Source organism: Eupeodes corollae, chromosome 1, assembly GCF_945859685.1.
Source record: "Eupeodes corollae chromosome 1, idEupCoro1.1, whole genome shotgun sequence".
In the NCBI taxonomy this organism is placed as follows: domain Eukaryota; kingdom Metazoa; phylum Arthropoda; class Insecta; order Diptera; family Syrphidae; genus Eupeodes; species Eupeodes corollae.
In genome coordinates, this window is record NC_079147.1 from 45,390,559 (window position 1) to 45,451,506 (window position 60,948).

Here is a 60,948-nt window from a genome sequence, read left to right on the forward strand (position 1 = left end):
TTTCAACTCTGGTGTCCTTGTCTGAATTTGTAGCGGCGTGTAGATAAGCTTTACTTACTTACTTACTTAAGGTGGTGCTAAAGTCCTACTAGGGCCTCACCCAACAGACTTCTCCATCTAGCTCGTTCCCTAGCTAGATATCTCCAGTTTCGCGCTCCAAGTTGGGTGAGGTCACTTTCCACTTGGGCGCGCCATCTGATCCGCGGTCTTCCTCTACTGCGCTGTCCTGTGGGTGTGGATTCGAAGACTTTCCAGTCCGGAGCATTGGTTTCAATGCGCTCTACGTGACCCAGCCATCTTAGTCGTTGGACTTTTACCCTTCTGGCTAAGTCTACATAAGGGAGCGTATATTACACAAAGAACTTTTTCCTCAAACCGACCCAAGGTGCTTTCATCCGCTTTTGTCATAGTCCATGCTGTATAACACCGTATAACACGACGGGGATTATAAGGGTCAAATATAGCAACACTTTGGTCCATCGTGAGAGGAATTAACCACTCAATAGCTTACTTAGTCCAAAGAAACAGCGGTTAGAAAGAGTTATTCTGCGTTTGATCTCAGCGCTGGTGTTGTTTTCTGCTTTTACGGCGGAGACTAGGTAGACGAAGTCCTTGTCTACCTTTTGACGCTTTGACAAAGACGTCGTCGGTGTTGTACGTCCTTTGTTGACGACAGTATGTACTTTGTTTTGCCCTCATCAACCGTTAAACCCATTTTTTCCGCCTCTGCCTCAATACTCACAAAAGCCCCATTGACATCACGCTAAGTTCTAGTAATTGCACAGACTTTTGAAAGATAAGTGCCTCTAATGTTGACGTTTTAGCTCTGCACTTTCCTTTCAAGCACGATGTTAAAAAAATCACATGACAGCGTATCACCTTGTCTAAAAACTTTTTTGACATCGAAAGGATCTTTTAAGTTGTTTCCATCCTTAATGGAGCAGCGTGAATTCTCCATCGTCATTCTGCACAAACGGATAAGTTTGACAGGGATGCCAAACCTAGACATGGCTCTATACAGCTCGTCCCTGTAGATGCTGTTATATGCGGCCTTGAAATCGATAAAAAGATGGTGGGTGTCGATTTGGTGCTCTTGGGTTTTTTCCAGGATCTGCCGTAATGTGAATATTTGATCGACTTTCCTGGTCTAAGAACACACTAATAAGGACCTATCAGGTCATTGACGAAGGGCTTAAGACGTTCACATATTACGGCAGAGAAGATTTTATGGGCGATGTTAAGTAGGTTGATTCCTCTATAGTTGGTGCAGTTTGGAAGGCATCATATTTTCAGGATCGGGCAAACAATACTGAGGTTACATTCATCGGGCATGCTTTCTTCCAACAATATCTTACAGATAAGTTGGTGCATGCTCCTAACCAACTTTAAAAACTCGGCATCAAGCCATCCACCTCAGCAGCTTTATTAGACTTCAGTTTAAATATGGCAATCTTTACTTCGTCTAGGTCGGGAGGACGGGATTGTTGGCTTTCGTCGTTTATGTTGAATGGATCATCCTGCCTTAAAGCTGTCAATCGTGATGTTTCGTCCCAGACGTTATCGATCAATGTCTTTTTTTTTATGATAGTCCTGACCACTTAACCCTTCTTTTCCGCTGTAAAGCTTAGAAACGCACCACGCTCTGATCTTCTAATTAAGTCAATATCATTGGCGTATCCGTGCTGTTGGACGGACCTTTGGAAGATTGTGCATCTAGTATTGACGATTGAGTTCTGCATAGTTTTTTTGAGAAAGATGTGCATCGCCTTTTTAAAGCCTTTTTTAACAACAAAAGCATCGGTGAGATCTTTTCAGAGCTTTATAGAGCAGCACACATTCTCCATTGTCATTCTGCACAAAATTCCAAACTAAAAAATAGAATTGCTTTGTAAAGTTCTTCTCTATAGATACTGTCACACGCGGCCTTGAAATCGATGGATATATGGTGTGCATCGGTGTGCAGTTTACATGGTCTCCTTTCTTGAATGTTATACTTTCTTCCGACCATATTTTAGAAATAAGTTAGATACATACTCCTTACCAAGCCATCGTCCTCTTCTTTCAACGGAATTTTGTAGCAGTAAATTTTCCAAATATCGACATATTTGCTTGAATAGGAACTTCTCAGTGTGGTTAGCATAGCTATTGCAGTTCATATTCAAATTATCGAGGGTATTTTCTAGAACAATGACCATGATTACAAATTTTCTTTTTAAATCAACGTTTTACCGTTCTTGCACTTAAGTAGAGACTTGCCACTTAAAACAGAAAAAAAGAAACACTAAGTACAGATAATTTATTTCTTTTGTTGATCAAGCAAAAACCATTATACATTTCTTAGATAAGTTTAAGCAACTATACGAGTATTCCCAACTTTATCAAAACGAATTACTCTCTTCTTATACCGATACATATATCTACCTCTTGTTTCTGCACCTTAATTGTCTTGGATTGATTAAACTACTTTTCTGGTTAAACTTAATCTAGAGAGACTCCCTGCTTTCCTAATGACATATAGTTAAAAACTCCTTCTGCTGATTGCCAGCTGCCGAAAGAAAAATGTCATGCCAATCTCGGGCGATAATAATATTAATGGCTTTTTATCCTTTTGTTGAGGAACAACCTTCTCTCGAAATAAATGATAATATAAAAAAATAAGACTTCCCAAAGAGAGGTTGGTTGCGATGCGAGAGAGAGGGGGCGAAGGGTATATCGTATAGTATATAACCATTTCTAACTGTATGTGCGGTATAGTGAAGTGAGGTTGGTTCGTTAATTGTGTACAAAAAGTACTTAGGGATTTCATTTGTTTTCCTGGTTGCTGGTTGCACAGGAACAAAAACATAGCGCAAATTGTTTCGTTCGTTAGTCTGATGTTGTTAGGACGGGAGTTATACCTATGTACGTACGAGTTGAAGGTACTTGAAGGTAGCTAGCTATATTACTTATCTCTGTTCGGTGAAAGATTGTTGGAAAGTAATTTGTCCTGTCATTGTGGAGGACATCTTTTTTCATCTTGTGTCCTTGTTGTTGCTTGTCGTCCTATGTCCTGTCCCTATCCCTATCCTTATCCTATCCCTTTCTATCTGTTTTAATCAATTTCTCATCGTTTGTTGTTAATTGAATGTCGTTAAAGGAATTGTTGTTGCCTGTGTTTTAGAGGGGTTATTGAGGGGGTTAGTATAAGTGTTGGACACTAAGTGGTCTTCCTTTTGTTCGAAAGAAGTTGAAAGGAACCAATCTTTATAGGTAGCAGTTAACAATGTTAAGTGATTACACAACAAGAAGAGTATGTATTGTGTGTAGTTTAAAGGACACAACAATTGACAACACATTGGAATTTCATTGTTGTCCTTTTTAAAAGAATCACTCATTTAAGAGAGAAGTGGGTACTTTAAAAAATCGAACAAAACAGTGCGGCGGCAATGGAGGTGGTGCCGTCATACTCGTACTTGTTCGATGTTCTGGTTGGATGAGTCGATTTTCTTTAAAATGTAGGTATTCTTTAAATTTAGCTACTTCAGGTTTTTTGTCGAGACCCGGAAATATTGGTACTTTTCACTTTATTTAGTTAATCCTTGAAAGACAATTATTGTGAAGTGGGTTTGTTTTAGCTAAGTTTAGCCAATGGTGCCATCTTTCAAAAACCGACACAATAACAAGTCCGAAAAGAACAAAATGGTTCTTATATCATTAATGAGGTCAAAGCGAAGTATATGCTGTCATCAAAGAGCGTCGTTTTTCCATTACAAACTTAGATAGATTGGAACAATGATATGTATGTATATCATCAAGGTGGTCAAAGAATTTATCTACGTGGGCACTGCTGTTAACTCTCCAAATGACATCGGTGATGAAATTAAGTGTTGAATAACTCTTACTAATAACTGTTTCTTTGGACTAACTAAGCGAAACAAGACCCTATCGCCAAGCACCAAGTAGACGTTGTTCAAAACCCTCATCATCTCGGTCTGGTTGTATGCTACAGAATCATGGGACCTAACTCGTAATCCTGCGTGCAATATAGTTTTCGACAATAAGTTGGTCTTTTTACTCAAAATATTTTGCCATATATCACTTTGTCAAAGTGCAATTTGATCAATATTTGAAAATTACCGTTATTTGATTTTTGTAAAGAAAAAATGTTAAGCTTATTTATTAAGTTAGGGACTTATGTGATGCCATTTCTGGAATGTATTTCATTTTAGAATTTGAAGATTAATGATATTTCATGCAATAAAGCCAAAATTTGGGGGATTATTAATTTGCCATAAGGAGTTATTGTAATCGATTTGTAAAATTAAAAACAGTCTGGGATGCCACCCATTCTGATAACTTTTCATCCCGTTTGTCGATTTGTATTGCTTAAAAGTTTGTAGGTTTTCGTGTTGGGTTAAAAAAGTTTAAAGTTGGATTATTCTATAAAATTTTAGATTTACCAACAATATTTTTTCATATAAAGAAATATTTTAGTTTGAAAATCTAGTTTTGTCAAATAGATTTTTAGTCGAAAACAAATTTTTACCAATTTTAGTAGCATTTCTTAAATTTTTACAAATTGGATGAATGGAATTAATTTGAGAAATATCAAGAAATGAACATAATTGCGTACTTTTTTTTTGTACATTTTATTTTTTTATGAAAAAAAAACTCTTGGATTTTTATAAAAAAAAACTATTGAATATCGAAAACAATATTTTCTGTGAAATAAAAATTTTGGAAAAGATATTTGAGTCGAAAGTAAATTTTACCAAGTCTTAGTATAAGGTTTTTATTTTTTATAAAAAAAAAAAACTTTCAATTAGATTGTGTAGGTCAGAATTTAATAAGCTAATCATATTTTGCCGTTGCAGTTGCACATAAGAAGCAGAGGCTAGTGAGTCTATCGTCAGCGAAACAATGTATAGGATTAGAAGTAGCAGACAGGAGATCATTTATAAAAATTTGAAAAAGTGTTGGAGACAAAACGGAGCCATGGGGCACACCAGCAAAACAACTTGTATTGAACGGTTCTAAAAAAAATTCTAATCCAACGAAGAATTTATTCGTCGATACCAAAAGCAAGTATTTAAAATAAGAGAGCTTAATGCCAAACTCTATCAAATGCCTTTGAAATATCAAGTGCAATAATCTTACTTTCTCGAAAACAATGTAAAGATTTCTTCTATTGTTCGGTGAGATGAACCATGAGATTAAAAAAAAAAAAGAGGCTGGGATGCGACCCACACTGATAACTTCCCATCCATTCTGTCGATTTGTCTTGCTTAAAAGTTTGTCTATATGTACTAGTATCAATTTTACCAAATTTGCGTACTATTTTTTATAGATTTTATTTTTTATGAAAAACGGACTGTTGGATTTTTATATAAAAATCACTGAATATCGAAAACAATATTTTCTGTGAAATAAAATAAGTTTGAAGCCAATATTTTGAATTTTTGAAAAGCTATTTAGTATTGTTTTTTTTAGAGTTTTATTTTTTTGTTAGAAAACCGTCAATTTGATTTTCTTCAAAATTCTATCGAATCTTGAAAACAATATTTTCTATAAGATAAATTAGTTTGAAGCCAATATTTTATAGTTTTGAAAAGATATTTGAGTCGAAAATCAATTTTTACCAACTTTTGTTAAATTTTTTTTTAGGTATTTAATTTTTTTTACAAAAACTATCAATTCGATTTTTTTCAAAATTTTACAACAGTATTTTTTGAAAGATAAAAGTAGTTAAAAGCCAATATATACAATTTTTGAAAAGATATTTGAGTCGAAAATCAATTTTTACGAACTTTTATAAATTTTTTTTTTAAGGTTTTTATTTTTTGTAAAAAAACTGTCAATTCGATTTTTCTCAACATCTTTTAGAATGCTTAAAACAATTTTCCTATAAGATAAAATAAGTTCGAAGTCTAACTTTCAAGTTTTTAAAAAGATATTTGAATCCATATTCAATTTTTACCAACTTTTGTTAATTTTTGTTCGGTTTTTAATTTTTTATAAAAAAACTGTCAATTCGATTTTGTTCAAAATTTTACTGAATGTTGACAACAATATTTTTTGAAAGATAAAAGTAAATTTAAGCCAATATCTCAAAGTTTTGAAAAGATATTTGAGTCAAAAAACAATTTTTACCAACTTTTATTAATTTTTTTTTTAGGTTTTTATTTTTTGTAAGAAAAAAATGTCAATTCGATTTTCTTCAAAATTTTACTGAATGGTGAAAACAATATTTCTTATAAGAAAAAATAAGTTTGAAGCCTAAATTTTAAGCTTTTGAAAAGATATTTGAATCGATATTTAATTTTTACGAACTTTGAGTAATGTTTTTTTTTAGATTTTTATTTTTTATAAAAAAAACTATCAATTAGATTTTTCTCAAAATTTTATCAGATTTCAAAAACATTATTCTTCGTTGCTCAAAATTGTTTTGGAGATGAAATCATATGTAAGTCGTTAAATTTAGGAGGTGACAAATTTTTTTTTCAGGTTTTTTGATTTAGAAAAAAAACCGTTAGATAGATTTTTTTCAAAAAATATATTTCTTTGAGATCACGTTTTATTTTACTATATAAAATTAAATTCAAGTCTCTAGCGTTTTTGGTTCGTAAGATATTTAGGGTTAACCAAAATTTTCACCTTTTTTTTAAAATGCTATGGTAAAAAAACCACCCACGCAATTTTCTTGAGAGCCCTTTCTGCATCTTTCTGTCTTATTATCTGTATAACAAAATTTATTTGGAGTCGATATCTCTTCTGGTTCTTGAGCTATGGACGACGAAAAAAACTTCGCGAACGTACGGACGTACGGACGTACAGACGTACGGACGTACGGACGTACAAACGTACGTACACACGCACGCACAGACATCTTTCTAAAAATCTTTTATTTCGACTCTAGGGACCTTGAAACGTCGAGAAATGTCAAAATTTTCAATTTGACAAATCGGACCCATTACAATAACTTCCTATGGGAAGTTAAAAAAAAAAATAATAATTTTCGCGGGTACTGCCTCTTGCGAGGAATTGACAAATCCTTCAAGAGTAATTCTTGTCATGAAAAAGTGCTTTCTCAAACTAGCCGTTCGGATTCGGCCTAAAATTGTAGGTCCCTTCCATTTCTGACAACAGTACTCGCACACAGGAATGGTTGAGAGTTGTAAGTCACTAGGCTCTGGTTTACAACGGACTGTTGCGCCACCTCATTTGATTTTTTTGATAATTAATCATCGCTTCCATGGCTTTGAAAAGAAGCGACTTAAGTCCGATTAGTCGATAATTAGAGGGTAAGGAAGATTAGCCTTTTTTGGGAATAGGTTTGACAACGGCGGTTTTCCATTAACTTGGAACGGGACCTGACGAGTAGGACAGATGAAAAAGCTTACGCAGTGATTTTACCATCGTTGAAGAGCACCGCTTCAGAACAATAGCGGGGATACCATCCAGACCAGCGAATTTATGTATGTTAAGATCTTATAGGACTCTTGCCACAGTACTAGTGCGAAAAAAAGATTGGCCGCATAGAATCACTAATGCGTTCGATAACAGGTGGAGTAATACCACTTACTGGCAGCGAACTGATTAGCAAAGAGATAAGCTTTCTCTTAAGAGCTAACAAATAGAGTGTCATTGACAACGAGCGTATAGGAACCGACGAATAGGAAGAATTCCTCATGTTTTTTTTCAAATGACCAAACATTTTGACTGCCTTTGGGACAATGCAGAATTTTTTGCCGTAATTTTTGTTCATATAAAAATTTGGTCCGTCGAATATGAGCGTTGCCCACATCATTCCCAGGAGTCACTATCGAGGAAGCCACTAATTCTAAAATACTTATTGAGACCGTCCCAGTTGGCTTGCCAAACGGTTCTCTTAGGAACTTTTTCTTTAACTGGAGAGTTTTGACACGAGAAATTTGCTGAAATGGCAAATGGTCAATGTGCCCAGAGGAGATAGAATACTAATAGTGTACTTACCAGGGTCAGAGGTAAGAAACAAGTCAAAAGTGTTTTCTGCTTGACCTACCATCGTCCGATATTTAAGTGGGCTCGTTGACAAGCTGAGTTAGGTGGTTCAACCCAGCACACACTCCTTCTGGCATTGTCTGGCCCGAATCTTGAAGCCATGAAGAATTGTGTAAATTGAAATCGCCCGTAATAACGATTTCAGTGTGGTGATACAGGGAGATTGTTTGAATGGAGTCATACAGAGCATCAAATTCCTGAGAAGTCGGAACTCTGTCCAGGCTTGGGCTCCAATAAAGGCAACAATAGTGAATGATGTGAAATTAAAGAAGGAGTACAGTACAGTGACCGTATTGTGTTAAAAGTTGAAAGTTGATAGTTGACATAATTCCAAATATATATGGCGTGACCATGGTGGAAAAAGAATAATGGCACAAAGCTATACTTACGAATATAAAATTCCGTAGGATCGGAATCCTCACTTACTTGTTTTTCCCTCAGTGCCAAAACAGCTGGCCTGTTAGAGACAGTGTGGATAAACAGAGGCAGAAAATTCGATCTCAATATATAAGAATACAAAAAATCAAACGTACGAATTTCTATGTAAATCGCTATTTAAAAGTTTTTTTACAATAGAACCTAGCTACTAGTGTTATGCCTTTAGTAGTGACGTTAAATTGGTCCGGACCCTAACAATCAACACAGTGATTAACAACCCATATGCAATGTGAAATAAATTATATTTGTAGCCAATATTTTTACTAGTTCTTGAGATATGGCCGATTCAAAAAGGTTTCTCGAACTAACGGACATTCGAACGTTCGTATGCCTCCGCAAACAGATTTTAATTCAAGTGGTCTTGTTACTTCAAAATATGGCAACTTCCTAAGTAGAAAATTAAAAGGAGGCTGAGATGCGACCCACACTGATAACTTCCCATCCCGTCTGTCGATTTGTCTTGCTTAAAAGTTTGTCTATATGTACTCGTATCAATTTTTACCAAATTTGTGTACTATTTTTTGTAGATTTTATTTTTTATGAAAAAACGGACTGTTGGATTTCTATATAAAAATTACCGAATATCGAAAACAATATTTTCTGTGAAATAAAATAAGTTTCAAGCCAATATTTTTAAGTTTTGAAAAGCTATTTGAGTCAAAAGTAAATTTTTACGAAGTTTTAGTATTGTTTTTTTTTTTAGAGTTTTATTTTTTGTAAAAAAAAAACTGTCAATTCGATTTTTTAAAAATTTTACCAAATGTTGAAAACAATATTTCTTATGAGATAGAATTACTTTGAAGCCAATATTTAAAATTTTTAAAGAGATATTTGAGTCGAAAATCAATTTTTAACAACTTTTATAAATATTTTTTTAGGTTTTTATTTTTTGTAAAAAAACTGTCAATTCGATTTTTTTCAAACTTTAACTGAATGTTGACAACAAGATTTTTTGAAAGATAAAAGTAAATTAAAGCCAATATTTCAAAGTTTTGAAAAAATATTCGAGTCGAAAATCAATTTTTACCAACTTTTATAAATTTTTTTTAGGTTTTTATTTTTTGTAAGAAAAACTGTCAATTCGATTTTTCTCAACATTTTTCAAAATGTTAGAACTAAGATAAAATAAGTTTGAAGCCTAAATTTCACGGTTTTGAAAAGATATTTGAATCGATATTCAATTTTTACGAACTTTGAATAATGTTTTTTTTTGGTTTTTATTTTTTATAAAAAAAAACTTTCAATTAGATTTTTCTCAAAATTTTATCAGATGTCAAAAACATTATTCTTCGTTGCACAAAATAGTTTTAGAGATGAAATCATATTTCAGTCGTAAAATTTTGTAGGTGAAAATTTTTTTTTTAGTTTTATTGATTTAAAAAAAAAAACCGTTATACTGATTTTTTTCAAAAAATATACCTGTTTGGTATCACGTTACAATCTATTATATAAAATTTAATTCAAGTCTCTAGCGTTTTTGGTTCGTAAGATATTTAGGGTTAACCAAAATTTTCACCTTTTTTTCAAACTGCTATGGTAAAAAAACCAACCACGCAATTTTCTTGAGAGCCCATTCTGCATCTTTCTGTCTTATTATCTGTATAACAAAATTTATTTGAAGTCGATATCTCTTCTGGTTCTTGAGCTATGGACGACGAAAAAACGTCGCGAACGTACGGACGTACGGACGTACAAACTTACGTACACACGCACGCACAGTCATCTTTCTAAAAATCTTTTATTTCGACTCTAGGGACCTTGAAACGTCGAGAAATGTCAAAATTTTCAATTTGACAAATCGGACCCATTACAATAACTTCCTATGGGAAGTTAAAAATATAAAAATTATGTTCAAAACGAGTTCCTTTCAATTTGAGCGTATTTAGCTTTAATCGCAGCCCAGGTTTGGTATCAGTTTACCAATAATTATCTCTAAAATGTATTTTTCAAAACCATAGAATATTAAAATTTTTCAAGGGAAATGGAGATTAATTAATCATGTCTTAACTAAGAATTTTCGAAATTGAATAAAATTTGTCATTTAGAGCTACATATAATTTGTTTTAGCCTAGACACAACCAAAAATTGTTTTTAAATGTTCAAAGTGATATGTCAAAAAACTGGTCTAATAGAGAAACTATATGGTGGGATTTTAATTTAGGACTAACAAGTCCCTTAGAAATTCAAAAAATGAGTCAGTGATATTTTGAAACAAAAGAATTTCTTGTGAGCTTAATTACGAAGTGTCTATACATTTTAGCTAGGAAAATCTTAAAACTATTTGTGTGCTCTAAAGTAGTAAAAGAGCCGTCCTCCCCCCCTGTTCATAATCTATTCGAAGACCAATGTCGTGTATTTGAATTCCAATCTATTAACTTCATGCGTTCACCTGAACTGGTCCCCTACTTCTCCTGTCCTATCTGTATAACACACAAAACCTACACCTACCTTACCTCTAGCCTTTACGTATATGCCATATCACTTACAGGTGTTGCAGTTGGTTGGTTGGTTGAAATAGACTTTGACTAACGACTTCTAAATTAGTTTAATCGCATAGTCAAATGAAGTTCTGATGCAGTCTGGGTTTACTATACCCGTACTTGTAAGGTTCCTTGAGTCATGTTCTGTTCATATAGAGTTAGAGTATGTACCGTGCGTCGTCGTTGGTCTCTACTCTGGTGCAGTGCTCCATCAGTAGGTTTGAGTACTTATAGTTGTTGAGAATGGCACTGGATAGCTGTCATATAACACTGATATGGCCCGGGCTTAAGAAATGACCGGTAGAAATGTCCTGTCCATTTGTGACGTGTGACGTTTAGTTGGCATGTTCTCGTGCAATCTTATGAATATAATTAATTAATTTTTCATTATTGCTGATAAATACGAGTGCCCTATGGAATTACAAGGCAGAAATGTATCTCCAGGATCCAAGCAATAGGAATAGAAATGGAAATATATAGCAACCAAACCAACTGAGAAAATGAATAGCTTGGGGCGTTGTTATTTAATTGATTTAGTTAAACAGGAATAACATAGCAACACTGGACACAAGGACACAAGGACACTGGATGCGGAAGGAAGGGACATTCGTCCCATCGTATATTGCCACAACATGAATGAATAGATGGATGGATTGGATAGATGGATGAATAGATGGACGACACTGGTCATTGCTTAGCTTAGCGATACCAATCGTATTCGTATAATCAATTCAATTAATTTTCTCTCCGAACCAAATTGGGATTTCGAAGTAAAGTTGTCGTATTAATGCGAAGGGTATTTATGTAGATATACATATATATAATTTATTCGCGTATATATGTACATACTTCTAATCATATAAAAGTATATATATATTATTTGTTATGTTCGAAGCAAATCTGATTACGAGCTATGAGATTATGTACATAAATTAATATTTGACATGTTGATGATATTTAGGGTTAATTTGGGATTGTTTGACGCAATCTTGGGTTTGGGAAATATGTTTTAATTTTCAAATATTAAGGGACTGTCAAGATATGTTTATGTAGCTACAGTTAGTTATATATAGATAGATTGCGGTCCATTTGATTTGAATATCTTGTTTATTGAGCATTACGAATTTGTATACAAATTGTGTTTAAATGGCTAATATAAATATTTGTTATGTACTTTCATAGGTACCTCTATTGATTTTAATTCTTGTGAGTAAAGAATTTTTTCATAATTTATATCAGAGCCCCTCAATATCATCATCAATATCAATATTGTACGAAATGTTTTTTGGAAAACTTTGATATTTTTAAGAATTATGTGAGAAAAGTAAAGAAATTTTCACTTCTAAAAATAATTCTGCTCTAAAAACTCTTGAAAAACTTTCTTTAGCTCGATGTCAATCATGAGATCTTACATTATTTTCATGTATGTAAAGGGTGATTTTTTTGAGGTTAGGATTTTCATGCATTATAGTATTTGACAGATCACGCGGGATTTCAGACATGATGTCAAAGAGAAAGATGCTCAGTATGCTTTGACATTTCATCATGAATAGACTTACTAACGAGCAACGCTTGCAAATCATTGAATTTTATTACCAAAATCAGTGTTCGGTTCGAAATGTGTTTCGCGCTTTACGTCCGATTTATGGTCTACATAATCGACCAAGTGAGCAAACAATTAATGCGATTGTGACCAAGTTTCGCTCTCAGTTTACTTTATTGGACATTAAACCAACCACACGAATGCGTACAGAAGAGAATATTGCGTCTGTTTCTGAGAGTGTTGCTGAAGACCGTGAAATGTCGATTCGTCGCCGTTCGCAGCAATTGGGTTTGTGTTATTCGACCACATGGAAATTTTACGCAAAGATCTTGGTGTAAAACCGTATAAAATACAGCTCGTGCAAGAACTGAAGCCGAACGATCTGCCACAACGTCGAATTTTCAGTGAATGGGCCCTAGAAAAGTTGGCAGAAAATCCGCTTTTTTATCGACAAATTTTGTTCAGCGATGAGGCTCATTTCTGGTTGAATGGCTACGTAAATAAGCAAAATTGCCGCATTTGGAGTGAAGAGCAACCAGAAGCCGTTCAAGAACTGCCCATGCATCCCGAAAAATGCACTGTTTGGTGTGGTTTGTACGCTGGTGGAATCATTGGACCGTATTTTTTCAAAGATGCTGTTGGACGCAACGTTACGGTGAATGGCGATCGCTATCGTTCAATGCTAACAAACTTTTTGTTGCCAAAAATGGAAGAACTGAACTTGGTTGACATGTGGTGGCGCTACATGCCACACAGTTCGCTACATGCCACACAGCTCGCGATTCTATGGCCATTTTGAGGGAAAACTTCGGAGAACAATTCATCTCAAGGAATGGACCGGTAAGTTGGCCACCAAGATCATGCGATTTGACGCCTTTAGACTATTTTTTGTGGGGCTACGTCAAGTCTAAAGTCTACACAAATAAGCCAGCAACTATTCCAGCTTTGGAAGACAACATTTCCGAAGAAATTCGGGCTATTCCGGCCGAAATGCTCGAAAAAGTTACCCAAAATTGGACTTTCCGAATGGACCACCTAAGACGCAGCCGCGGTCAACATTTAAATGAAATTATCTTCAAAAAGTAAATGTCATGGACCAATCTAACGTTTCAAATAAAGAATCGATGAGATTTTGCAAATTTTATGCGTTTTTTTTTTAAAGCTCTCAAGCTCTTAAAAAATCACCGTTTATATACGAGTATGTCAGTGCAAAACATGTTGACAATATCAGGTCAGCAGTGTATAGTTTTATAATTATTGGTCATAAAATGTAAATTATAAACATGGCCTAGTGTCTTACAACTATCAACAATTCCTTTGTGTGAGTAATGTAAAAGATTGCAGGGAACTACAGTTCCCTTATGACGAACATAATTGTCACTTCTTCGCAAGAGGCAGTAGCCATGAAAAAAATTTTAGGTGACACAAGCTGAAATTGAACCCATGACCTCTGGCTTGACAGTTCTACACATTAACCATCACGGACTGTGTATTGTTCAGAAATATTCGGTCCAGTGTTTCTCCTTGGCCGAATACAACTAAGTAAAAGGGTTACTAAAAGCGTTGAGTTCTTCAGCTTCACGCCTAAAAGCGAACAATTTAAGACGGTCCTTCTGGTCGGCATAAGTTCCTGCACGGAACCGGAGGCGCCTCTTAGCTGAGCTCCGTGAAAAAGCCACTGATGATCTCGATTTTATCGGGGTCAAGCCATTCACTACGGTGAAGTCTAGGCGAGGGCGTTATATTTTGAGAATGTGAGGAAAATCGCATCCCTCGACTATCAAACCGTACACTGGGACATATTAAAAAGGCACGACGACATTTTACAATTGACGAAGCCAACTGCAATATGCACTTGCGGTGCGTCAGGTCCAGAAAATAAAACAAAAACTGGCCATTCAAAAAGCCGAAATAAATCGAACGGTTCGACACGAAAATTCGTGGATCCCAAATTTTCCTAAGTCGAAATGGTGTCAGGAAATAGGAACACGAGACAGGCTTCACCAACGGTTGCCCCAAAGTCCCCCGTGCCTAAGGCACCATAGGTGCATTCTAACATTTTAGCCTTGTTGTTGAGCATTCAAGGTCAACTAACAGGCCTGCAAAGTCAGGTAAAGGAGCAAGTCAAAAGGGTAGATCATTTTTACTCTTTGTTGCCTGGCCTGGCCCATAGGCCTTAATGGGTGGGCTGCCGGAGACGCGCCTAAAAGTCCTAGCAGTGAATGTGAATTCACTGATTAGGATTGAACGAAGAGCCAATATGTTCCAATTGTTGAAAGACTACAGTCCCGATGTGTTTATGGCTAGCGAAACTAAGCTAAACCACAAACACGAATTGACTCATAAAAATTACAATATCGTAAGTAGAGAAAAGCCCGACTCCACTCAAGGGGGCGGTGTTGCTCTCTTTATTTATTAATTATAAAGACATATACAACAATGAATTGCGAAAGCTCAAGACGCTAGAAGTTTGCATCTCCCTTAATCAAGGGAAGCGGATGTAGATGATTGCTGCTTATGAGGCTGAAGCTCCGTAGGTTACTTACTTTACTTCAGAACTTGATATTCTTTTTAGGGAATTTTAACTGAGCTTGGAAGAAAACTATTTCATCTTGGCCGGTGATTTGAACGCAAAACATGAAGATTGGTTAAATCAACTTAGTAATCCCAGAGGTAATCATCTTTTTAATTTGATGAATCTTTACAGCGTTGAATATGGCGTCGACCTGCTGGCTACTGATAAGCTATCGTATCCAAGAAGCGGCTCCTTTCTGGATCTTTTGCTGTACGACACCAGACTGACAGTTACAGACAAAGTGGGTAATCACCCGCGAAACTGCTTACAAACAGTCGAGTACGACAGTGATCACTGCGGACGGCTGCTGTAATGCAGATTCCGAACAAACGCGTGGAGTTGGAGGAATACGTTAAAACGCATTCTTACAATTACAGTAAGATGCGGTGGCCTCGTTTCACCAATGCCCTAGCGAAAGAACTTCGTTCGAGTGACATAGCCCCACCAAACAACAGAAATTGACCAACATTTACAACAGATGGACGAAACAATAAAACGAACGATGGCACGGACAATCCCAAAGTACAAAGAACGGGACCAAATGGACGCTTACAGAAACGCGACTATTGACGCACTACGTAGGCACAAGAGTGGCTTACTGACAAGACTCAAAAACTTGTACAGCAACTTACAGACCCACACGACTTGGAGGTTAGGAGACTGAAGTCGTCAATAAAAAATGTCAATCTGTTGATTAAGGAGAAATACAGGCTATCAATTAACAAGTACTGGGACCCTAAGATCTGGTCAGTTAGTATGTTCCTTAAAATCAAGAAGATTATCAGTAAAAAGAACGATAATGACCTTCCATGTCTTAAACTCCAAAGAACTGAAGAGAACAAGGACGTACTCAGGACAGCACAAATCCAGAAGAAGCTATCTTTGACGATGACTTTTATAAAATTGAAGATCCGAAGGTAAAAGTGGAGGCAGTGGGAGCTGCTTTCCAGCAAGTGTACAAGGTAAATGTTAGCATTCGCCCCAACCACGACCTGGAAAACAGAGCCCTACTTAATCACTTTTACCTCCGTAATGATATCACACATTGGCGATCTGAGAACCGCGGTTTCATGCGGTTCAATGACGATTCCTTGGCAAATGCCATAATCGCCGAGCAAACGGGACCAAGTCCCTTGTTAGTGACGAAGGTTGAGCTTCAGCTCATCTTCAATTCAATAAAAAACAAAAAGTCAGCAGGTGTCGATGGTATATCCAACTTTGTACTAAGACATGGGGACGATGGGGGCATTTGACATTTACACCACACTCTTCAACAATGCACTGAATAATGCATATTATCCAGTGCATTGGAAGACCGCTGTGGTTCATCCTCTCCCGAAAAAGGGAAAGGACAACTCCAACCCGTCAAATCTTCGGTCGATAAGTCTTCATCCGAGCATCAGCAAAGTTTTCGAAAATATCATTAACAGGGCTCTGACAAAGTGGGCTGTGGACAACAAAATAATTCCGGATAAACAGTTCGGGTTCAAGGCGGGTCATGACACAATTCATGCTGCGTCTAAACTCGTTTCTGATATCCAATGGAATAAATCAAAACAACAATGCACACGTGCTGTTCTGGTTGATTTAGAAAAGGCCTTTGACACCGTATGGTTAGAGCAGGCCGTTATGATATGCTTAACTGTAGAAAGTTTGTTGTTAAAAGTGGCAATGTAACTTCTACCACACTATTCTCAATTAAAAATGGTCTTCAACAGGAAGCGGTGAATTCGCCGATTCTCTTCAGCATTTACACCAGCGTTCTGATAGGTAGTCTTACAAAGGCAATTGCGTACGCCGACGATCTAATTGCGTACAGAACGGCCCGAAAGGTTGAGGTTATTAGAATTCTCTTGCATCGTGATTTCGACAAGATTCAGCGATATTGCGACGACTGGAAACTGAAAATAAATTTCCAGAAGTCGGAGACAATTTTGTTCCGTACTCCGCTGACTAGGGCCACGAGGGATACGTGCAAGAATTGGCGCAAGGTTATCAGGTCAGTATTTTTATTTCGACAGATATATATAAATGCTGCTCTGACCAGGGCCAGAGGAGCCTTTGCTCAGCCTCGGGTCAGCAGCCGGCTGGTTGTCCTGTGTGGTACAAAGTTGACCCGCTGTACTGGCTTATAAGAGTATATCGTATAAGTGAATTGCTATTCCAACGAGATTCTATACAACTGGGATCGAATCAACAGAATTAACAATTTCGTGATACAAATCGTTCGAGGTCACATTGCAAGAGCTATGTTTTTTCGAGGCGTTCTATCCGAACGACGAGTATTTTAAGAGTGCACGCTTGAGCGGCTTCAGTCTACCATAGGCATTCCTCTTTTTAGACAGATGCGGTCTGATACAGGATAGATTGACAGTTCCGTTAATCTACCACGTCAGACGACGAACCGTGGATAGGCGACTCCTATACAATCGGGACGTCATTGCACAAGGCGGAGCAGAGCTCCTTTGGTTCAGTAGCGCTGTGTCCGAACGGGACCGAACTGATTGGGTGAATCATGAGAACTAGTTTTGGTGGCTTCAATCGGAACTTGATAGTGGGTAGCCGGGATGGGGTTCCAAGCCTTGGCCGGCTTACATACTGTTTTAGTTTTCTATTTATTATCAGCAGTAAAATATTAGTAGATTTTGTATCAAACCTGTAAACAGGTCTGGCTTTGGTGCTAAACTTTAATTTTTTAACATAAGCTCCAAAACTTTTTATATATTTTTTTTTGAGCTTGGCTAATAGAAATTTATAATACATTAAATGATGTTTTTTAGAAATTCGATTTTAAATCCCTTTTCTTTATGTAAAAAATAAAAATAAAGAAAACATAAAACGGATACAGATTATCTTACAAAATTGTCTTGAAAATTGACCTTTTACAAAAATTTAGAATATTTTTTTTATTTTTTGTTAATAATTTAAACCTAATTTAAAGCCTAACTAATCAATCACAATTTTGAAGATCGCTTGGTTTCTGGGCATTTTTTAATTTAGCGTACAAAATTTAATTTGTTTAGCATCAAAAATTTTAACTTTTTAAATACTTAATCATTGCAGCCAAATTAATAAATTTTTAGCAGCCAAACTTCATACATGCCACATAGCGGCCACATGGTGTAACTTATTACCCCAAGATGAAAAACCCAATAGAACAACATGAGTGGATATTTTATGAATTTAAGCTGTTTTTATGATGTTTAGGAGTTCTTCAACATTTCTCATCGTTTTGGTTGGGTAATTTATAGTCGATTGAAATAAAAAGGATATTTATATTTAAACGAAAAATAAATAAAACTCTCAAACTCCGATTTTTTAGATTGACAAGATATGAAAACATTCCAAGTTCTTAATTAACAAAAGTTAATCTACTTTAAGAATGGTAAACAAAATTAATTTATCAAATTTAACACTGTCAAGTGACAATTTAATGTTTTTTTTTTTCATTCCAAGTATAAGAAAGTGGGAAGATATCACGCCCATTAAAACAAAAATGTTACTTCTTTTGCCTTAAATAGAAATTTTTAATTTCTAACGTGCCAGAAAGTTCTTCATAATTTTGATGATCGGTTTACTCAGTGAGTTGGTTTCTTTGTAAACACTTTTTGTTAAAGGATAGGTTAAGATTTGAAGTTTTTAAAACTTGAAAATTTTAAAAGTTTAAAATTTTCAGCTCCGAAAAGACCTTATTGTATTATTTATGTATTGAAGTTTAGTCAGGGAGTTGCCACTTTGCTAGACCACTATCATAATTAAATTTTGTCAGTTCATTTAGGGCTAATATAATTCAGCTTCATAATAAAGTGTTTTCCAATAGAGACGGGTTGATTTTGACAGCTCAAGGCGGACATATTTCTTCTTGACTAACTTCCCATAGGAATTTATTGTAATGGGTCCGTTTTGTCAAATTGAAAATTTTGATATTTCTCTACGTTTCAAGGTCCCTACGTACGTACGTTCGCAACGTTTTTTTCGTCGTCCATAGCTCAAGAACCAGTAAAGATATCGACTTCAAATAAATCTTTTTATTCAGATAATAATGCAGACAGATGCAAAAAGGGGCTGTAAAGAAAAATTGCGTGGGTAGTTTTTTTTTTAATATAGCAGTTTAAAAAAAATGGTGAACATTTTGGCTAACCATAAATATCTCACGAACCAATGAGACTATAAATTGTATATTATATATTTTAACGTGATACGAAACCAGTATATTTTTGGAAAAAATATAGTTAACGTTTTATTTATACATCAAAAAAAAAAGAGGCTTGGATGCGACCCACACTACTAACTTCCCATCCCGTGTGTCGAATTGTCTTGCTTAAAAGTGTATAAAGTCGGTTGAAAAAAGTTCTTAGTTGAATTATTTTCAAAAATTTTTAAATTACCAACAATTTTTTTATATAAAGAAATAGATTGGTTTGAAAATCTAGTTTTGTTAAATAGATTCTAGTCGAAAACAGATTTTTACCAATTTAAGTAGCATTTCTTAGATTTTTGCGAATTGGATGAATGAAATCAATTTGGGAGATATCACGAACCGAACATCAATGTTTACCAAATTTGCGTACTATTTCTTGTAGATTTCATTTCCTTGTGAGAAAACGGACAGTTGGATTTTTATAAAAAAAAAAACTAGTGAATATCGAAAACAATATTTTCTTTGAAATACAAAATTTTGAAGACAATATGTCTAATTTTTGAAAAGCTATTTGAGTCGAAAGTATATTCTTAAAAAGTTTTAGTATTGTTTTATTGTTAGGTTTTTATTTTTTGTTAAAAAAACTATCAATTCAATCTTTGTCAAAATCTTAATCTTACCAGATTTTAAAAACGTTATTTTTCGTTGCACAAAATTGTTTTGGAGATGAAATCATTTTTTATTCGTAACATTTTAATTTAATTGAAGTCGCTAGCGTTTTTGTTTCATGAGATATTAGGGTTAACCAAAATTTTCAACTTTTTATTAAACTGATACGGTAAAAAAAACACCCACGCAGTTTTCTTGGAAGCCGTTTTTGCATCTTTCTGCATTGTTATCTGTATAACAAAATTTATTAGAAGTCGATATCTCTTCTGTTTCTTGAGCTTTGGACGACGAAAAAAACGCGAACGTACGGACGTACGGACATACTTTCTAAAAATCTTTTATTTCGATTCTAGGGACCTCAAGAAATGTCAAAATTTGTAATTTGACAAATCGAAACCATTACAATAACTTCCTATGGGAAGTTAAAAATCACCCCGAAAATGTTACAAATAAGAAATTTTTATCTCCAAAAGAACTTTGTGCAACGAAAAATAACGTTTTTAACATCTGGTAAAATTTTGAGAATAATCGAATGAACTGTTTTTTTATAAATAATAAAAACCTAAAAAAAATTCTCAAAGATGGTAAAAATTGAATTTCGACTCAAATATCTTTTCAAAACTTTGAAATATTGGCTTCAAACTAATTTTATCTTATAAGAAATATTATTTTCAACATTTGGTAAAATTTTTAAAAAATTCAAATAGACAGTTTTTTTTACAAATAATAAAACTCTAAAAAACTTGGTAAAAATTTACTTTCGGTTCAAATAGCTTTACAAAAATTAAAAATATTGGCTTCAAACTTATTTCATTTCACAGAAAATATTGTTTTTAATAAAATCTACAAAAAATAGTACCTACGCAAATTTGGTAAAATTGATACTAGTACATATAGACAAACTTTTAAGCAAGACAAATCGACAGAAGGGATGGGAAGTTATCAGTGTGGGTCGCATCCCAGCCTCTTTTTTGTTTTCAATTTTAAAATGGATAATTATGTTTTATTATATTCATTTCCTATATTTTTTAATATCTTCCTCAATTTTTAAAAGAGATCAAAACCCCTGGAACCTACATACATTTTAAACAAACATCTGTAATTCCTATTGCAGTGAGACACCATAGTGTTCAATCAAATCCAACTTGAGCCCCATTCACATCAATTACATTCTCAAAGCATCACTTCAACTTTTATCCAACCGGAAAGATTTGAAAAGTTAACAAACGTTCACTAAACTAACTGACATTAGCATAAAAGCCAAAAATTAACTCGACTTGCGAAAGTTGCCTCATACATAAATGCATGCATAAGCATTGGCTCACACCTATCATCAACATGAGCCTGATATGTATAATCAAGACACTCCGTGATGCTACACTCAAATTCATCTAATGAAATTCATTCTTTTTCGATTATCAAAACCCCCTTATGTCCAGCACACGATACAACAACAGCACCTATCGTGAAGCCATAACCAACCAAACGATATCATTGACCAATTTAACACTTTCTTCTTTGCCCAAAGTGTCAAGTTTAGTAACGAGTATGAAAGATAAATCAAGATGCAAACAAGGCGGAAACAAATTATACAAAAAGATATCTTTAACCTGGGCATTTAAGTGCTAATAATACTTAGGCTAAAAAAGACGGATTAACAATTGTAAGTTTAACAGTGGCTTAGCTCAATAGAAACCACAGACCAAATGCACAATCCACAATTACAAAGAATACTGTCAACTCCCCCGATATCGGACCTTCCTACAAATCAGATTAATTTTCGATTACATTCGAATGCCTGTTAAAAAACAACTACAACAACATAATCAATAAAGTATGGTTTAAAATCAAAGCGAGATTGGAATTTGAATAAATTATTTATTTATTTTTTATTTTATTTTGATTTGAATTTGGACTTGGATTTGTTTTTGTACGATGATGGTTGTTGTAAAATATTGTCCAGAGTCACGTAAATCACATATAAAAAAATTGAAAATAAAACTTCATTTCATGAATGTTTTATATATTAGGTTGGAGGTATAATCGGTATACCAACTGAGCTTTCTTTGCGTTGCATAATACACAACTCACAACCGGAATTGGAATTGGAATCATTTTGGTTGATTTATTATTGCATATTGATATCATTTTAGTTTTGGCAATGTAATAAAATTAGAAAAAAAAAAACAGAAAATCAAAATGACACTCAAAGGCAAAATTGAATTGATCGGATTGACCTATGTGATATGGGATTATTATTGGTTTACAAATATTATTGTCAGAAAATAAAGGTTTAAATAAATTAACAAAAAAAAAGACAGCAAAATATTAACATTTTCACATGATTTATTGTCTATTTGTGGATGAGTTTAAAAAATGTACAACTTACATAGATAAATAATTTAAAACGCTTTAACTACACATAAAAAGTTTTATTTGATTGTTCTTGCTCAAAGATCTTTAATCGATTTTGTAATAAAAAAGAAAAACAATAAACAATATACGATTTGATATTGACTATTTTAGCCCAAATAACTGACTAAGAATTGATTGAAATTTTAAATTATAGCCCTCTTGTGTTTCAAGGGTTAAAAACTTCTTTAACTATACAAAACTGTGTGTCAATTTCAAATCCTTTTTTTTTAATTTCAATTTTTATAACGTGTCTTATAACTTTACGGACTTTAGAAAGTATTTGACAAAATAAGTCATGAAATTCTCTTACTATATGAAATATCACTGTACTTAATAATTACTTTGCTCAGAATAATTAAATTAAAGCTTATTTTTATTTTTCATTAGTAATAAAGAAGTTTTGTTCAAGTTAATACGTTTTGTTTCTTATTTTGATCAAGAAAAGCCCTATAATAAATCAGAAGTGGGATAAAGTTCCTCATTTAATTGGATAGTGGTTGCACTTCTTACGATAAATTAAAGAAATTTTACAAAAAAAAGAAAAATTGTTTATCCTAAAATTTGATCCTAAAATTTTTCCAAACATGGATGTAAATGCAATGGCTCGTGTTTTGAGTTTTTTGGAAAACGCTTCTGTGCAAATCCTTAAAGGGAAGCTTGTCCCGATGAATTTAAGCACACATGGTACCAAGACTTCACTTAAGGCCCGCTTAAATGAAGCCATTGATTCGCTTGAACCTAACTTACTTAAGGTGGCGCTACAGTCCGGGGCGGACCTGGGCCTCAACCAACAAGCGTCTCCAGCCAGCTGTCTCCAGTTTCGCACGCCAAGTTGGTTGAGGTCCTCTCCCCCCTGGGGGCGCCACCTGAGTCGCGGTCTTACTCTACTGCGCCGCGCCGTCCCTCGGGATTGGATTCATAGACCTTCCGGGCTGGAGCGTTGATGTCCATTCGCTCTACATGACCCAGCCATCTAAGCCGTTGGACTTTAATTCTGCTAACTAGGTCAGTGTCGCTGTACAGCCCGTACAGTTCGTCGTTATATCTTCTCATTCATTCTCCATCGATGCGTACGGGACCAAAAATCACCCGAAAAATTTTTCTCTCGAAGCATCCTAAGACGCTCTCATCTTTCTTTGACAGGGTCCAGGCCTCAGTACCATAAATGAGAACCGGGATGATGAGTGTCTTATACATGGTGATTTTAGATGCTCGAAAGAGGACTTTACTTCTCAATTGCCTTCTAATTCCAAAGAAGCAGCCATTCGCAAGAGTAATTCTTCGTTTGATTTCAGCGCTGGTGTCGTTGTCTGTGTTAATAGCGGTGCCTAGGTAGCCAAAGTCCTTAACTACCTCAAAGTTATAACTGTCCATGTTGACGTTTTGTTCACGACGTCGTTGTTCAGTGTCCTTTTTTGATGACAGCATATACTTGGTCTTTCCCTCATTTACCACTGAACCCATCTTCTTCGCTTCCGTCGCAATGCTCAAAAACGCTCCACTGACATCACGAGTAGTACCCGTAGCATGATGGTTAGTGCGTTGGACTGTCATGCAAGGGGTCTTGGGTTCAATCCCTGCCTGTGCCACCTTAATTTATAAAAAATAATTTTCGCGGGTACTGCCTCTTGCGAGGAATTGACAAATCCTTCAAGAGTAATTCTTGTCATGAAAAAGTGCTTTCTCAAACTAGCCGTTCGGATTCGGCCTTAAATTGTAGGTCCCTTCCATTCTTGACAACAGTACTCGCACACAGGAATGGTTGAGAGTTGTAAGTCACTAGGCCCTGGTTCACAACGGACTGTTGCGCCACCCCATTTTTTTTTTTTTTTTTTTTTTTTTTTGACATCACGCTTTAGATGGACCTTTTTAAGATTGTGCCTCTAGTGTTGACGGTTGAGTTTTGCACAATTCTTTCCAGAACGATGTTGAAGAAGTCGCATGACAGTGCATCGCCTTGACTAAAACCTTTTTTGACATCAAATGCATCGGTAAAGATTGTGCCTCTAGTGTTGACAGTTTAGTTTTGTACAATTCTTTCCAGAACGATGTTGGAGAAGTCGCATGACAGTGCATCGCCTTGTCTAAAACCTTTTTTGACATCAAATGCATCTTTGAGATCTTTTCCGATGCTGTCATACGCGGCTTTAAAATCGATAAAGAGATGGTGGGTATCGATTTGAAGCTCCTGGGTTTTTTCCAAGGTCTACCGTAGTGTGAATATTTGGTCGATAGTGGACTTTCCTGGTCTGAAGCCACACTGATAAGGACCCATAAGGTTGTTGACCAACGGCTTCAGGCGTTCACATAATACGGCAGAAAGGATCTTATATGCAATGTTAAGGAGACTGATGCTTTTGTAGTTGGCGCAATTTTGAGGGCCTCCTTTTTTATGTATCGGGAAAACTATGCTGAGATTCCACTCATCGGGCATGCTTTCTTCCGACCATATTTTGCAGATGAGTTAGTGCATGCTCCCTACCAACTCATCGCCTTCTGTAGAAGGGACTCTCAAACAAATTTTAACACAAAATAAAAACCTAAAAAAAAATACTAAAAGATCGTAAACATTGATTTTCGACTGAAATATCTTTTACAAACATTGAGATATTTATTTTATAGAAAAATACTATTTTCAATATTCAGTAACATTTTCAGATAAATCAAAATGACAGTTTTCGTACAAAAAATAAAACCAAAAAATCTCCCTCAAGTATCAATCAACGCTGGAACTAATGTTTGTAGATTTTGAGAAGGCGTTTGATCGGGTCAATCGTGAATGCATCTGGAGATCGTTTATTGCGCGAGTAATCACTGAGAAAATCGTCCCTGTTATTAAAGATTCGTACAACAAGGCAAGGTGTTTTGTGTTGCACAATGACAGCTTTCCGACTCCTTCGATGTGCGTCAAGGAGTGAGACAAGGAGATGTCTTGTCACCAATTCTGTTTTTGCTGGCGATTAACGATGTGATGGTATCACGGTATCCAATGGAGTCTGTTTGACAAGCTTAGCCACATAGATTATGCTGACGATATATGTCTCATGGCAAACAACACGGCAGGCTTAAATCTAATGTGTCATTCACTGTAATTAAATAGATAGGAGGCGCTTAAGGATTATCACAAATAAGACCAAAGTAATGACCACGGGTCAAAGCACACAAGTTTTTCTAAGGCAGGGGACCATAGAGGAGGTCGAGCAATTAATTATCTGCGAAGTTTTATAGCTCTCGATGGAGGAACGGACCTGGATGTTAACATTAGAATAAATAAACCACGTAGTGCATTTGGAATTCTTTCTCCTGTGTGGAACTCTAGCAAAATATCGCTACGCACCAAGTTGAAACTCTTTGAATCCAACGTCAAATCAATGCTGTTATATGCTTCTGAAACATGGAAATGCTCTGCCGACATCTCTAGCAGACTACAAGCTTTCGTAAACCGTTGTCTGCGCTCTATTCTGAAGCTCCAGTAACCATTTCTAACGATGAGCCGTGGATAGGACCGGACAGAAAAAAGTGGACGTAGATATCATGCAACGGAAATGGCGTGGGATAGGCCATACATTGGGGAAACCGGATGACAATATAACAAAACAATCCGTCCAATGGAATTCCCAGGATAATAGACGCGTTAGAAGACCAAAGACAATTTGGAGGTCATCAGTTTTGAAGGATGCTCGGTCTCAAGGCCACAGCGAATTAACAATTTTTTTACAAAAAATAAAAACCTACAAAAAAAATTAATATAAGTTGGTAAAAATTGATTTTGGACTTTTCAAAACATTTAGATATTGGCTTTACTACTTTCATCTTTTAAATAATTTTGTTGTTAAAATTCAGAAAAATTTTGAGAAAAGTCTAATTGACCGTGAAAATTTGTTTCGACTATAAATCTATTCAACAAAATAAGATTTTTAAACTAAACTATTTCTTTATATGAAAAATATTGTTGGTAATTTTAAAATGTTTATGAATTATTCAAAAGACAACTTTTAACCCAACACGAAAACCTGCAAACTTTTTTTATTTTATTTTTTTTAGTTGGCGCAACAGTCCATGAAGAACCAGGGCCTAGTGACTTACAACTCTCAACCATTCCTGTGTTCGAGTAATGTTGTCAGAAATGGAAGGGACTTACAATTTATGTGCCGAATCCAAACGGCTAATTTGAGAAAGCACTTTTTATGACAAGAATTACTCTTGAAGGATTTGTCAATTATTCGCAAAAGGCAATACCCGAGAAACCTTTTTTTTTTAATAGGGTGGCATAGGCAGGGATTGAACCCAAGTACCCTTGCATGAAAGTCCAACGCAATTTTTTTTTTTTAATTCATTTTTATTAATTCATTCTTAAACCTATCTTACAGCTAGACAAAAATTCATAAAACTATCCTAATTATCCATAACTTACAACTAACTTAATGGTCCCATACGGACACTCTAAGTTAAACTATAACACTTAAGATCTATTTTACTTCATTTAAATTTTATTTATTTTTGTATTTATTAGAAAATTTGAAAAAAAAACTAATATCAATATTGTTACTTCAAATAAGGTCCTTATCCTTTTTATTTTTACTTACAAACTACCTAAAATTAGGTCCTTAAATAAAACTTAAAACCAACTTAAACTACCTATTCTACCTATAAACTACTTAAAACTAGAAGAACCACAGCAGCAAATTTAACTATCTAACATTTTGTTTTTCATATTTTGTTGTCTTTTTTTTTTAATTATTTTTTTATTATATTATTTTTTTTGTTTATATTTCTTTTTATTCTTGCCACCATGCCTATTCTACTTAAAACTAAACCCTAATACTATTAAACAAGTATATGTAAGCCGGCCAAGGCTTCAAACCCCATCCCGACTACCCACTATCAATTGACGATTGAAGCCACCAGAACTGGTTCTCCTGCTTCACCCTATCAGTTCGGTCCCTTTCGGACACAGCCCTACTGAACCGAAGGAGCTCTGCTCCGCCTTGTCCCGATTGTACAGGAGTCGCCTATCCACGGTTCTTCGTCTGACGTGGTAGATTAACGGAACTGCCAATCTATCCTGTATCAGACCGCATCTATCTAAAAAGAGGAATGCCTCTGGTGGAATAAAGCCGCTCAAGCGTGCACTTTCAAAATACTCGTCCTTCGGATAGAACGCCCCGAAAATTAAATTGTTGGTCGAAGACATAGCTCTTCCAATGTGACCTCGAATGAGTTTTATCACGAAATTGTCAATTCTGTTGATTCGAGCCCCGTTGTATTGGACCTCGTTAGAATAGTAATGCACATGAGAAGAATTGGCTGTTCGATATAAGCCAGTACAGCGTCCTAAACACTGCCGCAAGAACACCCGAAACTTCTCCATCTGGAAAGGGGCAACGTTGAACCACACAGGGCACCATAAACGATCATCGGCCATGTAGCAAATTACCTTTACTCTGGGGTCAAGTTGACTGCTAAGAAACGGCCGTTTCGTCAGAGCGAAGGCTCCTCTGGCCCTGGTCAGAGCAGCATTTATATGTCTGTCGAATTATAAATACTGATCTAACCAGATACCGAGGTACTTCACTACACTTTTGCTCGCTAATGGCTGTACGTGAAGATCAACGATGACCATCTTACACGTATCCCTCGTAGCCCCAGCCAACGGAGTCCAGAACAGAATTGTCTCTGACTTCTGGACATTTATTTTCAGTTTCCAGTCGTCGAAATATCGCTGAATCTTGTCGAAATCACGCTGCAAGAGAATTCTAATAACCTCAACCTTTCGGGCCGTTCTGTACGCAATTAGATGGTCGGCGTACGCAATTGCCTTTGTAAGACTACCTACATATCAGACCGCTGGTGCAAATGCTTGGAGAATCGGCGAATTCACCGCTTCCTGTTGAAGACCATTTTTAATTGAGAACAGTGTGGTAGAAGTTACATTGCCACTTTTGACAACAAACTTTCTACCGTTAAGCATATCCTAAAGTATATACAACAATGGCTTGCTTATTCAAAGCCTGCTCAATTTTAGGTAAAGACCCTCTAACCATACGGTGTCAAAGGCCTTTTCCAAATCAACCAGAACAGCACCTGCGCGTGCATTGTTGTTTTGATTTATTTGAATATCAGAAACGAGTTTAGACGCATCATGAATTGTGTCATTACCGCCTTGAACCCGAACTGTTTATCCGGAATTATTTTGTTGTCCGCAGCCCACTTAGTCAGAGCCCTATTAATGATCATTTCGAAAACTTTGCTGATGCTCGGAAGAAGACTTATCGACCGAAGATTTGACGGGTTGGAGTTGTCCTTTCCCTTTTTCGGGAGAGGATGAACCACAGCGGTCTTCCAATGCACTGGATAATATGCATTATTCAGTGCATTGTTGAAGAGCGTGGTGTAAATGTCAATTGCTTCCGTCGGTAAATGTCTTAGTACAACGTTGGATATACCATCGACACCTGCTGACTTTTTGTTTTTTATTGAGTTGAGCTGAAGCTCAACCTTCGTCACTATCAAGGGACTTGCTCCCGTTTGCTTGGCGATTATGGCATTTGCCAAGGAATCGTCATTGAACCGCATGAAGCCGCAGTTCTCAGATCGCCATTGTGACAAATCATTTCGAAGGTAAAAGTGATTAAGTAGGGCTCTGTTTTCCAGGTCGTGGTTGGGGCGAATGCTAACATTCACCTTGTACACTTGCTGGAAAGGAGCACCCACCGCCTCCATTTTTTCCATCGGATCTTCAATTATATAAAAGTCATCGCCAAAGATGGCTTCTTCTGGATTTGTGCTGTCCTGAGTACGTCCTTGTTCTCTTCAGTTCTTTGGAGTTTAAGACATGGAAGGTCATTATCGTTCTTTTTACTGATAATCTTGTTGAGTTTAGGGAACATACTAACTGACCGGATCTTAGGGTCCCAGTACTTGTTAATTGATAACCTGTAGTTCTCCTTGATCAACAGATTGACACTTTTTATTGACGACTTCAGTGTCCTAACCTCCAAGACGTATGGGTCTGTTAATTGTCTGTACAAGTTTTTGAGTCTTGTCAGTAAGCCACTCTTGTGCCTTCGAAGTGCGTTAATATAGTCGCGTTTCTGTAAGCGTCAATTTGGTCCCGTTCTTTGTACTTTGGGATTGTCCGTTCCATCGTTCGTTTTATTGGGGCATTGGTGAAACGAGGCCAACGCATCTTACTGCATCTTAGTGCGTTGCAACGTATTCCTCCAACTCCACGCGTTCGTTTGGAATCTGCATTACGGCGGCCAGTCCGCAGTGACCACTGTCGTACTGGACTGTCTGTAAGCAGTTTCGAGGGTGATTACCCACTTTGTCTGTAATTGTAAGTCTGGTGTCGTACAGCAAAAGATCCAGAAAGGAGCCGCGTCTTGGGTACGATAGCTTTTCAGTAGCCAGCAGGTCGACGCCATATTCAACGCTGTAAAGATTCATCAAATTAAAAAGATGGTTACCTCTGGGATTATTATGTTGATTTCCCCAATCTTCATGTTTTGCGTTCAAATCACCGGCCAAGATAAAATAGTTTTCTTCCAAGCTCAGTTTAAGTTCCCTAAAAACAATCTCGAGTTCTGATGCAAAGTAAGTGACCTGCGGAGCTCCAGCCGCATAAGCCGCAATCATATACATCCGCTTCCCTTGAGTGAGAGAGATGCACACAACGCAAACCTCTAGCGTCTTGAGCTTTCGCAATTCATTGTTGTATATGACTTTATAATTAATGCCTTTTCGTATAAAGAGAGCGACAACTCCCCCTTGAGTGGAGTCGGGCCGGTCTTTTCTTACGATACTGTAATTTTTATGAGTCAATTTGTGTTTGTGGTTTAGCTTAGTTTCACTAGCCATAAACACATCGGGACTGTAGTCTGTACAGTCCAACGCACTTACCATCATGCTACGGGTACTGCCCTACAAACTGTTAAGCAAAGCAAATTGAGAGACGGGATGTGAAGTTATCAGTGTGGGTTGAATCTCAGCACCTATTTAAGAATTTTATCCTGCTAAAAACTTTTGGCAAATTTTAGCTTTTAAAGAATTGTTTTCCATTTGGTTGCTTTTTAAAGCCCTCCCCCTTCCAAATAATAATCAAGTTTTAAATAATTTTCGATTGATTAAAAATTAATTAAAATTGTTTTGTTGAACTCAAATATAATTTTTAAGGAAGCACAAATTCTATACATTTAACATTTTCAGCAAAATAATCAAAACATTATTTATTTTTAAAGATCTTCTTATGAGCTTAAAAATAAATGTTTTATTTTGAAAACCATAACAAGAATTTCAGATTTACAAAAATATATCGTATCATTTATTTTAAATATTGATAACAAACAATTCAATATTTGTAAAAATGAAAATTTAAAATTAAATTTAATTTCCTCAAATAAAATAAAATGTGTTAAATGTATTAATCCATTCATTCTGAATTCATCGAAAGTCATTATTCTATCAACCAGCTTAAACTTTTGTTTTTAATAGTAATAACAATGGGGCATTAAAAATTAATAAAATTTGATATGAATTACAATACATTATGTAAATTAAACAAAAAAAAAACATTTATCGACCCCTATTTTCTGAAGATTTCATACGAATTTAATATTATCAGAAAACGGGTGAATTTATTGTTCAGCTTATATGTGATTTTTTCCGTATTTCAATAGTTTAACAAAGTTAAACTTTAATATGTAATCAAAAACCGTATGCAAATAAAAATAACACAAAATAAAAAATGTATAAAGTTAAGTTACGGCTCAAAAGAAAAATTAATTCTCATCGGAATTGGTATCCCTAGGCTAAATGTTTAACATTCTTAAAAAAGACATACCACGCAACAAACTACTTATCAATGCATATACAGTGAATCAAAGAATATTCCGTGAAGAAACACACGTAAGTCAGTACTATGGCAGTTATAAAATAATATAATTTTGACAAAACTTTAGTGAAGCTGAATTTAGTTATTGTTGATGCTGTAATCACAACTCTTAATAAATAATAGTCTCGTCAAGTACAACTTTTATATTCATATTCATATCTTTATTTATTCAATTTCTTGACAATGTTTGTCTTGTCTTTTACGTTAAATATTGTAATTTTTTGTTTGATCTCAGCGCTGGTGTTGTTTTTATATCCGAAATAAACATAATACAACTATATAGCAAGTTTTGCATTCGTAAACAACCAACTCGAGATTTTGAACAAACATGACATTGACAGATAGAGAAGTCGAAAAAAGTAGGTCCCCCGATTAGTCTTGTCTGTGTGTCCTGGCCCCTACAGCTCAAATTCGATTGATCGATTGACTACAAATTTGGAAATTAGGGTGTTAAGCCGATTTGCGTTAGGAGGTTTTAAATTTGTTTTAAGACTAAGAACAACAGTATATATTTTGTTCAAAATCAAAAATTCGAAGCTTCTCAAAACCAAACAGATACATATTTTTTTAAACTTTCTCTTAAATTGTTTTAGTTTCAATATAAAAACTTGATTTTATACAATATTTCTCAAGAACTATTTAACGATTTCAATCGCACAAGCTCTTATACCGTCACAATAATATTTGATGATCAAAAATGTAATATTTAAGTTTCTATATCTTGAAAATAATAATCATTTATTTACGAAATTGAAATTTAAAACGCAATTTAATAAGTTCTTTATAACTGCACACCAAAAATATTTTTAAACCAAAATTAAAAAATTTTATGTATACGAAATTAATTTAAAAAAAAACCGCTCTAACGATTTTCAAATAAATGAATACTCTAATAAATTTTTTTTTGCTGTGCACTATTTTTTGAAAGACGATGTTAAAAAAATCACATGACAGTGAATCATCTTGTCAAAAACCTTTTTTGACATCAAAAGAATCGGTTAAGTTGTTTCCAACCTTTATGGAGAAACGCGAAGTCTCATTGGTCATCCTACACAAACGTATGAGTTTTGCAGGGTTGCCAAAATTAGACATTGATCTAAACAGCTCGGCCCTCTAGATGCTGTCATATGCAGACTTGAAATCAATGAAATTGATGGGTGTCGATTTGATGTTCTTGTGTTTTTCCGGGATCTGCCGAAATGTGAATATTTGATCGACTGTGGACTTTCCTGGTCCAAAACCACACTGATAAAGAACTTTCAATTTGTTGACGATGGGTTTTCGACGTTCACATATTACGACGGAGAACATTTTTTGAGTAACGTTAAGGTGACTGATTCCTCTTTAGTTTGCTTAGTTTGAAGAAACTCCTTTTTTCAGTATCAGGCAAACAATACTGATTTTCTCTTCATCGAAAATGCTTTCTTCAGACTATATTGTACAGGTTTATGCATCTAACCAAATTATCTCTAATTTGTTTGAAAAGCTCGGCATTCAAGCCATCTGCTAAAGCGGCTTTGTTAGATTTTAGCTTATTTATATAGCAATATTTACTTGTCTAGTCGGGAAGACGGGATTGTAGGCTTTCGTCCTATGAATTGAATGGGTCATCCTGCCTGAAAGCGGAATCGTATTCGTCACCGTTGTTATATAGTCAACAGAAGTGGTCCTCCCATATTCTCAACATTGACTTCAGTTCTGCTTTGATATTTCCCCTTTCGTCTTTGCAGACTTCGGTTCGAGGTTTATGGATTTGTGAATTTCGGTTAACCTGCTCATAAGACTTTCGAGTTTCATTTCCGCTTGTAAACCAAACAAAGTTTTGTTTTTAGGTGTGTTTTTTGGCATCGCTATCTCAAGCCATATTCGATTTCCCAAAAAACGTATCCCTAGTTGTCCATCCGCAGTTGTTTTATATTATTTTTAAGTTGGTAGATTTTATGTAGCTGTCAGATCATAAAACAAAACAAGTGTAGAAGTCCAGCAAGGCCTCCGTCACACCCTTTGTCAGGTTTATTTCTTGATGATACATAGTTTAAGAAAGAATTTTATTATGTACCTGATTTATAATTTTAAATAAATGCTAATTTACGGTTTTTCCTGATTTTCCATTTGCATTTGTTCAAAGATTTATTTGTTATTTTGGTTTTGCTTTCGGATAAGTTTTTGACATATTGGGTTATGTCAGTAGATTTGGTCAGTTGTCGTCCATGAAATTGAAGTTCTTATAGATGGCCCATTTATATGCAGGGTCGAAAGATCGGAATTGAAATTCGTATGTGAAATGTGGAAGTTTTATTTTGACAATAGGGGTACTCACAGAGCCGCGTAAACTGCCAACATTTGTATACATTTTTGTGTAAAAGGCCCAGATTTTTCCTGACACCACCTATTTAAGCTGTCAGATTTAACAACGAGCTAAAAGTGAAAATTTTCAAACTAATTTGTAACAGTTGTTCGACCCCAAATTTAAAAGTAATCATGCAGAAAGCTTATTTTTGTTGTCAAAAACTATTTTTGAAGTTTTTTTTTTAACTGCAAAGCTTTCGAGATGACAAAGAATAAAAATGTACTTATGTAAATTTCCCAAAAAGTGGCCGTTGTAGTTATACCTAAAATCTCGCTAATAGAAAACGACATTGCAGAAGAACACTATAAAGGAACTATGTGTGACTCATTCCTTAATTTGTGCGTTCCAATTATAATTCAAAAAAAGAGGCTGGGATGCGACCGCACTGATAACTTCCCATCCCGTCTGTCGATTTGTCGTGATTAAAAGTTTTTCTATATGTACTTGTATCAATTTTTACCAAATTTGCGTACTATTTTTTGTAGATTTTGTTTTTTATGAAAAAACGGACTGTTGGATTGTTATATAAAAATTACTGAATATCGAAAACAATATTTTCTGTGAAATAAAATAAGTTTGAAGTCAATATTTTTAATTTTTGAAACGCTATTTTAGTCGAAAGTAAATTTTTACCAAGTTTTAGTATTGTTTTTTTTTAGTGTTTTATTTTTTGTAAAAAAAAAACTGTCAATTCGATTTTTTTCAAAATTTTACCGAATGTTAACAACAATATTTTTTGAAAATAAAAGTAGTTTAAAGACAATATTTCAAATTTTTGAAAAGATATTTGAGTCGAAAGTAAATTTTTACCAAGTTTAAGTATTGATTTTTTAGTGTTTTATTTTTTGTAAAAAAACTGTCAATTCGATTTTTCAAAATTTTACTGAATGTTAACAAAAATATTTTTTGAAACATAAAAGTAGTTTAAAGCCAATATCCAAAATTTTTGAAAAGATATTTGAGTCGAAAATCAATTTTTACCGACTTTTATTAATTTTGTTCTTAGGGTTTTATTTTTTGCAACAAAAACTGTCAATTAGATTTTTCTCAACATTTTTTAGAATTTTGAAAACAATAGTTCTTATAAGATAAAATAAGTTTGAAGCCTAAATTTCAAGTTTTTGAAAAGATATTTGAATCGATATTCAATTTTTATTAACTTTGAGTAATGTTTTTTAGATTTTTATTTTTTATAAAACAAAGTGTCAATTCGATTTTTATCAAAATTTTATCAGATGTCAAAATCATTATTCTTCGTTGCACAAAATTATTTTGGAGATGAAATCATATTTTAGTCGTATTGAAGGTGATAAATTTTTGTTTGTCAGTTTGTTTGATTTATAAAAAAAAATAATAATTGGATTCTTTTCAAAAAACATATTTCATTGATATCACTTTGCAATATATTATATAAAATTTAGTTCAATTCTCTATTGTTTTTGGTTCGTAAGATATTAAGGGTTAACCAAAATGTTGACCTTTTTTTAGACTGCTATGATAAAAAAAACCACCCACGCCATTTTCTTGAGAGCCCTTTCTGCATCTTTCTGCCTTATTATCTGTATAACAAAATTTATTTGAAATTGATATCTCTTCTGGTTCTTGAGTTATGGACGACGAAAAAAATGTTGCGAACGTACGAACGTACGGACATACGAACGTACGGACGTACGAACGGACGTACACACGCACGCAAAGACATCTTTCTAAAATTCTTTTTCTTCTGACCCATTACGATAACTTTCTATGGGAATTAAAAAAAAAAAACAGACAAAAAGTTTAATTTTGTTTACTAGTGATATTTTAGTTTATCAAAATACCATATAAAATAAACAGAACTTTGAGAACCTTAAAAGTTGTACTACTTCAACCTTCAAACTCAATTATACGTTTCTTAGGTTCAGATTTCTTAGCAACAAATTTATAATACTTTCATAAATCAATTTAGTTTTTATGTGATTTCTTCTGTTTGTGCATTGTGAAGGTGAAGCTTCAATGAAAAATAATTCTATTTTTTCGTTAATTTTGTCTTAATGCTTCATTAAATTCAGATCATATATTTGTCTAATTCCATCATTATCAAATGGAGATGACCTACAAAATGAAGATCAAACCAAAATAAACACAAATAGTATTTTTATTTTATTATAGAAACCTTCGTTTAAAAAATTGTTTGTTCACACTCATAGTTGTTGACTCAATGTACACAAACACTTTGTAATGTAAATCCAAACAACCCCCTCTAGCCCCCTCTATTGCTTTATCAACACCGTGTCCAACGTCGCGTCCGTGCCATGATAGATTGCCATTTCCCACTCTACCATGTCTGGCCAATGCCAAATTGAGATTTCTTCATCATCCATTTGGCTTTAAGCACGATGAAGACGAGGCTTTTGTTTTGATTTGGATTTGAATTTGGATTTGGATTCGGATTCAGATTCGGACTACCAGCCCGACCACAACAAACTAAACTAATAACAAAACGACGCGCGGTAGTGGCACAACGATCCGACGGACGCGACGCGACGGTAGTGGAGTGATAAGATAAACGAAATGAAAAGTTTCTGGAATTTATAGCGCGCGCGATGGTTCTTAGCCAAGTTAGCTACCATTTGGCTAACAGTCTAGTATCACAGTGTTATGTGAAAGAAACTTAATATTTTGAGATAAATTCTCCGGAGATATGTGTAAAGTTATAATTGGACTACCAATTTACTCGTATTTCGGGCTTTTTGGTCTTCTGGTGATGGCCATAATAATAACAAAAACAAGTGCGGCCATCACTGTATCTAAGAATAATTATTTTGAGCCTGATGAAATTGATTACTTTGGTTCAGGTGTGTTTTCTAAAATAATATATTCTTAATTAAGTTTAAATAAGTTAAACAATATAACTTAAATAGTTTTTGTTTGTGTGTGTTCCTATTATGGATTATATGATACCACCTGCATAACTGTTTAATTCCCCCTTAGGGCAAGTTTTTGTGTTGTGTAAAAAATTGAATTTAAGTTTTTGATTATGAAAGAAGACTTGAAGGAATATTTGTGTGTTTTCTTATAAACCTTTGTGTTTCTATGCTAATGACGGTTTTTGATTAAACCATTTAAATTCATTCTATACCCATTTACTTTAAATTATGTGGGTTCAAAAAAATTGATAGAGGTAGTTGAACTCTACCTTCCTGTCATTATGTTATGTCTTCTTGCTTACAGCCTGCTTCTATTTTTGTTAACGATTTATAAATAAATTTAAATCTAGGAAATAAGAAAATTAAATATTATATACATGCATACACATACGAGTACGTATAGTCTAACATCCGTCTTAAAATAATTATTATTTTTGCATTACCTAGAACGAGTTAATTACCTTTTGAATTATTTCACCCTAATGACCTACCTTCATCTGTATGTTTTTATTTCTTAAAGCGGAACTCTTGCTTAGTTCTTTGTTCAATTACTTTTGATTATTTGAACAAACTACGAAAATGGTTTATGAGTTTTAAAAGAGTCAGTGCAAGGGTTATTTTGTTAATTAAAAAGTATTTTTTAAATGGATTCAAGAAAAGATTACAATTTGTCTAGAAGATAAAGTATTGGAAATTATTGTAATCGGTCCGATTTGTCGAACTTTGACATTTTAAGACAGATGTCTGTCGATTGCGAAGTTTTTTTCGTCGGCCATAGCTCAAGAACCAGAAGAGATATCGACTTCAAATAAATGTTTCCATACAAATAATAATGGAGAAAGATGAAGAAAGGGCTCTCAAAAAATTGGGTGGGTGGTATTTGTAACATAGCATTTTAAAAAAAGGTGAACATTTTGGTTTACCCTGAATATCTCACAAACCAAAAATGCTAAAAGCTTGAATTAAATTGTATGTAATATATTGTAATGTGTTACCGAATAAATTTATTTTAAAAAGAATCCAATTAAAGGTTTTTTTTATAAATCAAAAAACAACTAAAAAAATATTTTTCACCTTGAATACATTACGAACAAAAAATGATAATCTCCAAAATAATTTTGTGTAACGAAGAAAAACTGACATCTGGTACAATATTGAGAAAAAGAGAATAAGCAGTTTTTTTTATAAAGAATAAAAACCTAAACAAATATTACACAAAGTTGGTAAAAATTGGTTTTCGACTTAAATATTTTTCACAGAGTTCAGAAAAATTGAATTGACAGTTTTTTTTTACAAAACATAAAAAAAAATTACTAAAAGTTGGTAAAAATCGATTTCCGACTCAAATATCTTTTCAAAAAATTGGGATAATGATTGAAATAAATTTTATTTTATATTGTTTGAAACATTCGGTTAAATTTTGAGAAAAATCGAATTCACCTCCTTTTCTTACTTACTTACTTACTTAAGGTGGCGCTACAGTCCGGGGCGGACCTGGGCCTCAACCAACAAGCGTCTCCAGCCAGCTGTCTCCAGCTTCGCACGCCAAGTTGGTTGAGGTCCTCTCCCATCTGGGTGCGCCACCTGTGTAGCGGTCTTCCTCTACTACGCCGTCCCTCGGGATTGGATTCGAAGACCTTCCGGGCAGGAGCGTTGATATCTATTCGCTCTACATGACCCAGCCATCTAAGCCGTTGGACTTTAATTCTGCTAACTTGGTGAGTGTCGCTGTACAGCCCGTACAGTTCGTCGTTATATCTTCTCCTCCATTTTCCACCTATGCATACGGGACCAAAAATCATCCGAAGAATTTTTCTCTCGAAGCATCCAAAAACGCTCTCATTTTTCTTTGGCAGGGTTCAGGCCTCAGCGCAATAAATGAGAACCGGGATGCTGAATGTCTTATAGATGGTGATTTTAGATGCTTGAGAGAGGACTTTACTTCTCAATTGCCTTCTAAGTCCAAAGAAGCAGCGATTTTCAAGAGTTATTCTTCGTTTGATTGCAGCACTGGTGTCGTTGTCTGCATTAATAGCGGTGCCTAGGTAGACAAAATCCTTAACTACCTCAAATTATAGCTGTTCATGGTGACGTTTTGTCCAAGACGTCGTCGTTCAGTGTCCTTTTTTGATGACAGCATATACTTGGTCTTGCCCTCATTGACCACTAAACCCATCTTCTTCGCTTCCGTCGCAATGCTCAAAAACGCTCCACTGACATCACGCTTTGATCTTCCAATTATGTCAATATCATCTGCGTATCCGAGTAATTGGATGGACCTTTGCAAGATTGTGCCTCTAGTGTTGACGGTTGAGTTTTGCACAATTCTTTCCAGAACGATGTTGAAGAAGTCGCATGACAGTGCATCGCCTTGTCTAAAAAAAATTTTAAAATCAAATGTATCGGTGAGATCTTTTCCGACCTTGATAGAGCAGCGTGCATTCTCCATCGTCATTTTGCACAAACGGATAAGTTTGACAGGGATGCGAAAACTAGACATTGCTCTGTAGAGCTCTTCCCTATAGATGCTGTCATACGCGATAAAAAGATGGTGGGTATCGATTTGAGGCTCCTGGGTTTTTTCCAAGATCTGTCGTAGTGTGAATATTTGGTCGATAGTGGACACACTGATTAGGACCAATCAGGTTGTTGACGAATGGCTTCAGACGTTCACATAATACGGCAGAGAGAATCTTATACGCAATGTTAAGGGGACTGATTCCTCTGTAGTTGGCGCAGTTTAGAGGGTCTCTTTTCTTATGTATAGGGCACACTATGCTGAGATTCCACTCATCGGAATCTCAGCATTCCGCCTCTTTTACAAGAAATAAAAACCTAAAGGAAAAAATAAAAAAATTAGGTGGCGCAACAGTCCATGAAGTACCTGGGCCAAGTGACTTACAACTCTCAACCATTCCTGAGATGGAAGGGACCTACAGTTTATATGCCGAATCCGAACGGCTAATTTTTAAGAAAGCAATTCCTCGCAAGAGGCAGTACCCGTGAAAACTTTTTTTTAAAATTAAGGTGGCACAGGCAGGGATTGAACCCAAGACCTCTTGCATGACAGTCCAACGCACTTTTTTTGTTTTTTTTTGCAATTCGTTTTTATTAATTCATTCTTAAACCTATCTAAAGCTAGACCAAAATTCATAAAACTAGCCTAATTATCCATAACTTACAACTAACTTAATGGTCCCATACGGACATTCTAAGGGCCTTTCGGCCCTAAGGTCTATTTTACTTCAATTTATATTTTATTTATTAACTTCCCATAGGAAGTTATTGTAATGATTTTTAGAAAGATGTCTGTGCGTGCGTGTGTACGTACGTTCGTACGTCCGTACGTCCGTACGTCCGTACGTCTGTACGTCCGTGCGTCCGTACGTTCGCGACGTTTTTTTCGTCGTCCATAGCTCAAGAACCAGAAGAGATATCGACTTCAAATAAATTTTGTTATACAGGTAATAAGGCAGAAAGATGCAGAAAGGGCTCTCAAGAAAATTGCGTGGGTGGTTTTTTTACCATAGCAGTTTGAAAAAAGGTGAACATTTTGATTAACCCTAAATATCTTACAAACCAAAAACGCTAGAGACTTGAATTAAATTTTATATAATATATTGTAACGTGATATCAAACAGATATATTTTTGGAAAAAAAATCAATGCAACGGTTTTTTTTATAAATCAATGAAACTAAAAAAAAAAAATTTGTCACCTACCAAATTTTACGACTAACATATGATTTCATCTCCAAAACAATTTTGAGCAACGGAGAATAACGTTTTCGAAATCTGATAAAATTTTGAGAAAAATCTAATTGACAGTTTTTTTATAAAAAATAAAAATCTAAAAAAAACATTACTCAAAATTCGTAAAAATTAAATATCGATTCAAATATCTTTTCAAAAACTTGAAATTTAAGCTTCAAGCTTATTTTATCTTATAAGAAATATTGTTTTCAACATTCAGTAAAATTTTAAGAAAAATCGAATTGACAGTTTTCTTACAAAAAATAAAAATTAAAAAAGAAATTAATAAAAGTTAATAAAAATTGATTTTCGACTCAAATATATTTTCAAAACTTTGAGATATTGGCTTTAATTTACTTTTATCTTTCAAAAAATATTGTTGTCAACATTCAGTAAAATTTTGAACAAAATCGAATTGACAGTTTTTTTATAAAAAATTGAAAACCGAACAAAATTTAACAAAAGTTGGTAAAAATTGAATATGGATTCAAATATCTTTTCAAAAACTTGAAAGTTAGACTTCAAACTTATTTTATCTTATAAGAAATGTTGTTTTAAGCATTCTGAAAGATGTTTAATAAAAGTTTATAAAAATTGATTTTCGACTTAAATATCTTTTCAAAACTATAAAATATTGGCTTCAAACTTATTTTATTTTACAGAAAATATTGTTTTCGATATTCAGTGATTTTTATATAAAAATCCTACAATCCGTTTTTTCATAAAAAATAAAATCTACAAAAAATAGTACGCAAATTTGGTAAAATTGATACTAGTACATATAGACAAACTTTTAAGCAAGACAAATCGACAGACGGGATGGGAAGATATCAGTGTGGGTCGCATCCCAGCCTCTTTTTTCTGTAGGTATTTATTAGAAAATCTTGAAAAAAAAACTAATATCAAGATCCTTTTTTATTTTTACTTAAAAACTACTTAAAATAAGGTCCCTAATATAAAACTTAAAGGTAATTTAAACTACCTATTCTGCCTATAAACTACTTAAAACTAGAACAGCCACAGCAGCAAATCTAACGTTTTTTGTTTTTATAATTTATTGTCTTTTTTATTTTTTTTTTTTATTTTTTTTATATTCCATGTTTTTTTTTTCTTTTTTTTAATTTTTTGTTTTTTTTTTTCATTTTTTTATTTTTACTGTATTTTTATTTTGTGCCACCATGCCTATTCTACTTAAAACTAAACCCTAAAACTATAAAACAAGTATGTAAGCCGGCCAAAGCTTAAAACCCCATCCCGACTACCCAATATCAAGTGCCGATTGAAGCCACCAAAACTGGTTCTCCTGCTTCACCCTATCAGTTCGGTCCCGTTCGGACACAGCCCTACTGAACCGAAGGAGCTCTGCTCCACCTTGTGCCATGACGTCCCGATTGTACAGGAGTCGCATATCCACGGTTCTTCGTCTGACGTGGTAGATTAACGGAACTGCCAATCTATCCTGTATCAGACCGCATTTGTCTAAAAAGAGGAATGCCTCTGGTGGAATGAAGCCGCTCAAGCGTGCACTTTCAAAATACTCGTCGTTCGGATAGAACGCCCCGAAAATTAAATTGTTGGTCGAAGACAGCCTTTGCAATGTGACCTCGGACGAGTTTTATCACGAAATTGTCAATTCTGTTGATTCGAGCCCCGTTGTATAGGACCTCGTTGGAATAGTAATGCACATAAGAAGAGGAAATAAGCCGGTACAGCGGCGTAAACACTGCCACTCGAACACTCGAACACCCGAAACTTCTCCATCTGGGAAGGGGTAACGCTGAGCCACACAGGACAACCATAACCGATCATCGGCCGTATGAGGGCCATGTAGCAAATTACCTTCACTCTGGGGTCAAGCCGACAGCTGTAAAACAATCGTTTTGCAGCGCGGAGGCTTCTCTGGCCCTGGTCAGAGCAGCATTTGTATGTCTGTCGAAATATAAATACTGATCTAACCAGATACCGAGGTATTTCACTTCACTTTTGCTCGCTAATGGCTGCCCGTTAAGATCAACGATAACCATCTTTCGCCAATTCTTGGCACTAGCCACGAGGGATACGTGAAGTCTCCGACTTCTGGACATTTATTTTCAGTTTCCAGTCGTCGCAATATCGCTGAATCTTGTCGAAATCACGCTGCAAGAGAATTCTAATAGCCTCAACCTTTCGGGCCGTTCTGTACGCAATTAGATCGTCGGCGTACGCAATTGCCTTTGTAAGACTACCTATCAGAACGCTGCGCTGGTGTAAATGCTGAAGAGAATCGGCGAACAGTCCAACGCACTAACCATCACACTACGGGTACTATTTAACCTAAAAAAAAACCTAAAGAAACTCTACAAAATATTGGTAAAAATTTACTTTCGATTTAAATATCTTTTCAAAAATTAAAAATATTGGTTTAAATTAATTTTATCTTACAGAAAATATTGTTTTCGCTACAAAGTATAATTTTTACTTGCGCAAAATCGAAAAAAGTGGGTTCCCATGTTCTTTTCGTCCGTCCTCATCTCCTCATTTGTTTCTTAGTTATATATTTTAAGTTCGTACCAGTTTAAGCCGATAGCATTATGGGCTCCTCAGATATTTTGGACCCACACTTATGATACCGTCTTTCGATTTGTCTAAGACTTTAACAAAATATTAATAACCGTATTTTGAGTGAGATAAAAACATTTGAAGTCAACAGCTTTCTTTGTTCTCATAATACTTGAGTCCAAAACCATTTCTAATTAGTTTGTTGTTGTCAGTCAGTTTAATTTTTCTTAAAAATTAACAAAAATCAACAATATTTTGCACATGATAAAATTAATTCAATTTCATTTCAAAGATTGGTTTTCGACTTAAATATTTTTTATAGAGTTCAGATATTGGCTTCAAATTAAACTTATCTTATAAGAAACACTGTGTTCATTCTTTATTGTATGAAGTTTTGAGAAAAATTGAATTGACTGTTTTTTTTTACAAAAAATAAAAAAAGTTACTAACAGTTCGTAAAAATTGATTTTCGACTTAAATATCTTTTCAAAAATTGGAATATTATTTCAATACCTGGTTTTGTTTGGGAGATTTTTTTTTGTATTTATTTATTAATATCCTATATATATATGTATTTTGTACAATTATTTAGAGGGAATAGGTTGTAGCATTTGAATTTTAAGTTAAAATTGAATTAATGCCACATTTACAAATTTTTATATTGTGGGGTGGACAGATTATAAAAAACGTATATGATAAAAGAACAGAAACAGAGAAAAAAGTTTTTTATGAAATGATCACTATGATTGATTGAACTGCATAAGCAATATTTTAATTATTATATACGTAAATAAATAAAGGGAATAAATATTATCAAATGACATAGTTTAACAAAGATTCAATGTTATAAGTATCGAAATTAAGAAGCCATATATTAACTGATTTTAAGAACTGTAGACGGTTTCTAATGCTTCGTAATTCAGCTGGAAGACTGTTGTATAATTTGCGAGACACAATAGTGTAAGAATTCCTAAAAAGTGTAGTTCGAAAAATGTTTAATCGTACCGAGTTAGGATTTCTCATATTATATGTATCACTCATAGGGCTTTCCAAATAACCACTCCTAGGTTAGGTTAGGTTAGGTTAGAGTGGCTGTCTAGATATCATTGACACACGTAGACCTCAAGGGTCCATTGTGATACCACTAATGAGGTTACTCATGGGAGAGTAATGAATTTAAACAAACCATTTTGTGCTTTTAATAAAGTTAGAGAGACGTTTTGTGTCAATATTTGCCAGTTCACTGGTATTATCGAAGAAGGGATTACCGAGAAAGTAATTCCTTCTAATAGAGAGTGCTGGACATGTACATAGAAGGTGTTGGACTGTTTCCTCTTCCTCCTCGTCCATGCAGCTTCTACAGAAGTCATTTGTGTAGACCCCTAGCCTCAGAGCATGTCTACCTATGAGGCAGTGTCCCGTTATTACTCCAATTGTAGAGCTTATACTTTGTCTGCTTAGTGATATCAAGCCTTTTGACCGTTTTAAGTCAATACTTGGCCATATTTGCTTGGTTGCCAGGCAGGTGGTACTTTGTGACCATCTAGTATTTGTTGTTTCTAAAGCATATTGCTTGAGAAGATATTTGCATGTAGCAAGTGGTGTTCCTATGTTATGTTTTTGTCTAACATAAGGCAGAAGTGTTCCGTTTTTGGCGAGCTCATCGGCTTTGCAATTTCCCGGAATGTCTCTGTGGCCCGGCACCCAAATGAGGTGAATGTTAAACTGTTCCGTCATCTCCTTCAGAGATGATTGACAATCGTGGACTGTTCGAGAGTTTGTGGAGACAGACGCGAGAGATTTAAGAGCGGCTTGGCTGTCCGAGAAGATTCGTATATCCTTACAAGATATAACGTTTTCTTTGAGCCAGGATAGTGCTTCTTTAATCGCCATTACTTCTGCCTGGAATACACTACATTGATTGGGAAGTCTATAGGATAGACTGAGATTCAGTTGTTCTGAAAAGATACCACTTCCAACTCCGTGATCGGTCTTTGAACCGTCAGTGTAGAAGTGTACCGCATCGTCTTCCAGGGGTCCCTCTTCTTCCCAGGAGGATCTTGAAGGGATGGACACATGGAATCTTTTACCAAATACCATTTTTGGGGTGGTATAGTCTAAGCGATCTGGGATAGATCTGAAATTGTCTAGAATGGTTGTATGTCCAGTATTGTTACTGGTCCATTGAGAGGTGGCTCTAAGCCTTACACATGAGTTGGCAGCCACCTTTTTAGAGAAGATGTCAAGTGGTGTTAGGTTTAAAAGCACTTCCAGTGCTGCGGTTGGTGTTGTGCGAAGTGCTCCTGTGATGCACATACCTGCTGACCGCTGGACTTTAATGAGTTTATTTAGATTTACCATCTTATCCAGTGCGGTCCACCATACGACGGCTCCATAAATGAGTATCGGCCTGATTACCGAAGTGTATAGCCTGTGGGTTATTTTTGGGGAGAAGCCCCATTTTGATCCTATGGCCTTTTTACAAGTAAAAAGCGCTACAGTAGCCTTTTTGACTCTTTCATCAATATTTGCCTTCCAATTTAGTTTTTTGTCTAAAATGAGGCCCAAATATTTAGCTTGGTCGGAAAAGCTTAATGGTATTCCTTTAATCTTTGGTGGGCTAATCTGAGGAATTTTATATCTTCTCGAGAAGAGTATTAATTCTGTTTTGTGTGGGTTGACGTCCAATCCACATTGATTAGCCCATTTAGTTAGCCTGTTTAGGGCATTTTGTAGGAGTTCCGAGAGAACTTGGGGGTGCTTCCCAGATACGGATATCGCAACGTCATCAGCGTAGGTAATCACCTTGAAACCTTCTGTTTCCAATGTTGTAAGTAAGTCGTTTACTACCATGTTCCATAAAAGAGGCGAAAGGACTCCACCTTGGGGAGTGCCTCGATTCACCGATCTGGTGGTAGTAAAACTTCTCATGTTAGAAATTATTGTTCTGCTTTTGAGCATGAGACTTATAAGATCTATGAGTGACTTCTCTAATTTCAGCTTATCCATTGCTGTTGTGATCGCCTGGTAACTGACGTTGTTGAAAGCTCCTTCAATATCTAGGAACGCTACCAGGTTATATTCTTTGTATTCGAGGGAATGTTCAATAGTACGTACCAGTGAGTGAAGTGCTGATTCTACTGATTTTCCCTTAGAGTAAGCATGTTGAGCTGTGGAAATGAGACATGGTTTTAAATTATGTCTGATATAAATTTCAATCAATCTTTCCAAGGTTTTAAGAAGGAAGGATGATAGCTGATTGGTCGTAGATCTTTAGGGTTAACGTGTGAGGGTTTCCCTGCTTTGGGAATGAAGACTACTTTTGCCATTCTCCAGGCTTTGGGAATATATCTCAACCTTACACAGCTTGTCAGAATGATTTCCAATGGTGGAATAATCATGTCTGACCATTTTTGTAGTTCGGCCGGAATGATTCCATCTGGTCCTGGAGATTTATATGGATCAAAGCTGTCTATGGCCCATTGCAGTTTTTCCCGCGTTATTAGACCAACTAAATCGCTTGTAAAAGCTTGAGACTCTGATGTTAAGTCGTTGAGTATGTTAGAACTACCTGGAAAGTGGGTGTCTAATAACAGGTTAAGAGATTCTTCATCTGTGATAGTCCATGTGCCTGTTTCTGTCTTTAAAGCACTAGGTATTGTTGGACTTTTTGAGAGAATTTTCCTGAGTCTTGAGGCTTCTGAAGTATTTTCTATTTTACCACAAAAATTTCTCCAAGAAGACCTCTTACTCTTTCTTAATTCTTTTTTATATTGCTTTAGAGCTTGTTTGTATAAGTCCCAGTCAGAAGGAGATCTAGTGTACTTAGATCTATTGAAGAGTTTACGACAGCTCTTTCTGAATGGTTCTAATTCTTTATGCCACCAATGAGGTTTCTTTTTACCCTTTAAAATGGTTACAGGGCATGAAGATCTCATTGATTTATTTAAGGCTTCGGTGAGATGATTTACAGAAAGGTCTAGTTCATCTTTACTGGAGGAGCTTTTAAGAAGGTTATGATTAAGCAGTTGTGCTAGTACCTCCCTATAACGCTCCCAGTTGGTATTCCGGTGATTTCGAAATCCCGTAGATGTATTTGCTACATCTTTGAGCTCAAACTGAATGTATTTGTGGTCAGAGAAGGAATTCTCTTTTGAGACATGCCGGTTTGAAATCATATTGTGGATCGAGTCAGAGGTAAGTGTAATATCAAGTACCTCTTTCCTATTCTTGGTTACAAATGTGGGTTCATTACCAATATTACTTATGAGTAGGTTAGTGCTTAGTAAATAATCAAATAAGTACTCACCTCTCTCATTTATATCAGAGCTACCCCATACCGTGTGATGGGCGTTAGCGTCTGAACCAATTAGGAGACCAACTTTTTTCGATTGCGCGTCCGCAATTGCCTTCCTCAAGGTGTTTCCTGGAATTGGGCTGTCGTGGCCAAGGTAGGAGGATATGAGCCAGTAGGTGGCTTTATCTGTTGTTAGGACAGCGGTGGTAGTGTCCTTGTCGCTGTAATTGGGGAGTAAAAATATGTTTAAGTCATTTTTTACTAACATGCATGACCTTGGTTGACCTTTCTCCGATGCATATAATATTTTATAGCCAGGAGTCCTGAGACCTCTGATGATGGAGTTTGAGACCCACGGCTCCTGTATTAAGACGATGTCTTCCTTGTTCATATGCAGTCGGAGTATCAGGTTGTTTGTGGCCATGATGGCGTGATGGAGATTAATCTGTACTAATCGCAGCATTGCTACTATTAGTCAGATCAACCTCCACCACTGTTTTGTCGGCGTTTTCCTCGTCTGAGGAGGACCTAAGCAGGTCTTCCTCACTCTGGGTGATGCCTAAGGTGGCGTCTTCAGTCTCCATGTCGGAGTTACTGTCGACTTTAGTTTTAGCCTCCACGTCGGATGGCTTATTTGGGGCAGTGGATGTCGATGGTTCCACTTTTGGTGTTGCATCGACCTCCATTTTCGTTGCCAATGAATCGCTTCCCTCCGCTGAAGAGGCTTCTGTGGGGGGCGTGTTTAGCGTATCTTCATCTTTTTTATAAATACGCATCATGATTTCATCGAAACCATACCTAATCACACCTTTGGTCGCGGCCAGTGGAGCCAGTGATTCCCTATTGATCAGCACTCAAACCACTCCTCATAAAAAATATTTTCAATACCTTAAAATAAAACAAGTGTCTTACTGGTAGAATACCTGTTTATCTAATTAAATCTGCAGAGTGAGTGAGGCGGGCAGCGTTGCATATTTTTCTTTTTTGAGGAACTGTTAATTGTTGGATTTTATTTAAGTATGCACCTCCCCAACAACTGATACCATATTGTAACTTCGAGTGGAAAATACCATAGTAAACCTTTTTTAACGCGGAGAATGAACAATAATTTTTTAACCGATAAAAGCATCTTACGGTTGAAAGAAGATATTGCTTTAAATCAATAATGCGCTCAGTCCATTTTAAATGTTGGTCAATTTTGACACCTAAATACTTAAAATCTTTCACTATTTCTTTATTGAGGCATGCACTGCAGCAGTTTGCTTCAGAATTAAAGGTTAATGTTAATTAATGAGATACTAGACATTTGCTATTGAAGAGTTTAAAACTAGAACAAGACGGAGCATGGAACAATAATTGTATGTCATTTAGTCCATTGCTGAACATCATAAGTTTGGATTTGCTACTGACTAAAAGTTTATGGTCCTCAAACCATAGCCTTAATAAATGAACATCATGGTTTATATCCGAAACCAAATTTAATGGACTAAGTGAATTGTATCCAATTGCTTTATCATCAACAAATGCGTTAACTTTCCCTAAAAATAGCAGATTGAAGATGGAATTTATATAAACCAAGAAAAGAATGGGCCCAAGAACTGGTCCTTGTGGGACACCCAAGTTAATATCAATCACTTAGAACATTACCTACTTTGACTATCTGAGACCTTTTACACAGGTAGGATTCATGTTATAGCTAATTTTAATAATTTAGTAAGCTTAAAAATGATTTACCTAATTTTAAACCAGTTTAAAATTTTACTATCTCTTAACAATTTGCTTAAGTGTAAATCACGGAATGGCTACTGCAGCTTTTAGTAATTTGATTTATCCATATGACACCCATTCTGTTATTCTTATAAGAGCAGTGGATGAAATGGACTAGTAACTATTAGGAATTCGAATTAATAGGTCCGTTTAAACGTATTTGCTTTGTTTATTATCGCGAACTGTCACTTTTTAGGCATGTTTGGATGTAGGTGTATTGTTCGGTTTTTTAATTTTGATTTATAAAAAAATATTAATTAAATTTTTAACGTCACTTTGGTATCACGTCACTGTATATAATATAAGATTTAATTGAAGTCGCTAGCGTTATTGGTTTTTTAAGACATTTTTTGTCAACCCTTTTGGTTTACTTCTTTTTTAAGTTTAAATTGTTTCCGAATATCCTTTCTAAATCTTTCTGTACTGGAAATAAGAACTTCCACACGCAAACATGTCCTAAAATTCTTGATTGATATTACGGTTTTTAAATTAGCGAAGATAAATTTGGGCTCCCCGTAGCGTCATTTTTGTTTTGGTGACATCTGTCAAATCTTTCGTTTATTATTCAGTTGTTTATGCCAAGTCATCATGGCAAGTTACACGATTAAACAGCACGTTCAAATGATAAAACTTTATTATCAAAATGAGTGTTCGCTAACGCAAACGTTGCTCGCATTGCGCCAATTTCACGGTAGACGTGGTAGCCTTTCATAGTCGACTTTTCATTGTTTGGTGGCCAAATTTGAGACGACCGGTTTAGTAAACAATCATCCAACACCCATACGTTCAAGGAACGCAAGATCAGCCGATAAAATCATCACGGTCCTTGAGAGTATACAGCAGAACACGGGGAAGTCGCTTCCCGCCGTGTACAAGAACTAGTACTTTTGCACACTTCAACTTGAATTTTGCCCGGGACTTGGGACCTAGGAGCTCAAAGTTCATGTCCAAAGACAACTCCGCGCCACGCCATTCTTACGCTGACTGGGCGTCGAAACTTATGTATAGAGGACCCCCATTTTTGCCGAAAACTAATCTCTAGTGACAAGTCGTATTTTTGGATGAATGGCTGGGTTAACGTAAAATTGTCGTATATGGGACGAGACCAACCCACGAGAGGTTCACCAGGCGATGATAGATCCTCAAAAAGTTACCGTTTAGTGTGGATTTTGTGCTGGCGGCGTAATTGTTCCGTACTTTTTTGAAAACGACGCCAGTAAGGCGGTCAGCGTCAACTGCGAGCGCTACATAACGATGACAACTAATTTGATATGGTCCAAATTGAACCATATGGACCTAGACGACATGTGGTTCCAGCAGGACGGCGGCGTTACGTGCCACACACCAAACTCCACGCCATCTACACAAAACATCTACCCGTCTTTATTGAAAAACCCAATAAAACCCCCTTATACTTGTGTATCTGATAAAATGCTTATACGACTAATTGTAGGCGATTGCCAATGATTTTATTTTGGAGCAACCTTTTCTAAATCACTATTTTAAACATTTTGGTTTTTAAAATAAAACGCAAAATGAAGTTCTTTCGCTCATTTAACATAAAAGTTATTCACATATTAATATAAATATTTCATCAGGGGTACCAATAACTGTATCCACTACTCTATATTCGCAAATTTTCGGTTTACTGAATAAGCTTCAATTCGAGACTAGAACGGTCTGTATCTTACAATTTCAGTGTATACTTAAAATTGCAATTTTAAAATTCAATGTCCATACAGCAGATACATATAATTAAGTAAAAAACTGAAGAAAATTTGTATTTTTTGAAGATCTTTTCAAACTCAAAAGTCGTGCTTTTCTCCTAACTCTCGTTTCGAAAAATCAGTTGATCAATTTTAATGACACATCTTTTAAATATCTCCTATGCCAATGTATATCCCTTTTATATATGATTTGTTACCAATAATCCTTAAACTCTTTTTTTTAATTTACATAGATGAAACAGTATATCCAGATGTAGATTATTCTGCCAAAGAAAATTCACCTGAAGACGGTAAAGAATCTTTAGCAACCGATGACCCCGAGACAATGCCGCAATTATTTCAAGGTGACATCGCTATGGACTCTGAAACTTACATTGGCCTGAGATTGGGTGTAAATCCCTTAAAGTACCCGAAACGGCTATGGCGTAATGGCACCATACCATTTGAGATCAGTCGAAGTTACAACAGTGAAGAAAGAGCGGCTATTGATAATGCCGTACATGTACTTAACTCTCTTACCTGCATTAATTTCGTTCCCTACGATGGAGAAAATGACGACTATTTGTACATTCAGCCACCCGATGAGGATGGTCCTAAGGGATGTTGGTCATATGTGGGACGTCGAGGTGGGGAACAAATTGTGGCATTACAAAGACCAGATCATTCCAGTTTACATTGCTTCAGTAGCGAAGGAAGAATCATGCACGAGCTAATGCACGCCATTGGAATATACCACGAACAATCCCGGGCTGATCGGGATCAATATGTAAAAATACACTGGGAGAATATTATGCCGAAATTTAAGAAGAATTTTAAATTGGTTTCGGAGAAAAATGGAAAGTATTCATTTGAATATGATTATAATTCTGTGATGCACTATGGAGCGTATTATTTTAGGTGAAGTTTTGACTTGAAGTTTTTGAGTGCTTTAAAAAAATGATATTCTATGTTTTTTGTTTTTAGTAAGAAAAAAGGAGAAAAACCAACAGTGACTCCATTGATGCCCGGGAAAAAAATTGGTCAAAGACGAACACTGAGTAAAACGGACTGTTTGAAAATAAATGAACTCTACGGTTGCCTGACGGGACGGCACGCTAAGATGTACCGAAGTTTTTGCAAGCTGCTAGGGTTATAGTATTACATATTCTGATTTCTTCCTTATCTTAATTTTAATTTAAGTTGTCTAAACACATGTTCATAAATACGTATTTATTCTAACATAGCTTAGTTACGTAGTTATAAAGATTAGAGAAATACCAGTACAAAAATATAAACTTAAAAAGTAAGTTTTTTGTTTAATTACCTTTCGTTCACAAAGGAGAACATCATTGATAGATATGATAAAGAGTAAAGGTCCTAAATGGCTACACTGGGGAACTTTTGAATTGACAATGAAAAGGTATGAAATTGAACTTTTTTAAAGATAAGAAGAGATCCATTTGATGATTTGAGAAGAAAATCCAATTTCCTTCAGCTTAAATGTGATGATATCATGAAATAGCTGGTCGAAAGTTTTAGAGTAATTAGTCTAAATACAGTTGAGCACTTGTTCAAAAATGCATCTAAATTAGTAATTGCCGAACGTTTTTTATTTAACTATGTTATTGATCGTATATAATATATTATTGCAGTAAAAATATAAAATATCACAAACATCTTGTTCAAACAAAATTAGGAGCCGTATGAACAGTTTAGAAATTGGTCTGTAATTACTTATGTCACCCTTGTTACCATTTTAAAAGACTGGTTTGCTATTTACTAGAGTTTAGAAATGCTACTTCTGACTAAAATTTGTTCAAGATAAATGGAGGAATCGCATCTGGTCCAGAATGTAAGATTTTCTCTAACCATATTTCAAAATTATTAAAGCTATAAATTCTCATTCATTTTTACGAGAGTGTCAATGAAAGATTCCTGAAAGTTATTAGCAAAGCGGGCTATAGATTTCTATAGTACTTACTTACTTACTTGAGGTGGCGCTACATTCCTGTGAGAACTAGGGCCTCACCCAACAAACTTCTCCATCTAGCTCATTCCCTAGCTATATGTCTAAAGTTTAGGGCTCAAAGTTGGGTGATGTCACTTTTCACTTGTGCGCGCCACCTGATCCACGTTTTTTCTCTACTGGGCTGCCCAATCAGTGTGGATTAGAAGACTTTCCGGGCCGGAGCATTGGTTTCTATGCGCTCTACGCGACTCAACCATCTTAATCGTTGGACTTTTACCCTTCTGGCTAAGTCTACGTCTCTCTACAGCCCGTACAGTTCGTATTTCCATCTTCTCCTTCATTCCTCTTTCATGCATACAGCACCGTAGATCACAAGAACTTTTCTCTCGAACCGACCCAAGGTGCTTTCATCCGATTTTGTCATAGTCCATGCATCTGCACCGAATAGCAGAACGGGGATGATGAGCGTCTTATATAGCGACACTTTGGTCCCTCTAGAGAGGGCTTTGCTACTCAATTGCTTTCGTAGTCCAAAGAAACAGCGGTTAACAAGAGTTATTTTGGTGTTGTTTTCTGCGTTTACAGTGGAGCCTAGGTAGACGAAGTCCTTGATTACCTCAAAGTTACGTCTGTCGATGGTGACGTTTTTACCGGAACGTACGTCGGTGTTGTAAATCCTTTCTTGACGACATCATATACTTTGTTCTGCCCTCACTAACCGTTAAACCCATTTTTGCCGCATCTGCCTCAATACTCACAAAAGTCCCATTGACATCACACTGAGTTCATCCGATTATGTGAAAGTCATCAGCATATGCTAGTAATTGGACAGACTTTTGAAAGATACTGTTTTTGACTGTTCTTTCAAGTACGATGTTAAGAACATGACAGCGCATCACTTTGTCTAAAGCGTTTTTGACATCGAAAGGATCTGTAAAGTTATTTCCAACCTTATATTAAGAAGCTTGAATTCTCCATTGTCATCATGCACAGACGGACGAGCTTGGCAGAGATTTCAAAACTAGACATGGCTCTATACAGCTCGTCCCGGTAGATACTGACATATGCGGCCTTGAAATCAATAAAAAGATGGTGGGTATCTACTGATAAGGACCTATCAAGTTATTGACGATGGGCTTTAGACGTTCAAATGTTACGGCAGAGTAGATTTTGTAAGCGATGTTAAGTAGACTGATTTCTCTTTAGTTGGTGCAGTTTAAAATGTCTCCTTTTTTCAGAATCGGGAAACAAACTCAGGTTTCATTCATCGGGCAAGCTTTCTTCCGAGCATATCTTACAGATAAGTCCAGCTGCTTTAAAGAGCTCGGTATTCAAGCCATCTGCACATGCGGCTTCGTTAAACTTCAGCTTAGATATGACCATCTTTACTTCGTCTTAGTCGGGAGAACGGGAGTGTTGGCTTTCATCGTCTATGTTAAATGCATCATCTTGTCGCCGTTATACAATCTTGCAGAAGTGGTGCTTCCATATTCTCAGCAATGACTGCGGTTCAACTATGATGTTTCCACTTTCGTCTTTGCAGCCTTCGGTTCGAGGTTTATTTCCTTGTGAACTACGTTTTACCTACTCATCAAACTTTCGAACTTCATTCCTGCTTTTAAACCTTTTAACATCTTCGACCGCACCTTCTCTATTTTTCCTTCTGAGAAGTCGGTATTTTTCTCGCCTCTTCTGAGCATAGAGCTCGTGAACAGCTCTTGTCATTTTATGAAGCGGGGATTTGTGTGCTTGTTGTTTGGATACATTTGCCTGCCGACATTCCTCATCAAACCAGGGGTTCCTTGTTCATCTTCTCCAAGCATTTCCCTGTTTTGTATTGGGTCTGGAAACTTAAAGTGCTACCTTGGCTACAACGAGGTATAGTGTTCCGAGTCGATGATAACTCCTAGGAAAGTTCGGACATCCATGATGCTGGATCTAGCGTCTATCGCAATATGGTCAATGTGGTTAACGCTAGATTGGTCTGGAGAACTACACGCTCCTTTGTGGATTTTGTGGTGTGGAAAACGCGCACTGGCTACCATGACGTTTCGCCCCGCAGAAAAATCGATGAGCCTGAATCCGCGTTGTCGGAAGTGTTTTCGTGAAGGCTGTTTTTCCCAATGATTCCACCAAAGATGTCTTCCCTTCCTAGCTTGGCATTAAAATCGCCCAGGACAATTTTAATATCATTGCTAGGACACTGCCCACAAGTTTTGTCTAAGAGCTCGAAGAACATGTCCTTGGTGTTGTCATCCTTCTCTTCTGTTGGAGTTCAGCCTTGGTACGGATTTTCATGAAGTGCTCGTTAATGCACCTATAGCTCAAGACATGTTGCCTTCATCCGGCCACATTCAAATAAGCGTTGTTGGTTTTAATCGGTAGAAGTCATCATAGTAAATATCTTTTTGCCCGGCCAATCCTATTGTATTTCCTGGATGGCGGTGAAATCTGCTTTATAGCAGCCTGGGGCCTCCGCTTATTCATCGACTGCACGTGGTCTGTTAATTGACTCAACATTCTTACCTGTAGATCCGAAGTTTGTTGTTCTTAATCGTTTGCGTGGGCTGTCAGCAGAAAATCGGTCCGTATCCGAGGCTTGTTGCTTGTTGGTGCTTCGCAACTGGGTTTTATTTATGTGGACCTTCAAGCTGAAGGACCATGTCCTTGATTTAACTCCAAAGTTGAGAGCCGGCACAACCGCTCCTTACAGGTCCATGCTCTAAATATGGTGTGGTAGCCCTATAAGGTGTTCACTTAGTAGTTCAACTTAACTGGAACCGTTGATTCCATCTTCGGAATTCCTACGCTACCGTCTGGATGAATGGAAAAACACCTCCCGCAACAATTTTCCTCTGGGGTTGGATCCGAATCTGCAGTTGAGGTACTTGGTACCCAATGTTCAATGTACCATTTGAACATCATCATGGTATACTTACTAAGGTATTTTTAATAGAACCAAATTTTAATTGGACATCCTTAAGATCTATTTCTGGTATTGTTATTGTTTCAAAGCATTTAAAGTGTTTCCTTAACTATGGCAATCTTTTGGTTAGTTTCAGAGTGGGAATTTTAAAGAATGAGTCAAATCTGTACTTCAAATTAAACAACCTTAAACTCAGTTGAACTTTAGTTTAACATGGAGGACCCCTGAACTCCAATTTAATATGATATCTAAAATTTAACAGCAGTTTTTTTCGTCATATGAAAAGAGTTTGAAGAGGCTACATGCATCCCTGTGTTACACTATGTCTCTATTCCCAAAGTCGCTGAGCTGGAGTCTAAACAGCCAAATAATTTAACGAGGCACGAACATTTTGATTTTATTCATGGAACATTTTAACCCATGGCTAACTCTTATTCCCTGGTTTATTGAACTCGCGGAATAAAGGTGAAATAAGAGTTTTTTTATTTAATTCGGCCGAAAGGCTAAAACAGTGCTGCAGAGAATTTCAACGAAAAAGTTTGCCTTGTTTTCACGTATACATAAAACTAACTACTGAGTTTTTATTTTTATGAAAATGTCATTATTTTTAGTTGATTTGTCACGCATACTTGAAAGACTTTATGAATCAGCTGTTCACTTTAGGTTGTTGGCAAACCAAGATGGCTACCACCGATATTGGGAGCGGATAGCAGCATTGAAGAAAGTCTACATGCATCGCAGTCCAACACAATGTCTCGGTTCTTGAATCTGCTGCGCAGGATGAATGCAACTAATGTTGCAAACAAGTGAAACACAAATAATATTTATCTAACATCACTGGTATTGCAATTTATCAAATAAAATAATTGTGAGAATAATGGCTTAAACACATACACGCTTCAGCTTCGGCTTCTTCTGCGTTACGTTAGGCCTGCTTCGAGGTTGCTTTGAATGACATTTCTATTATTTCATCCCTCCAAAGAGCAAATATTTTGTTTGTTGACATTTTTTTACAGTGATGAGCTGTCAGACAAAGCAAATTTCAGATAATTGAACTAGAGCTTCCGTTTGGAGGCACATTACCTTACATTACGTTCTTTTCTTTACGATTGTCAAACGAAACGTGAAGTCGAAGCTTCATTGTGATAGCATGCATTGAATTCCTATGGCTGAACTCGTAAACGTCAGGCAAGGCAAGGAAAATTTTTACCCTGGTTACAAGAGGAGATCGAGGAATCGAATCGAACCGAATTGAGATTTCGATCCAGGTATATGGTGGCACTGAATCGAGGAATCGAATTCAAATGGAATCGAAATGACATTTGGGTTGTATTTGTGTGCGTACTGCTACGTGAATAACTTTCAAATTTTATAACAATGCTTTGAACACAGAGACGAGCGCCAAATTAAATTCAGCTTAGAACCAAAAATACTCCATTTAAATGGAGTATTTTTGCTTAGAACAAACAAGATGGAAAAAACTTATTGCACGCACACAAACAAGACCTCACACACCAATAACTCGATTCCCCGATTCAGGTTTACAAACAAATTTTCGATTCGATTCACCTCTTTCAGTGGGATCGGATTGAGTAATCATATTTCGATCCGATCTAGGTCTATACGGCGCTAAATCCTGATTCAATTCGGATTCCATTCTCTTTGTAAACGCGGTATTTACCCGTGCGACACAGGTTGATTTTCTTGCGTCTCATGTTTTCGATTTTTTTTCTCTTTTGCACTTATGTTGTTCGAAGTGTCGCATGCATCTAGATTCATCGTGTAATAGCAGACTAAGCAGAACTAACAATGCTGCCAAGTTAATGCTGTTGAACTGCATATAATGACAGAAAGAGAGTTGACTTCAACATTTGAACTAGAGTTGGGGTTCAGTTGAAATAAAGTTTAAACTTTCAATTTGAAACTGAAAAATTGTTTTTAATAAACAGGATCATTAAATAAAATATATTTTTTAAATTAGAATATATTAAACCCTTCACAACAATGATATTTTGAATGAACGAATAAATAGGTACGAAATAAATGGGTATTAAAACAATACTTAAGTTAAATTAATATGTTTTATTAACATGCACATACATAGATGCATTTTCTTTTTTTTTAATTGCACAAAATAATGTTAATAACTTTTAAGCAGTTGGTATTAAATCAATGGATTCACATTAAGAAACTCGTATTTTTTTTCCTTGTTGATATTTATTCAATAAAATTTAAAATCATCATCATTATGCTGTATACTGACTTCGTAACCTGAAATTTATTCAAAATATATTCATTTATGTAAATATATGTAATAAGATCTTTTTGCTAAAATTTCATAAAACTAGAAAAGATAGAATTTCTTTAAAAACAGTTCTGAAAATATTTCAACTCAAAAACAGTTTTTACACCTATTCATTTGCCTTATCAGACAAAAATGAAAGTAGAACGTAAAAAATTATATTTTGTGTTACCTCATTTTGACATTTGAATTTACCTGTAAAGCTGTGCTCACTGACAGTGGCATAACTCCTCCAACTGTAATTAATTCGGGATCTTGCGACTTCATTAACATTAGCAAAACGCATTTTTGTTGTGGTGGTGCCAACATATACCAGTTGATTGCATAGATCTCATCACAAAATTTATCATTCTAAAATTAAACAATAAATTCTACATAATTAAATTTGAAAATTTGTTTTTTTTTTCATTTACAAGACATCTTTTCAATTAACAAAATCTTGGTTAAAAAGTTAATCAAGCGGAACACGTAAAATTCGAACAAAAAGTAAATTTTTTTTTAAATTCCAGAATAAAGTTAAAATTAAATTCCAGTTAAAAGTTGATGTTATTGAGCTGTCATTATTTTCAATGCAATAAAAAGTGCTGCCAATTTTTAAAAGCATTTATTTAAAATTCAATTCGAAAGGTTTTTATTAAAAAAAAAACATTGTTTAATTTTTAGACTTACTGTTTTTTCGACCAAAGTTCCAATTCCACAATAAACATATAGCATGAGTAATTCCAGAGCCAAATATGAATATGATCCAGGCCAATCTCCGGTTAACAATATAAAAAGCGTAAGAACAATTGACAGTGAAGTTGTTACAATTTGAACAAATGTTATCCAATCAAAAATTTTGTTGGATGTTTTGGCAAATCTATAAATGAGGTTGTATCAAAAATTCTCAGAAACAAAATTAATTGATTTAGGCTAGTTTGTTAACAGTGGGTTATCTTTAAAAAAAAAATTGGGTGGCGCAATAGTCCGTTGAGAGCTTAAGCCTAGTGACTAACAACTCTCAACCATTTCTGTGTGCGTGTACTGTTGTCAGAGAAGGAGGGGTCCCACAGTTTAAAGACCAATCCAAATGGCTTATTTGAGAAAGCAGTTTTTATGACAAGAATCACTCTTGGAGAATTCGGCAATTCGTCAGAAGGGGCAGTACCCGTGAAAAAATAAACTTTAGGTGGCATAGGTATAAAACTCAAGGCCTCTGGCATGACAGTTCAACGCACTAACCATCATGCCACGGGGACTATCTTTAATCCATAATATTAACAGCTATAGCTTATCCTCAATTCTTCATAACCCATGTTATTTATTTAGAAGTATGGGACTTTTATAATAGATAAAGTTAATCACTCATTTACCACCATGAAACAAGATCCTAGGAAAATTCTGCTAGAAACTTAATCCACTATTAACAAACCAGCCCTTAGTTAGCCAATAAACATAACCCAGGGTTCAACAATTTTAACTATCCAATTTCGGTTTTGTGAATAACCACAACTGTGGTAATGATTTTATAGGTTAGAAATAAATAAACCACGACTTTTCAACATCTAAATCGTTTTGTTAAGCCTGCTCAACCACGGGGTCAATATTGAATCATCTTAAACTTTCTTACAGAGAATACTTTTGATGCCATCCTATGATATCATTTAACAAATGGTCCATCTTCATCATCTCAAAATTATCATCAGCAATTTCGTTGAATTCAATAATTTTCGCCTTCAAAACATCCGCAAACAACGTAACATGCATATTGAAAACTATGAAGAATAAATCTCCTGCGAAATTACCGAATCCGCCAAAAACCAAGCATGCAAATTGCATTCCAATTGTAGTAAAATATCCAAAATCCGTTTCCACATCCAAGCCAGGTAAATAGAATTGCATCAGCATGTAACGTTGACCATTCATTAAGTACATTATTACGGGAGCAGTGAAAAGCCAAAAGAAAATAATTACATGCAGAATGGAAAGAGTCTTCAGCAGGAATTTGACTCTTGCCGTGGAATTATTTAGAACTTTGATGTAGTAATTAGTCTTGGCTTCGTATTCCTCATAGATAGTAAAAATTTCAATATTTATGTCGGATAGATGCCTTGTATAAACGATACCACTTAAAAGTTTAGCGATTCCCTTCAAAAACACAACAACAAAAATATCAAGTGAAATGTAAATGGTTTATAGCGTGAAAAAAAAACATTTATTTTTAAAACAACTATTTTTCAATATTTGTAGTCTTACTTGAAAAACACTTCCAACCATGCAGAATGATTCTAAGAGTACTCCCCAATTCTCTGAAAATTTTAGCTGCACCGTGTAAACGGAAAATATAAAATAAACAGTTATACAAATTATGACACAAATTGTTATGAAATTAACACGATAATTAGGATCAGCAACATCTGCACCACAAGCTGCACCACAGAGACGAAGGACTTTCATCAATTTTAGGTATTTTTCTGAAGGTCGAGACATTTTAAAAGAAAATATTTCAATACACACTTCGTAAAAATGCGAAGTTCTTGAACTTACTTGAAAGAAAATCAAACAAACCTTTGGTTATATTATTTCTTGTAGTCAAATAAGTAAGACTATTAAAAGATATAATTATCCCTGTCAATGTTAATAGAGCTGTCAGTTTGACAGTATAATTGTTTTTAATTGACGTGTAACGTTTCTAAAATGGATGTGTTGGGAATAATTGATGTGGAATGACTTAATTACAAGTTACCTCTCTCGAAGTTCTTTGCCGCCAACACAATGTATCTAAAGCCGCCTCTGGCGTGCTGGGCTCAAGAACTCACCAACAAGGAACCCCTGGTTAGATGAGGAATGTCGGCTGGCAAATGCAGCCAAACAACAACACGCAAAGCGGCGCTGCATAGAAGGACGAGAGCTGCTCATGAGCTCTATGAGCATAAGAGGCGAAAGGAACACCGACTTCTCAGAAGGAAAAAGAGAGAGCATGAGAAGCGTTCGGTCGAAGATGTTGAGAGGTTCAAAAGCAGGAACGAAGTTCGAATGTTTTATGGACAGGTGAAATGGAATTCACAAGTCCATTAACCTAGAACCGAAGGCTGCAAAGACGAAAGTGAAAAAGGAGAAAGTGGAAACATCATAATGGAACCGCAGTCAATGGTGAGGATATGGAAGGACCACTCCTGCAGACTGTATAACGTCGACGACGAATCGAATTCTGCTTTCAGGCAAGATGATCAATTCAACATAGACGACAAAAGCAAACAATCCCGTCGTCTTCTTAACAT

At 35.5% G+C, this 60,948-nt stretch overlaps 2 protein-coding genes across 2 annotated transcripts; one reads left to right on the forward strand and one right to left on the reverse strand.

Moving 5' to 3' along the window:
• The first annotated feature begins 35,769 nt into the window (after window positions 1-35,769).
• LOC129943270 (hatching enzyme 1.2) lies at window positions 35,770-51,708 on the forward strand. Its single transcript, XM_056052580.1, has 3 exons — window positions 35,770-36,360; window positions 50,746-51,409; window positions 51,476-51,708. The coding sequence occupies exons 1-3, from the start codon at window positions 36,207-36,209 to the stop codon at window positions 51,645-51,647; spliced, it is 990 nt and encodes a 329-aa protein (XP_055908555.1). The 5' UTR covers window positions 35,770-36,206; the 3' UTR covers window positions 51,648-51,708.
• Window positions 51,709-57,448: 5,740 nt separating this feature from the next.
• Window positions 57,449-60,220, reverse strand: LOC129940110 (odorant receptor 67d-like). Its single transcript, XM_056048355.1, has 5 exons — window positions 59,924-60,220; window positions 59,298-59,815; window positions 58,358-58,547; window positions 57,884-58,039; window positions 57,449-57,657 (listed from the first exon to the last, which is right to left on the reverse strand). The coding sequence occupies exons 1-5, from the start codon at window positions 60,155-60,157 to the stop codon at window positions 57,604-57,606; spliced, it is 1,152 nt and encodes a 383-aa protein (XP_055904330.1). The 5' UTR covers window positions 60,158-60,220; the 3' UTR covers window positions 57,449-57,603.
• Window positions 60,221-60,948: the final 728 nt, after the last annotated feature.

Coding starts and splice junctions, on each gene's coding strand:
- LOC129943270 (XM_056052580.1), top strand. CDS start 36,207: ATGTGTAAAGTTATAATTGGACTACCAATTTACTCGTATTTCGGGCTT. Junction 36,361..50,745: donor AATTGATTACTTTGGTTCAG/GTGTGTTTTCTA, acceptor TAATTTACATAG/ATGAAACAGTATATCCAGAT. Junction 51,410..51,475: donor TATGGAGCGTATTATTTTAG/GTGAAGTTTTGA, acceptor TTTTGTTTTTAG/TAAGAAAAAAGGAGAAAAAC.
- LOC129940110 (XM_056048355.1), bottom strand. CDS start 60,157: ATGTCTCGACCTTCAGAAAAATACCTAAAATTGATGAAAGTCCTTCGT. Junction 59,816..59,923: donor TGGTTGGAAGTGTTTTTCAA/GTAAGACTACAA, acceptor GTGTTTTTGAAG/GGAATCGCTAAACTTTTAAG. Junction 58,040..58,357: donor GAACTTTGGTCGAAAAAACA/GTAAGTCTAAAA, acceptor GTTTAATTTTAG/AATGATAAATTTTGTGATGA.